The sequence below is a fragment of the Oryza brachyantha genome, chromosome 6 (genome assembly GCF_000231095.2).
Source record: "Oryza brachyantha chromosome 6, ObraRS2, whole genome shotgun sequence".
Classification (NCBI taxonomy): Eukaryota; Viridiplantae; Streptophyta; class Magnoliopsida; order Poales; family Poaceae; genus Oryza; species Oryza brachyantha.
The window spans coordinates 21,113,698-21,169,530 of NC_023168.2; the positions used below are offsets into that span (position 1 = coordinate 21,113,698).

Below are 55,833 nucleotides of genomic sequence, written 5' to 3' on the forward strand. Positions count from 1 at the left end.
TGCAGTGCAGCGTTGACCGCATGTTAATGAGCATGTTCGTGTGCCTGGTGCCAGAGAATTTCGTAGACAAATTCAATCCGCCACAATAACGGTTTGGACCAAATAGCCCGTCTCCCTCAATCAGCAAGTATAACAATACAGTTTTTTTTTCATTTTAGATTTTTTTCCCCATGTACTACAAGAAATTGTTCAGACTAAAATGTACATGCAGCTATAACTGGGCTGCTGAGAATTGTATACATGTTATTCTAATTCTCCAATTTTAATAGATAGCATTATTGATTATTATATATATATATATATAATAATTTAACTTATTAAAGACTCCCACAATTGTTATTGTGTTATAATTGAATTTATTATTAAATATGTCAATTATAATTTACATATTTCTATATTTAAATAATAAGAGAAATAGTTAAACGAGATTTAAACGGTACTGTATCATCTTAAAAAGAAAATCCGGATGAAGTACAACTATACAACCGCACATCGTACTAATACCAAAAATCTAGCTGTACTTGCACTGGTGGGATTTCCCTGCTGCTGCGTGCGACGGCGAAATGGAAACCGGCCGGTGCACCGTTTCACGTACCACTCGACTCAACTCGATCGTCTTCATCAACACGCACCGCGTGGTGTCATGGTGTGGCCACTCGTTGTCTACGCAGCAAGAGCACGAGAAAAGAAAAAAAAAAGCAAGAAAATCAGTCAGTATAAGAGGAGATCCTGCTACTTCTTCCCCATCACCAGCATCGCTTTCTTCTTCCTCCGGTCCTCCTCGCGTCCCTTCTGCATCCATCCATCCATCACTTGCCGACGACTTCTCTTCGCGCGGTGAGGGGAGGGGAGGGAGGAGACGAGACAAGCTCTCGTTGTTTTCGCGGGAAAGGTCCGAGCTTGAAGGCGAGTGAGAGAGGGAGGCGAGCTTGGAGTTTGGAGGGTAAGCTGGGCCGCCGGCCAATGCCGCGGGGGAGCTTGCGGGCGGAGAGGCGGTAGGGGGCGGGGATGGGGGGAGGGGGCACGCTCGTCGACGGATTCCGCCGCCTGTTCCACCGCCGCACGGCGTCCGGCTCCAACCAGTCGTCCAACGCCGGCGAGGAGGCGGCGTCCGACGTCGAGGTCGTCGAGGACCCGGATCTCGTCGGCCTCCGCGCCATCCGCGTGCCCAAGCGCAAGATGCCGCTCCCCGTCGAGAACCACAAGAAGGTGAGCTGCCTTGCGGCCTAGTCTGAAGTGTGCTTGCTTTGCTTCTTTTTTCTTTTCAGTTTAGGGGAGAAATCTTCAGGCTTTCTCGTGATGCTTGATTCGTGGTCACGAGGAGGTTTTTAGCACAATATCAGATCTTTGTGGCACCTGGATTACTTGGATACTGTGCAATATGTCAACATCATTAGTTCTCATTTTCTCTATCAGTGCAGTACAACTCAAGTGCAGGCAAAGCTTGCATCTTCCATCCAATCTTTCGTATTTCGATCGATAGAGCTTTTGGTGCTTGTGAGCTGCGATCCGATTTGTCATCTTGGCTGTTGACCTGTGTTCTTCCAGTGATCTATGAAATGATTTCGTAAAACTGAAGTTTCTTTCTCTCTCTCTCTTTTTTGGTTGCTTAGTTCTGATATATTATTTGCTCATTCATGCTCCATTTCTTAGAGAAGTGCAATCGAAACACTACCGCTGTCAAAGGGAAAAAGAATGTGCCCTCTTTTGGATTTCTCCCTGCACCTGCACCTAGTTATCAACAATTGGCCTTAGGAGCTCATATTCAAGTTGTCCACCTGTGGTTTTGGATAATCTTACTCAGCTACTAAATAGCACTCCTGGTTTGACCTGGTCTGGTCTATACATATCGGTGATACGGACTGTTTCTATTGGGAATAAGTCGGGCTCTTGCACATGTATGGAGCATGTGTTTCTTTCATCCGTGAGTAAGCCTACATGCCTGTACTGAAAATGTCAATTTTTGTTAGGTAGGTCATGATATTCCCTGGGGAAAAGATCTTTATAGATTCAGAAACATTAGGCCATTCCACTACTGAATGCTATGTTTTATAACCAGCCACTCTGTATTTTTGGTTACCTTAATATTTCCTTGCAAATTTGTGATTTGCAGAACTCAGTAGAAATGGAGTTCTTCACCGAGTATGGAGAGGCAAACCAGTACCAGATCCAAGAAGTCATTGGCAAAGGGAGTTATGGAGTAGTTGCTGCTGCGGTAGATACCCGCACTGGTGAGCGGGTTGCGATCAAGAAGATCAATGATGTGTTTGAGCATGTATCAGACGCTACCCGCATCCTGCGTGAGATCAAGCTCCTTCGTCTGCTGCGTCACCCAGACATAGTCGAGATCAAACACATTATGCTTCCCCCTTCTCGAAGGGAGTTTCAAGATATTTATGTTGTTTTTGAGCTCATGGAGTCAGATCTCCATCAAGTCATCAGAGCAAATGATGACCTCACCCCGGAGCACCACCAGTTTTTCCTGTACCAACTTCTCCGTGCTCTTAAGTACATCCATGCAGGTAAGCAAATCGGTGAACTACTACTAATTCACAATTTCCATGAACCTATTTGATGCCATTAAACACATACAAGTTTATCAAATTAGCATGGAATTCTGGTTTATTCTTCTGATAATGTAGTTCTTGATCATCTACATTGGCACAGCTAATGTGTTTCATCGTGACCTAAAGCCCAAAAACATACTGGCAAACTCGGACTGCAAATTGAAAATATGTGATTTTGGACTTGCCAGGGCATCATTTAATGATGCCCCTTCAGCAATATTTTGGACGGTAGGGTGCTTGTCAAGTTGTCATTGTATATGAGAATTCACAGTCCTCTTTATGTTATTAATTCTGTTCTACTCTGAAGGATTATGTTGCAACAAGGTGGTACCGAGCACCAGAATTATGTGGCTCTTTTTTCTCCAAAGTAAGGTCTTCAACTCTGGAGTTCATGGTCACAAAATCAAGATTAGTGCTTTTGTAGCAGCATACATGAAATTCTAGCTGTTTTTATCATGACATTTTTTTTTCGTGTGCTTAATGTATACAATTTACAGCTTGTGCTAAATGAAGTATACAAAACCAGGATTAACAGTAGAGGAATATTTTTTGATGATATCTCTAATTGTTTACTTACATTGTCTTTCTACCAAAAGCTGTGTTGCTTAAAACTGGATGAGCAACAGTCTTGTAGAAAAATAGTATACTGTGAACTCTTCTGTGCAATTCTAATGCTATAGATTTTCGTGCACTTTATGCTTTCTAATACGGTCAATTTATATACAGTACACTCCTGCAATTGATATTTGGAGTATTGGGTGCATATTTGCTGAACTGCTCACTGGGAGGCCATTGTTTCCTGGGAAGAATATTGTGCACCAATTAGATATTATAACAGATCTTCTTGGGACCCCATCATCAGAAACCTTATCCAGGGTATGTTGACTCCATACCAATTCACGTATACTTTATTTTTCCTTGAACCTCCTATCCAGTAAAATTCAAGGAGATCCAAATCTCTAACAAAAATTAAAAAAATGCAATTAGAAAGTTTATTATTGGTTCACCAATTGGGTTATAAAGTTATGTTGCAAGCCCATAAAGTATCTCCTCCAATATCCATTTAGTTATTCTGTTGGTTATATATTTCTACTGTGATTTCTCTCCTAGTGCAGCATTGGTACATTAGGGCCCCAGAAATAACACCTTACTGTTCTGCGTCCTCTGCAGATTCGAAATGAGAAGGCCAGGAGATACTTAAGCTGCATGCGGAAGAAACATCCTGTACCCTTTTCTCAGAAGTTCCGTAATGCCGATCCTTTGGCTCTTCGTCTGCTTGAGCGTTTACTTGCTTTTGATCCTAAAGATCGGCCTTCAGCTGAAGAAGTAAGCTCAAAAGATAGAATAACAACCTTTCCAAAACTCAAAAGTACTCCCATTATTTTTTGTTTGACGTTGGTTTTGAACTAACCAATGTCAAACATTTGCACGTGTAAGGGAGTAGTTTTTTTACTTTTCATTGAGCAACTTTTAAATATTTCAGAAAACACATAGAATTTTTATACTCTTCCAATCTTCAGGCTTTGGCTGATCCATACTTCGCAAGTCTTGCAAATGTGGAACGTGAGCCCTCGATGCATCCAATTTCAAAACTTGAGTTTGAATTCGAGAGGCGGAAGCTGATAAAAGATGATGTTAGAGAATTAATTTATCGAGAGGTACAGAGCAATAGCTCAAGTTTCCTGCATTCTGTTAATAATAATATATTTTCAGCTCTTGAAGACTGATAATTACGGGAAAAAACAGATTTTGGAGTATCATCCACAGATGCTTGAAGAATATATGAAAGGTGGAGAGCAGATTAGCTTCCTCTATCCAAGGTGCAGACTTGCATAAACTTTTTTTTCCTCCATTAACTTTTAAATTTGACATGAGAAAGATAAACTATCTGCCTTTGTTCATGCAAGTTAGCTGTATTGATACTTTTTTAAACCAACAAAACTGCATTTTTCCAAACAATTTGTCTTGCAGTTCTATCATCAGTTAATACCTTATCTTTTTTGCTCCTCATTTTGGTTTTTTTATTTGTTTCCAAGCCTTCTGTTATCCAAAAATTCGCATGGGCACTGGTGAAACATTAGTCATGTGTGTGTGTATAGTATTCATGCAAGGAACACTTGGATCTAATAGATATTTATCTTATCCATACATGGTTTTCTCTTTTTTCTATGAACATAGCTATTGTTAATATTGTTTTCTTAATGCAGTGGGGTTGATCGCTTCAAACGGCAGTTTGCACACCTTGAGGAGAACTACAGCAAAGGAGAAAGAGGTTCTCCACTGCAGAGAAAGCATGCTTCTTTACCAAGGTATATAATGTGCCAATCAAAAATCATAAGTGCAGACCTCCTTACTTTCATATCAATTACTGTGCTAACTTCTCCAATGATTTGGATGTAACAGGGAGAGAGTAGGTGCATCTAAGGATGGTCATAACCAACAAAACAATAATGGCCAAGAGAGGAGTACAGATTCTGTTGCCCGCTCTACAGTTAACCCTCCAATGTCACAAGACGGGCAGCAGCATCGATCTGCCGGCCAAAATGGTGTGACATCGACAGACTTAAGTTCGAGGAGCTACCTGAAGAGCGCAAGCATTAGTGCTTCCAAGTGTGTTGTTGTCAAGGATAATAAAGATCGAGAGGTACTGTTGACATGCTAACAAAAATTCTTCTACGATTGATTATTATAAGTAGGCAAAGTGGAATATCTGTGCACTCTCAAAAGTATAAGAAATGGTGTGTGAAATGTAAAGGATTTGACTCCCTTCTTTGTTTTGCTACAGGATGATGGCATCTCTGAAGAAATGGAAGGGACCGTCGATGGATTGTCTGAACAAGTCTCCAGGATGCACTCCTAGTGCAGCAATGGCAGACGATGATAGGTGCAAGATTTCTGTGAGGCACACCAGTTGCTGATAAATATAGAAGCAGAATACTGCACTGCAAATTTCGACCTGGGACGATGCAACAGCCAGCCCGAGATGATTTGGGTCCCTTCTTATTCCCACGCATGTTCACATATTCTTGTTGCCATCATGCTGTCTCTATAGAAGCCCTGCATGAATTGATGAATTATCATCACTCAGATGTTACACTAGATTAGTCCATGGAGTCATGGAGAAAAGAAGAGCAGCCAGCTTGTGCGCCATGTGAGCATGTTCATTTCCAGTGTGATCTACTCATATCCATGCTTTTTGTAATGGCATATGAAACAGTTGTCAGTGAGACGGGACAGTAATCTCTTTCTCTTTGAAGAATTTGTTCATTTTCAGTTTGCCTAGCGAATTTCAGAACCTAGCTGGGTGCTTAAACATCATGTCATACGAATTTTCCAACCAAGATGAATGTTACATTATATAATTACAATCAGAGATTTAGAATGACAATGAAATCGGGGAACATATACCAGAGTTAACGAAGGAGATTCATGCGGAGAGAGAGGTGTTTGGGCGGCTGGGCGACCGACGTCCCGGCGCCGGCGGAATCGCTCCCCACCCCCTCGCCGGCTCGCCCGCCGCCGCACGCATCCCTCCTGGCGTCTCCCCCTCTTCGTCGGCGGCGCGGTGCGTGATCACCACCTGCGTCGTGGCCAACCGTCCGGCGGCCGCCATGCGACAGTGCGAGGTTCCCGATGTCGTGGCGGCACAGCGGGTCCAGCCGCTTCGTCGCCGGCGTGCTGCGCGTCCACGACGGCGGTGGACGCGGCGACGGGATATGGATTTCGTGCGGCCCAATATACGGGTCCGGCCTGCGAAAGGGCCTGTAGCCCAGTGGTTACAAGGGTACCAGTAGCACCTAAGGTTCTGGGTTTGACTCCTGGTTGGAGCGAATATTCTAGGATTTTCTTCTGGTTAGAGCGAATATTCTAGGATTTTCTAACGGCTTTGTGCTTTCAGGGATAGGCGTTGTCCCCGCTGATCAGGCTTCGGAGATGCTCATATGAGTAGGGTTTACGTGCGTACGTTCTTAGGAGAGAGTGTGCATACGTTGTGAGCATATGCGTTGTGCTGTGTTCTCTCAAAAAAAATATACGGGTCCAGAGCTTCTTTGTGACACTGCAGCAGGCAGTCCAAAGATGATGAAATTTTTTTATTAATTTTATTACTAAACCATCGAGCAATTTTTTTAAAAAAAACTGAACCTTTTGGCCATGCCAGTGTTGATAGTGTGACAAAACAACGCTGCTCACCTGATCGGCATGGCATGACAATCTTGTCATGCCATTGTCGGTGGCCTGGTAAGCCGTTTTGCCACGTTTGCGTGGCCAAAAGGTTTATACGGTGAAAATATTTTTCTCGGAGTTTAGTAATAAAATTATTTATTAAAAATGTTTAAAAAATAAAAAAATTTCAAAGATGATCTAACAACTTCTTATGTCCATGCGCTATGCATGTTCTTGCCATCATGTTACTCCTGACTTTATCATTCAGATGCAAGTCATGCAAACATTAGATTAGATTTGGTCCGTGGAGGAATGAAGACTGGCCAGCTTTCCCACCATGTGAGGTTGTGCATTTTCCAATGGCATGAGAAGGTTTATCCTGTGCTATTTTCTCGGTAGAAGAAGAGCAATTTTACGATCTCTGAGAGGTATCAAAATTTCAGTGTAAAATTTTGGTAGGACTTTTTTATTTCCTTGAAAAATATCTCAAGGTACCAAGAATATTAGTACAAATTTTTGATACCTAAAGTTACTACACTTTTTACACTAAAAAGAACTGTACATTAAGATACTTTTTCAAATATGGTAAAAAAGATTATTTTGGTATCTACTCAAACATCGTAAAATTGCTCGCATAAGAATTGTGCAAATAGATCAAGAAGCATGACATACTTTCTTCATGGCTTTATGGGGGCAAAGTTTCTTGATTAATATACAACAATGAATTGTGCTAATATTGCTCGTATGAAGTTATCAATAAAGCATAATGAGCCACATCTGGATACAATACAGCAATGGCAGACGTCCCAGGCAGGACATGTACACTACTAATTAATACAGGAGAACAATATACGCATTGTGATCAGTACACTGATGCGGAGCTACTCAACGAAGGGTACATTTTGCGTCTTAGGTCAGTACACTAAGGTTGGCTAGCTGCTAACTAATTCGGGAGCAGCAGATTTCATTGACCTCCATAAATTTATGGGGGCTCCATCCTTGGATTGAATATACATAACTGCCGTCACTAATCGCCAACATCATCAGAAAGGACTAACTCTTCCAGCAAGCATAAGCATGAATTCAGGAACAAGTCGGCGTGCGACAGGTACAACAAGATGCTGATGCTGGGCGGATGTATCCGGATTGTCATTGTGTATAACAGTAACAATCTCTTCGAGCAGTTTATCCCTACCACCGCGGAGAGGATCCTGCAGCACAAATTAATCAGAGAAAAACGCATCAACTATAAGAACATTGTGCATTGAAATTACATGCTAGATAACCAAGGTACAATAACAAACTTCAACCAATGCTAAGCTAATTCTTCGGAAGGTTGAACCTGCAGTTCCTCTCTTATAAACAACAAAAATAGAGTCGTATTGTTGATTAGCTGAGAACGACTTTATATTTGGCTGAAGGTACTTAGTTATACTAACCAGCACAATAACTCTTATTTTTACTGGAATACTGTTAGTAACAAGCAGAACAAAGGACTAACATCAAAGGCTCTTTACCTTTTTATTTGTGGGGATCAAAAGCAAATTTCTGAACCTGATCCCCCATCCCCACAACAAAAAAGGAGGGAAAAAAAAATCAAAAGGCTATATAAACTTCTCTACATCATTGAAATGACAACGTAGAGAAGAACAACATTCTGGAAATTGAAGAACAAAACTTTATATACAGAAGAAGAAAGAGAAGTACCAGAAAAGCCAAAAAGAACAAAAAATGTCTAAACAAAGAAACCCATCCAATGACCACTGATAGCACAATGGATTACCTGAAGGAACAAGTCAGTATGGGTCTTTCCATCATACAAGAACAGATCTGCTTTAGCGCCATTCTGTTGTAAAGCATCAAACAAAGCTTCGCTGCATTTTTAGATCAATTCAATCAATACAAACAGTCCAATATGCAAATATCCATAATATAGGAAAAAGATAACACAGTTACAAAAGTTATTGGTAACAGTGCAAACAAACAAGAAGTGACTAAAACTGCTAAATGAAAGACCTAGATGGTAATTGATGCTACACAAGAAATCCCCTCGAAAAGGATAACTCTTGTTTCTTCTTAGCTAGTGTTAACTATATAGTACTCAACACCAATAGGAAATGGCACAACAACATGATGTTGCACTAGACTTGTCTCATCTTCTTAACTAGTGCAAAACTAGGATAAGATTCAAGAAGAAACAAGTTCTAACTAGTCAATTTCTTTCTTCAGCATGCCAAACAACATGGAAAATTCATTTGAAATGGATGCAGACAATATCAGGGCAGTGTAAAAAATCCAAAACTCCTCTAACACTCAAGGCCCTCAGTTTGGTTTGGCCATCTCATTTTGTTTGGCCAGTAACAGCATGTATAAACTTTATCACAAGGATTATATGAGTTTTACTTAGTTAATCTGAACATTTATCTCCCATAAGAGAAAACAACTGAATGAGCAAATATCAAAATAGTTGGTTCATCCAATATAATGATATTAAATAAATATGACAAGAAAACACTAGATTTGTCATGCACCATACGATCAATCATTCCAGTTGAACCCACCTCTCAGCCGATGGTATTGAATAGTCACTCGTTCCATGGAAAAGGAAGATGCGAGGCAATAGAGATACGGCAGACCTTGCAGTTGAGTCCTTGACCATCACCAGTGGAGAAAATTTCCTCAAAGACTCCTCACCTTCCATTATGCTGAAACATATTGTGGAAATGGTGCTTTAGTGTATTTAAAGATAATCAACATGATATGCTCACATAGTATAATAGTTATGGGGGAATCAGCATGGAAGACATGAATAAATACTATCCTACTAGCTATAAACAAAAATATACCTGAGAAAGATCGATCGGTATAGGCCACGTTTATGGAAATGATCTACCAAGTTAAGAAGATTATAGCTGTAGAAATCATAAATCAACTGTCAAGTCTGATACACCAGAATCCCTGTATGTATGAACCATTGATGACACTACTAAAAATCTAATTAATATCGCATATTAACTGTCTAACAAAGGTGCTAAAATGATCCATAAGTTATATTGGATGAACAGACATGAATCATCAATAGTATTATAAAGCAAGCCTAATTGCCATGTCAATTATGGCTAAAAGGGCAACTTCTCGTTTCTTAAATCTAGAGCAGCATATTACAGCTGTGCTTCACAAAGAAGCTCAGCAGACTACCTGATATATTCCACTGCACAACATTGCCAAAATTTGATGATACAAACAACTGAATACTGAAAGTAGTGTGCACATGCACATTTCCATACACATGGTTAAAAAATGTAGGTCTTGATACATGTCACCTATTGTAAAGAGAATAGGATATTACCCGCCAGAAATACCAAAGAAAGCTTTTAGCTGTGCAATGCTCCAAGTGGAAGCATCTCCTTCACCAGATTCTTTAATAGCTTGGTGCAACAGAGTACATGCAGCGATATGAGCACCGGCAGATTGTCCAACAAGATAAATCCTGTAAATATCATGTACATAGAGCAGATAAGGACAAGATGCCTCAATATATGCATACCAAAACCGGAATGCTGAATTGTTTCTTCAGCTGTAGTCAGAAGTTCCATATATGATCTTTATATCATGCGATGCTTACTCAGAACATATAAATAGCCAAAATATAATATGTCTCTGAAGTGATCTAACTCACTTTCCACTGATGGTATCTTAATGTTAGTGACAATTTGTGCACATCAGCGCACGAGTAGGGAATTCACTGGTAGGAACTATTTTGTGGTTGCAACAGTTAAGTTCGAAAGTTTGGTCATTGTAAGCTATGAACCTTTCAGGATCACCTCCATAACTAGCTATATTATTGCAGACAAAGGCGATCCCTTGAGATGCATCTTCTACCATGTCACCAATAGTCCCTTGAGGAAAGTTTCTGCAAACAAACAATTCATATGCTCCATGAAGATAATATGAAGTATCATTCTTCCGCGCATATTTGGAATTTATTTAGAGTACCTGTAATCAATGCATGCAACTAAGATGCCCCTCTCTGCCAAGCGCCTGCCTAAAAGGGCACCCCACCCTTTGTACCTGCGGATGCGATAAGTACAATTCGCCAGTATAGAGTCAACACATAATCTAAATCTTACTGGAACTTCATATAGTAAAAGGCATAAAGTTGGAGATCAGGATAGTACATACTTCTACAGTTTTACTCACCCTATGATCCATGCTCCACCAGTCACAAATGCTACAACTGGCTTCAACCCTGTTTTATCAGTAGGTATGTATAAATCTAGCCTGCAGAAACGAAATTCAGGGTTCAATATGTGAACAGCTAAACTAAATACCCCAAGTACACCAAGACAAATTACAAGACAAATATGAGCATAGCAAGGGATTGTGAAAAGGAGAGAAAGAAATACCTGTTTCTTGGTTGTTCTCCATATACAACACTTCTATAAACTTGGCTCGAGAAGAAATAATAATATACAACTGGATTAAAAGAATAGCAGTCAAAAGCCATCTCATATTATGTCAAACACTCTTTCGGTGGCAATGATATTTCGGTGGTAATGATGATCTCGTCTCAGCCTCTCAGGTATATCACCTAAAATCTTACTTATGGAGGCATGACAAATCAATCAACAAAGGGAAAAGGTGCCAAGCAAGGGCAAGGCTTTCTCCCTCAACAAAAGAGTAATGGCAAAGGCTCTAACCTTGAATAAAACCTGGCATGAGCAAGAAGGTGTAACAGCAGAGGGCTAGGAACTGCCTAATCCATCTGTAGCCTATCCTGCATAGATCATACAACTTATTGAAGGTCATACTCCCGTGCTCAATCACAGAAGCATCATTTGAAATATTTCTAAGCTTTAGCATCTGATCTTAGTAGCAAGCCTAGTAATGATCATTTAGCTATCGGTAAACATGCCATGATACAACTTCCCCAATTACAGCATTAGCACAAACAGATCGTAAGGTTGGAGTGATAGCAGGTTCGAAGTACTATCAGAAATGGAATTGGAGAGTACCCAAGGTATCGGAGGAGGATGAGCGTGAGCCGTGTGAGGAGAAAGGTCTCCTCGGCCGCGCGGCGAACCTCCCGCCGGAAGGATCCGCTGCGCTGCCGGAACCTCTCGCTCACGACCGCCCGACGCCGCACACCCCCGCCTGGCAAGAGCGGCGCGTCCTCCTCGGCTGATGCAGTGCCGGCTGGGGATGACGGCAGGGTCTCGTCCGCCTCGCTGGGCTGGGCTGCGGCGCGGTCAGCGAGCTCCACCTGCATCGTGAGTACAGCCGACGAACCAGCCGGCGACGTGCGATATTCCCTAGGTCGTGCGGGGGTAACCGCTCCGGCGCTCCCTTGCTCTGGGCAAGCCGCAGTGCGACCGCTGCACGCGAGACGCGACAGCGAGGTCGCCGGAGGCAGGAGAGGGATGCGAGGTGCGGCCGTACGGGTCGTTTGCGGCGGCGCTCCGGCGGACGACGGCAATGAAGAGAAGATCTTCTCACCAGGGAGGCTGGCATGTGGGGCACTATAACCTGGGCCCACATGGCAGCGAGGTGTATTTGTTGCGACTTGCGAAGAGAGGGTTTTTTTTTTCTTTCCCTTCCATTCAAGTCCATCCACCATCGATCAGTTCTAACCGTTGGATCTACTTGAGCGGCCTAGATCTACCTGGAGTATGACTTATGACTATTTTATAAAGGTCATTCAATAATCTAGGTTTCCCTTTACTCCCTGCAATGTCAACAGACTGGCCTACCGACTTGTGGGCCCAATAACCACGAGCCATGGATTGGGCTGTGTTAGTTCTGTCGTAAAGATGAAAAATAAAAAATTATATGATTTTTATAGGTATTTATGTTATAAACAATAACTAGTTACTATAAGTTTAAAAATTTACACTAAAATAATGAGATAATAAAAATTTATATAGAAATTTTTACAAAAGAAACACATTATTTAGTAAATTTGAAAAGCACGCATAAAAGCCAAAAATATAATCTCTATTGTAGCCGTGCAAACGAATACAGCTTGAGTATTTCTCACTCTATCATAGAATATTCATATCTCTGCTGCTCAAAAAAAGCCTTTATTCTCCGCTCCCGATGTTTGTACTCTCATCCTACAAAAATTAAAGAAAATAAAACAGTCGCTTCCTTAGCCAAAACAAACCGCTCTCCCATTCGCACTCGTAGCGCACTATCACCCTGAAAATTTTGATAAAAAACTATCACTTTTGTCATCTTATGAAAATGCAAAAATATCAATCACTCGCACACTCGCAATGCACCACATTCGTGAGAAAAATACATATAATTAAATAAACTTTTATTCTCTGTTAGACTTCTTCGGATCATATGAATTTTACATAAATTTTAAAGAAAACAGTTCAATTCATCCAAAATTACTGTAAAATTTCTCTAAACTGAAGAGAGCCTTGTTAGATCCATTTATTGGGTTGATTCCAATGGATCCATAAAATAATTATTTTTATATTAGAACTCAATGCTCCGTGAGCATTGTACAATAATCAATCCATAAGTATATTAGATTCATTTTTGCAATTTTTTGTGACTCTCGGTCAAAAACTCAAACTAGGATCGCTATCCACAAGTTTCAACCGTTCGATCCAGACTGTGGGGCCTAGATCGAGCAAAGAGAAGCATTTAAAGGAAAAAAAATTGGGTGCGCACCTCGCGCACGCGCCCGCCAGTGCACCCCTCCGCGGGATGCGCTCAATTTCGTATCGTACGGTGACGGCGGAACTCTCGCCTCGGCTCATTCTCGCGGCATGTGAGGCTCGGCGGCTCGTGGCTCGTAGCAGCCGCAAGGAGACTGAATGACCGTAGTGGCTTTAACCGTTGGGTTGGGTCTGTATGAATTAATTTTGTGTCTTTGGACATATTAAGAATAAATAAAAAAATGATATTCATTCATGACAAGTTCGTTGATTGAAAACCGATAAATTTTGTACTAATATTTATGGAGACAAAAGAATGTACTTCCTCCATTCATAAATATTTGACGTCGTTAATTTTTTATACACGTTTGATTATTAGTCTTAGTAAAAAAATTAAAATATACAAAGCTATATATATGCATAAAAATATATTTAACAATAAATAAAATGATATAAAAATAATTAATAATTATGTATGTTTTTGATAAAAGGAATGATCAAACGCGTCTAAAAAACAACGACATTAAATATTTAGGGAACGAGAGATTATTTCTTTTCGTAAGGTCCCTTAACACCTAAGAGCTAGGCGGTGTTTGGCTTGAAGAGGGTAAGTTACTTATCCCTGGCATGAAAAACGTAGTAATAGATTAGTACATAATTAATTAATTATTAATTATTAAAAAAGTATTAAATAGTTTAATATGATTTTTTAAAACAACTTTTCTAAAAAATTTTTTTAAAAAATATAAACAGTTTGGGAAGCGTTCGCGTGGAAAGGGGCAAACGAACGGGCCCTAATGATTCAATAGTCTCATTAAAATTAACTTAATAGTGGGTCCAATTTTTCCATTAACATATGCATGTGCAGCCGAGCCACCGAGCCTCGCATGTCGCGCGTGAATGATCCGAGCCAAGTAGCCACGCGCGGAAGTTTTACCGTGGCCGTACGATATGAAATCCAGTGCATCGCGCGGAGGGGCGCACTGGCGTGGCCGTGCCCGAGGGGCGCACCCAATTTTTTCCCCATAAACTCCTTCCTTGTATTCGTATTTGTGTTTCGCTGGCGGCGGAGACTGACGGTGGAAGGCCGGACGGCGGCGGAACTCCGGCGAGCGCGGCCGGGACCTCCAACCTCTCGTCAACTCCCCAAGCGACTCCTATTCCTCCGCTCCATCCATGGCGTCCCCCTCCCCTCCACCAACGGCGTCCTCCACCTCCTCCTCGCCACACCGGAAGCTCCTCCACTCGGTACGCCCCGGCGCCGCTCTTGCTCTGTCGTACGCTTCCCAGCCCTCTCCTGACGATGCAACTCTGCTTGGCTTGGGTGGTGTTCGATTTCAGTTGATTTACTGGGCCGTGCAGCGCTGCCGGGTGTCGGAGTCGCCGTGCCGGCTCACGGTCTCCGTCAAGCGCTCCCCGGAACCCGCTCGTTCCTCGCCCCTGCGTATAGCTGGTAGTGTAGTGTAGCTGCGAGAAGCCTGCGCCCGTCGTGACCTGTTGTCCCTTCCTTCCGCTTACATTTGTTTCAATTTCGTGAACTGCAGTTTCAGACACTGGAGTTGGGAGCAAGCTAGAGGAGTTCCTGGAGCTAGATGCCTTGGCGCGTGATACCCCCGTGGAGAAATGGGGTATGTGATCACCTTCTCTTGTTCAAATGCTTTGTCCTGTTCGTCAGTAGCATCCTTAAGCTCATGAGATGTACGATTCTGATGTTAGAAATTACCTTAATCAGAAACAACGCCGATGAGTTATCTTTGGAAGGTTGGCTTGCTAGTATAGCCTGTTATTAGGCTACGGAAGAGATATGGAGGTCACTGAGTCATCAGAAATTGCTTAACATATATGATCACTACATTTGATATGTTCATATGTAGATGATCTCGATGGGAAGATGGATATATGTTCCTTCAGCAATAAACGTATACCTGACATTGTGCCTTGTATCTTCATTTGGTTTAGAGTTTGCAATAGCCCTTCTTCTCAGGTTCACCATTCTTTGTCTCACACTGCTTCTCTCTATCTGCAGATGGTACCCTCTTAATCACAACTACCGGTATGCCTCGCACCTAATTGATGTTTTACATAGTTCTGCCACTCCATTTGTGCCATACTGTCATGCACCATTGCCTGCTGTCTAGTAAAACCTTAATAGTTTCACCTTATTCTAAATCATATGGTTAAGTTGTTATGTGCTCTCCATTATTGCATGGCTCCATGCTGATAGCACTCATTTTATTATCTTTCTTTTTTTATAGAAAACCACCAAGCTTGATAAATTTCCCATAAGAGCTACAAAAGTTGATAGCATTGTGTACATACTAAAATCAGTCAAACTAAACTAGTATGCTAGTATGCTGAAAATTTGCAGTTTTTATCTCTGTTCAAACTGAAATTTGAGATCTCTCTGTTTCCTTGGCTTCCTCTCCTTTGTGTTCCATTTTTTTTGTGTATAACATAGTTCTGATATTTCGTATAATTTATTAACTAAGACAAAGGCTTTATTGGATAAAAAGAAATTAAGTCGAAGGGAACACTAAATATTAATGTTACCTACTTATGTTGTTATGCTGCTTCAATGTATGTTTATTCTGTTTTGGTATTTCCACAAGTTTGCCTTGACATGCAAATACATAAATATATATGTTGGAAAGGATTGTTTTATTTTATCTTAATTCTAGGGATTTACACAAGGCTATTGATTTTTATTGCATATTTTCCGATCTGTAGGAATCAATGACAAAACTATTTATCATTACCAATTTAATCTTCAACAAGAAACATCTTCAAGTGCAAGATTTACCAAGCTATCAACCACATATAAAAGTCATGCTATATTCAGGCAGGTCCTCATATGTTACTTTGATGTGACCTATGGAAATCTGGGATTGGTTGAATCATTTGTTCCTTTTTCAACACAGTGGAACTGAAGTATCCCTTTGCCTGTCAAATGAAGCTGATGTTGATGACTTCATATTATGGTTGGTTGGCTTTGTCCACAAGGTCTGTATTGAGGAACATCCATGGTTTTATTTTATTTCACCATAATTTGACGTGCCCAACTTAGCCAACAGTAGCAATCATTGTGATTTGTTATCCTGTCCATAATATAGTCCTGATAAGTGTCCTATTACATACTTACTATAGTCATTTGTTTACAAATATGGTAGAATTGGTAACATTATGTGGCTAATCATTTCTTTTTATGTCATTGGCCAAAAATCTTTCTAAGTAGCACGTTTTTGTTGTTAACATTTGCAGATATTCGTGCTAAGACCAGCTGTAAGTATTTCTGAACATTTGTCTCAAGTTGAAACTTGTGTGTTCCTTACAATTTCCTGCTTTCTCGGTTTTCTATCTTTGTTCCCTTCATATTTCATAATGACCAATCATATTTATACTGACCATTAATCTCTTTAATCCTGGGTCCTTGATCCTCCACTCAAAATGAAAAGTGCTATTCGTCTATACAGACTATACACACTGGTGCAGCTGTGTGTCTATCTCTTACTAGTGGTGATTCTGTTCTCTGAGGATGTGTTTTTGTTTTTCTAGTAACTATGTCATTTACAAACTGTTCTAGTTTATGTATCATGTGTGGCCTATTGGTCTAACAATTGTCAATTTCATGCATATATACCATCTAAATCGAATATGTCGATTGCATTATGTGAATATCTTTGTACACAATGCAGGACAATGTTTGATGTACTTCTTTGTGCATTCCCATTTTATATGCAAACTCATACCCTTGTGCATAACGTGCAACATGAAAGAACAAGTTCGTATATTTATATTTTTTTTTTCTTAAAGAATTCTACAGATACATAACAGAACACAGTGTTCATTGGTCTATGCTACAGGAGCAAAACAACTGAAACCCCTATACTGGAGATTACTACAGATCCATTTGCTTGAGAAGTTCATAACAGCCATCTGATGGCACAAATTTGTCTGCCTGTATGAAAGATCAACAATATTGTATTATCTTGTGCCATAACTGGAAAGAAAGGCTATAAACTGATGATCAAACATGTATAATTTACTTGGCTGTGCCATACATTCATTTTTAGTTTTTACACAGTAAAAAGGCCTACAAGTAGAAGAATCTGTCTGTTTTTCTCTTAGTGTGATCTCTTAAACAGATATCTGGTTTTCTTTTGTAATACTCAGAATTTAGCATGTGAGCTCTTTATTGAGCAAACAGATAGTGCTGGATCAGGAAATGTTTGTATGTCGCAAGGTTCTGATGATGTCCATCTTCCCATTACCACATCAAGTATTGACCGTCTAGTTTCTGGCCTTAAAGATTATGCACTCTCCCATGGAAATGCTTCTGACAAGTGTGAAGCATGCTATATGAACAGGTATGCCATTGATTGCTCAATTTGACTCTAGACATTTTTCACATACAATGCTAAATTTGCTTATTTCTTTCCTTTGCGACAGAAATTAGATTTATAATGCATGTTATCATTTGGATTTTGACTTTCAGTGGTACTTTCTTATCATTAACATTCATATTTGATCTTTTTTCTTGAAGTTGCAGTTGAATGTCTAAACGATAGTCTGGACATTATAGTTTTTATCCTTTTATTTGGATTTTGTAGTCAAGAAGCCTTGTTAAGCAGATTTTTAATTATTCTTTTATTTTTGGCTTGAATCAACTCAGTTAATATGTTTTCTTCATTAATAAGATTGAAGTTAATTTATGGGTGTTTCAGTGTCACATAGGAAAAGCTACCACTAATGAAGCAATAAAAAGACAATCGCAGTCACTGATTCTAAATGTAGATGCGAAAACTCACTTCTGCACAAACTGAGTGTTATCCCATATCTAATAAAAATCTGAAATGTATACATAAAAAACTCAACATATGTACAATTGAATGTATCCATATTATTTAGTGTGAAGATATCAGAACTTCTGCATTTGAGCTCTATAGTTCTATATATCAAGATCTAATAGGTTTCTTTCGTACAAACTATTGAACTATCAAAGAAACTGCTTCTGGTCACCAACAGTATCTGTCTATCTGATGCAATTCAATAGATTTGACTAATTGACCCATTTTCCTCACCCAAACTCATTCAGCTCAACCTTTCAGGCAAGCTTGTCTTAAGTCCTACCTTTCTCTTGCCTAGTATGTAGTCATTGGATTCAGTCATGTGCATACTAATGAATACCACATGTGTATCATCTAGTTCTGCAATTGTACATTCCTCGAATAGATTTGCTGCCATATTTGATATGATTTGTATGTTTTGCTCGTCTGTTTTCTCACTTCAGGGATTGTCTGAAGATTGGAACTGGAGCAGTAAACAATGTAGACAGAAGAAAAGCTAAAGGGCAGTTTGTCGAAGTTGTGATAATGATTGCGCATACTTCATCTGATTTGAGCTGTTGGATCTCAAATTGTTCATCTACACAGGTTTGCAACACAGGCCTATAGTTCATAAACTGATTCTGCAATTATCATTACAATACTTGTTCTTGTGATGATGTCTAAATGGTTCTGGGTGTAGTATACAAGCAAGAGGACCTCTCGTGCTGTATATTCTCCTGTATTCAATGAGCTTATAAAAATCATAACATGGCATCCAAGGTTTATGCTGAAGGTCAGATTCAATTATACTCATTGTCTCTGTTCGATGGCTAATGACCTATTGTAGGTTTTGCATTTTGAAGACTTCATACCATGTCCCATCTCGCAATCCTCCTTCAATGTGCTGATGAGCATAGACTGGCAAAGCTATGGTTTCAAGTTAAAAGGAGGTTTCATGGATGACGATGGAAATGCTGTGCTTCAGTGGGATAACATAACATTTGCTCGTGTTGATATTGCTATTCACACTTACCACGGAGGATATCCAGTTTCTGTTTTGCGCATGCTTTCTTTTTCTAGTGATGGGTTGCCTGTCTGTTTGGATGTGGATATCTCTACTGGATTTTCCAGAATTGTATTTGGTTATCCTTGACATGCTGTAGCTACTGCAGTCAATGAATGGAAGATATCTCAACCTGAAAGGCATCTTGTAAGGAAGGCACTAAAGTCTGCATTGCTTGGACTGAAAGTAGATCATGCAGAAGACTTCCTTAGTTGCCATGGCCAGAAGGTTTGTGCTATTGTTATCTGGTTTATTTGTGAATGTCTCCATTCCTTATTATTTATTTTTTTCTGCCTGTTGTAATTTGTAACCCCAGAAAAATATTGTTAGTTTGATTTGACATAAGGTAGTACAGAACTTCCACCTCTTATATTCGGGTGCAACCTCTTGATCTATGCCAACCCCAATGCAAAGAGACCTCGTTTGTCTTTTGGTCAGACAAATTAGGTTGGTGTCGTAATACTTTGTACTAGCAGTTTGTTTTTACAGCCTATCGTCACATATCATCACTCTGTTGGTTCCTACCTCAATCTGTGTTGGCTTTCTTTGCTTTCGTTAATACTTCTTTCCCTTGAAATATACAGCTTGTGTTGGCTTTATGCTACGAGGGAAAAGGTGTATAGGAAAGACAAACGGGAGTGCCTAGCACACCTGGCAAAATAATTACTTCCTCCGTCCAAAAAACAGATGACTTTTCAACACGAATTTGGACACAATGTCTGTCTAGATTAGTATAAAAATGACTTCACTATCTGGATAGTTGCTTGTCCAGATTTATGTACATAAGTGAACTTATTTTGGAACGGGGTGAGTAGTTTTGTTTATTTCTGAATAAAGAGTAAATGACATCACTGTTCAGCTTGCGAACAGACTCTTCTCAACTAGTCTTGCTGGTACAGTGGTAGTTATCAGTTATTACCAGGACACACGTTGAATCTTAGGTTGGTGGCAAGTCAGAAATGACATGGCCTAACATTAGCATACTGTCAGATCATTTTTTTTTCTGGTGCTTGCCTACAATTGATCCAACTTGTTCTTTAACATCATTCAGGTCCGCGAATATGTCCCTGATCTTGCAGAATCAATTGCTGGCTTAATCTTATCATCCAGTGATCAAGAGTTCCAAGATGAATGCATTGCTCTTCTCGGACTAGGCTCAGATCAAGATCTCACAGAAGGCTCGGTTAGATCCTGCATCGGTGAGAAGATGAACCGTATCATTGAGATGAATGACACCAAGGATAACGTAGAGCACAACTCACCTTATCTGTTCGAGTGCGAGAAGATAGATGAAGATAGCCAACTGGACGAAGACGACGCAGATCAAGATATGATTCTTGATTTCTAGCATCGTTCTCTTTGCTAATCTTGTAGCGGTAGCATTGTTCTCTTTACCAATGTCGTCTCGGTGGCACAGTTTTACTCTGACCAAATAAATTTATATCAACTGTAACAACTGCTTTCTACTTTTTATTAGAAGAAACTGCTTTCTAACTCTTGTATGCAAAATTCAGAAAATGCAAAGTGATTGCCCATGCTGAGCATTTCTTTTCCTCCTTGTTCATGATGGTTTTTGCGGCTTTACCCATATATATATTGTTCTTTTTAAGTAAAATATAGGACTGATCCTTAAACTTGGGTGGACGGATGTGTGAACTTGTAAAATGTACATCTAGATCCTTAATATTGATTTAATGTATTACACGAGATCCAAGTATATAATATATTAATACAACTTCTGTACTAACATGGATGTCCAAGATGATCAAAGTTTTGCATTCAGTTCTCTCTGCTACGGTAGACCCTAAATTGACTTTCATTGTTTTCAAATTAGATTGGGCCAACGATGATTAGGGCTCTCCGCTATATTAGGCCTCTAAATTGACTTCCACAAACTTATAAATTAGATTGGGGAGAACAATGATGAGGGCTATCCGCAAATAGGAGGCCTCTAAGTTGACTTTCATCGCTTTTAAATTAGATAAAGGAAAACGATGATTAGCTTAGTGACGGAGTGTAATTTGGGAACGATAGGAGTTGATTCTGTGGCATATTGTAACAAGGTGGTATATAAATGCAAAATTATTGCCCATCGCGGACAGACACGTCAACGTTTGAGCTATATATATATACACATTTTTTTGAATCTTAGGTGATACATTAAAGCAAAGTTATGTAATAAAACAAGCATTAAAGTGACATCTCAGTCCAAGTTTAAGGACCACTTTATAGTTTACTTCTTTTACCTATAGAACACAACAAATTTATGGAGATTGCCCCTATAGGGCATACTGTTTTAATCTGGACGCTGAAAATTGCATGAATTTTGTAGAAAACATCCCACAGAATTTCTTTTTTTTTTTGGAAACCACAGAATTTGTGTTGAATTGTTGCTAATATGAATTGTTGCTAGAATTTCTTTAAACAGTTAGAAACAGAAATTAAAAAATAAAATTATTATAACACGAAGTATCAGAGGAAAGACGCGGATGCCCCGACGCAGGATGCGCGTGGGCGTGGCCTGCCTGACCTCGCGTCAGAGCCCCGTACGCGAAGGCGACTCGCTTTTGCTTTTTACAGCGCGTGAAAGCGTCCTCGTCTAGTCCCCTCCTCCTCCTCCTCCTCCTCCTGCGCTTTGACCAAACCCAACCCAACCGCCGCGCTCGCTCTCCTCTTCGCATCGCCACCCACGCACGAGACCTAGCCCACCGACCGACCGACTCGAACCCCCCTCCCTCCCCCCGGAATCCCCCAGCCAGCGGCGCGCCGGCGGACCCATGGAACCCTCCCCCATCGGCGCCGGCGGCGGCTCCTCCCCCTCCGGGTCGGTGGAGCGGTGGCGCGCGGACGCGTCGCGGGCGTTCCAGCACTACCTGGATCGGGCGGCGCCGCACACGGCGGGGCGGTGGGCGGGCACGCTCGTGGCCGCCGCGGTGTACGCGCTGCGGGTCTACTTCGTGCAGGGCTTCTACGTCGTCACCTACGGGCTCGGCATCTACCTGCTCAACCTCCTCATCGGGTTCCTCTCCCCCATGGTCGACCCGGAGCTCGAGGCGCTCGACGCTGGGCCGGCGCTCCCCACCCGCGGCTCCGACGAGTTCAAGCCCTTCATCCGCCGCCTCCCCGAGTTCAAGTTCTGGTATACGATTCCCTAATTCGCCTCCGCTCCTCGGCAGCTTAGTAGTATATAGCTGAGATACCATCTCGTTGGATCAACCGTAGAAATGTGATTGATTTGATAGTGTGGAACTTTGATCGAACCAGCTGAGTTGGATTGGATCGTCAGTTGAAATTCACCGACCAACATGTGTTCCACTGATTAAGTAGCTGACGAGGCAGTAAATGGACAGATTTCTCTAAAAAGGCGAGCTAAGGCTTACGCAAATTCCTTTGGGAGTTACTACTAAATATTGCTAGAAAAGTTTTAAAGGGCAATTGTTTCGGTTATCCATAGCTGAAAAGTCTACAGTGCATTTTATAGTGGAGCCGTTGCATTTTTTCTGCTATTATCCTGTTTAGTTGTTGGCCTGTGATGTACTAGCAAGGTACTAACTTTTTACCTGTCATTAAGTTCAGATAATTTATTATGATACATCTTCATCAAGCTTACAAATTTTATGGAACTTAGTTGAGGGGCTGCTTTTACATGTTGCTTTATTGACACTTGTTCGCAAAACAATAGACTCTTGGTGTTTTAGAGCATCAGTTTTCTTTCTTAAAAAACCATGAATAGTAATTGCAAAGTTTGTCATGGGCACATAATGCTATTGTAATTAAACACGAAAACCTATTCTGTGTTCCAGTGCCAATGTGTTTGTTTCTTTGTGTGCACGTGTTGACGTGTCTACCAAGATCTATTTGCGATAAGAGTGCACAATGGAAGCTATGTTAACTAATTGATTTTATTTCAGGTATGCTATCACGAAAGCCTTTTGTGTTGCTTTTGTGATGACATTCTTCTCTGTGTTTGATGTTCCTGTCTTCTGGCCAATACTTCTCTGCTATTGGGTTGTGCTTTTTGTCCTGACAATGAAGCGGCAAATTGTGCATATGATAAAGTACAAGTATGTCCCATTCAGCATAGGAAAGCAGGTGAGATCTTTGTGATATCTATGCATTTTCTCTTCTACCAGTTGAAAGTTTAGTAGTTCTTACTGCACCATATGTTTTCTTCCAAGTGGCCATTACTTCATGTATTAGTCCTATAGTCAGGATAGCTTGATGCCTTGGGAGCAGTAAAAATTAGAAGGGCCCTTTTTTGCATTAGGGGCTGTGAGATTTACATCCCAGTGCATTTATTTGGTCCATAGCAACGTTAAGTTTCTAGTTACTGTGACTAAGATTCAAGAGTAAATGTTTATGAGGTCTTCTTGGTATGTTGGCTCATCATCTGATAATATTTTTCTTCGTGAATTTGGCAAGCTTATGTGGCATGAGGGCAATATATATCATCATGAAAATACATTCCAAAACCAATTTGGATCATTGATCTGCACACAATTTTATAAATGTACAATACATTAGACTAAACTAAAGTAATTCTAATGCAGAAATATGGTGGGAAGAAAGGCCCAGGAGCCAGTGCGTCTAAAGACTGAGAGACCTTGGATTGCAGATCCCTGTGTTGCTGCTCCGTGAGGCAACATGCTGGCATGCTGGTTTTTTGGTACCAGCTACTGACAGTGGATGTACAACTCCATTCTCTAGTCAAAAGAAGCTTAAAGAGATTTTGCATCAGCTGATCGTCTTCTGTGCTGTATATCAGTTTCTTCTGTGCAATGACTCGCGAAACTGGCTCTACTACATCATTTACAGTTTTTGTGTTGGTGTTGCACTTGTATGGACGTGGTAATGAACCTAACGAGTCCGGTGCAATGCAAATCAAAACTATTGGGGCTTGATATGGATTTGTGCTGTTTATGATGCTGGAATTTAACATACTCAACACATTTATCATGGTTGTATTTATCCTAAACATTGTCTGCTTTTTGTGTGCATTAGCCATTCGGTAATTGTTATGTTGATTGCCCTAATAATTTGTGGCCAGTGATTTAGGGCCCATCGGTCAGCCAATTGCTCATAATACGCCGAACGGCCCAAACGGCATATTACCGATAGAATAATAATGTGGTCAAAATTTTATGTAATTATTTTTAGCAACTTAAACGCAGTGCTGGAAAAGTAACCAAGAACAAAGGGTGGCCAAACAAAGGAAAAGTTTCATGTACCCTATGCTTTAGCACGAAGAAAGGGGAATAAACATCGAGTAGAACCATGTCTTTTTGTTTGTTGGGTTGTGAGAATTCCTGCATTTCAAATATCCATATATCTATCATTTCTTTATTTTTTTTATTCCTATGTTTAACGCCTATGATCTTGTGTTTTCTTTCGTTGATTTTTTTCTTGTTGAAGACTCAGAATTACTGAGTGGAATCAACGTTTTTTTTCTTGTTGAAGATTGAGAATTCCTGCATTCCAAACATCCCTTATCTATTATTTCTTTAATTTTTTTTATTCCTATATGTTTTACACCTATGATCTTGTGTTTTATATTCCTGTGTGTTTCTTACTTTCCGGGGCTTTATCTATCTGTGTTCTAAATACATTTTTTTACAACAATATATGCGTTGTAGAGTAAATGATAGGGCAAACAACTTCCTATGCCCATCAAAAAAAGCTCCATCTGTGTTATCATGTGCTTGTAGTAAAAACTGCCGGTCAGTTTGTAACTAACTGCAAATATGGTAAGCAACCAGCTGTCCGACAGACCGGATCCACCGGGCGCTGCGGCCCCACCTGTCAGCCAGCGCATGCCCTCACATCTACTACTATTTCATTAGGATGTGCTGCGCTACGAGAGGAGAGGCTGCATGCAGCTCGGCGCAAAAATCCTCGAACTCACCGGCGACTAGTGATCGAGGAGGCAGGAAATCACCGGGGGGAGGAGATCATGGCGGCGAGCTGGTGGAGGATGAGCCCTGCGGCGAGGGAGACGTCGCGCCACGTGTCGCTCTGCCTGTGGCTCGCGCTCGTCGCCGCCACCCTCGCGCTCGCCCAGGTGCTCGATCGATCGATGCTATCCACAATTCCACATTCAATTCTTCACACTCTTCCTGATCTGATCTGATCACTCGTCCCTCTTCCCCAATGTTTTCGATTTCTTAACTTGTTTAGAACTTACTTTTCTTTTTTTTTACTTTTCAGGCGAATGAATCAGAGGCCGAATTGACCAAGGTCACCACCAAGGTCTATTTCGACATCACGATCGATGGCAAGCCGGCAGGTTCGTGCATGCGTCCTGGCGACCTGATTTCTTAAAAACCAAAATTTATTATTGCCTGCCTATCTGGTAGTGTCATTTAAACGTATTCATTATTGTTGATATGATTGTTTGGTCTTTAAATTGTCTCTTCTTGGTTGTTATAGGTCGGATTGTCATGGGGCTATTTGGAGACACTGTTCCTAAAACAGCAGGTATAGTGTAACATCAAATATTCAAATTCATTACTACTTAATTGTTTTGTATGAGACACGAAATGCTAATGGTCTCTGCACCTGCTTTGCAGAGAACTTCCGAGCAATTTGCACAGGTATTTCTTCCCAACCGTCATATTACTCACACCATTCCTATGTAAATATGTAATAGCTAAATACTAGTATTTGACATAGTTGGTATTGCGTAGGGGATGATTGCAAATAAAAAGCCAAACAATATATTTGTAAATAAAAAATAATTTATGAATAAAAATTTTTATATATATTTTTAGCGATATAAAAGGCATGGATGAAAAATAAACTAGATGAAAAAACCATCAAAAATCTACTTTAAATTTAATGATGAGAAAATTTTGACTTCTAGAAACAAAAGCGGAAAGATTGGATGGCAGTTATTGTCTTATTGACACTATCTCGCGTGCATACACTTATGTGTTATTGCACCTCGGTGTAAAAAAAGAAAACTTTATGGTTGGTTTGGCTATGGTTAAATATAGCAATCTTAACTTCACATTTATACAGGTGAGAAGGGAATTGGCAAGAGTGGCAAACCTCTCTACTACAAGGGAACAACATTCCACAGGATCATCCCAGGCTTCATGATTCAAGGGGGTGACACCGCAAACGGTAATGGAACAGGCAGCGATTCGATCTACGGCTCAATGTTCGCTGACGAAAACTTCAAGATCAGCCACTCTGCGCCAGGTGAAACCGTGTTTCCTTTCTTGGCATTCCAGATTCCCAGTCGTATACAGCTGCATAGAAATTTCATTCTTTTGAGCAGCAATTCCTCATGTTTGATTATCATTGTTGGTTCAGGATTTCTGTCCATGGCCAACGCTGGCAAAGATACAAACGGATCGCAGTTCTTCATCACCACCGTAAAGCTAACCCGGTAATTAGCCTTGGTACAATTTCTGTTTTGATTTCTATAACTAAACTGATCAAAAAAATGTGTTGTTGATCATGGCCTGTTGCTGCTGCAGGTTGGACGGGAAGCATGTTGTGTTTGGCAAGGTGCTTTCTGGGATGGACGTTGTCTACAAGATTGAAGCTGAAGGCAGTCAGTCTGGTACTCCAAAGTGCAGAGTCGTCATATCAGACAGCGGCGAACTGAAGTGATGTTCCATTAATTGAAGCTTAATAACGAGCTATTTATTCACTCTGAAGCTTAATAATGAGTAGTACGTATGGCACGTAATTAGTGCCTTGTTTGTTTTTTTTGTAAAGACTGCCTTGTTTGGTTTGGAGCCTGTTTCATGGGTGACCTGCTTGTGTAATTGTTGTACAATCCGAGGGTTGCACCTAACCAAATTGACAATTTGTTTGGTTCCTTGAATATTTTTTTTCTATGGCTAGTCAGACTGGATATGCAATTGAAGCTTATATATAACCCGAACACGACGTACTAGAATCTAATTTTCTTTATGCATTTCTTGATCGTTTGGTGCCTTGCAACGTCAATTTTTTTTCTTATGATTATGCATATAAACTAAATTTTAAAATTAAATTTAGATTTGACTTTGAGATTTTTTTCATCGCATTTTTTTGGTCTTTGCTTTTAAATTACCAAAAATATTTATATAAATTTGTTTGCACATAAATTATTTTTAATTATCAATAAGATATTTTACTTATGCTTAATATAAACCAAAGATAAGACAATTGGTCTACATCATCACCTCCCACGAGTACAATAAGATGGTGTTGATGGGCTATAAGGATTGTCGCGTTATGTCTGTGTTTAGGTAAATAAAAGAAAAGAGAACTGATGCGCTTAGGTGGATGAGATAGAAACAAATAGAGAAGAAAAACGAGTTATAATTCGTAGTCACCTACAAAACAAACTTTAACAAAATGTGAATATAGAGTTAACTACCATATGAGTTAACTATTACATTGTATATGTATGATGTGCCATTTTAGAACTCATAGATGACTCCTTAATATTAATCTACACTTAAAACTTACTCTATGCGTTCTAAAATAAGTTTATTTTTTAAATTTTGGATATAATGTTTAACTCTTCATCTTATTTAAAAATTATTTACGATTAATATTTTTATTGTTATTAGATGATGAAATATTAACGTGATTATTATTTTTAAATAAAACGAATGGTCGGACGTAACAAATTGAAGTCTTTTTGCGGAGGCAGTACAAAAAATCACATCAATTAGTGTGATTAACGTGGAGTCGAACGCAACAAGTAAGGGGGTGTTTGTTAGGAACTATTTTTAGTACTTAGTCACGTCGGATGTTTGACACTAATTTATAGTATTAAACATAGACTAATAAAAAATTAATTTCATAAATGAGAGCTAATCCGCGAGACGAATTTTTTAAGTCTAATTAATCCATAATTAGTAAATATTTACTGTAGTATCATATAGGCTAATCATAGATTAATTAGACTAATTAGATTTGTCTCGCAAATTAGTCCAAGGTTATGAATGAGTTTTATTAATAGTCTACGTTTAATACTTCAAATCATTCAAATTATTGTCAAACATCCGATGTGACATGGGGCTAAAAAGTTTAGCCCCATCTAAGGGGTTGTTTACATGGAGCTAAACTTTTTAGCACTATGTCACATGGGATGTTTGAACACTAATATGAAGTATTAAACATAGACTAATAAAAAAACTAATTTCATAAATGAGTGGTAATCCATTAGACGAATTTTTTAAGCCTAAGCAATCCATAATTAGAGCATGTTTACTATAGCATCACATAGGCTAATCATGAATTAATTAGGCTCAATAGATTCGTCTCACGAATTAGTCCAAAATTATGTATAAGTTTTATTCGTAGTATATATTTACTACTTATAATAAACATCATAACATTCCATAGGACATATGACAAAAGACTGCCCACGCACCGCCTAAACAACCTCTAATTTGCCACAAACCGTGACGCTGACAAATGGGCCCCGCCGTTCAGGCCCTTCCCCACCTGTCAGGCGTGTGTCTCCTCCTCGCTAGTCGCTACTGCTACTAATTTCTTCGTGGACTCAGCGGAGTGCGGAAGCAGCCCACGCAGATCTGTCCCATCCATCCTCCCGGCGGCGAGCGAGCTAGCGGGCGGGATCCGAGATGGCGGGGAGAGGGTGGAGGAGGAGCGCGGCGGCGTCGCGGCCCGCGTCCGTGTGCCTCTGGATCGTGCTCGTCGCCGCCACCCTGGCGCTCGCCCAGGTGCTCATCCACCTCGTCCGTCTCCTGCACACCCCCACCCCCGCCTCGCTGCTCCCCCCCCCCTCCCCTTCCCCGTATCTGCCCTGTGATGCGTGTCCGATCTGATTAGTTAACCCCTTGTGTTCTCTCGGGTTTGATTGTTTCTGCTTGTGCGAGTATCTGAATTTGTTTGATCTGGATCCAGTTGCCCCCAGATGTGATGATCCGTTAGAATTTTGAGTGGGATCTCGATATGCGTCTGTGCTTACAGTTTTTTCATTTGGCTCTTCAGGCGAAGAAATCAAAGGCGGATTTGACTGAGGTCACCCACAAGGTCTACTTCGACATCGAGATTGATGGCAAGCCCGCAGGTTTGTGTTGGCGTATATCTAAGCTCCACTACCAGATCAGCACGATATATGATCTTGTCTGGTTAGCAAGTAGTGCCATATTTATGTGCATTAGTTAACCATTTTTAAGTAACCTAGTGATGGGCTGATGTCATATACAATGATTATTACGGTTAGGGTTATCAGAATTTGAGATTGTCTCGATGTGCTATCTATTTGTGTATGTCCTTTTTATAATTCTTTGTCTGTTATCTGATTGCCTTACTAACATTTATTAATGTTCCCTGTATTGTCATAGGTCGGGTTGTCATGGGACTTTTTGGGAAAACTGTTCCAAAAACTGCAGGTACCATTGGCTTATCATTCCGTTTGTTAACAGCAAAATTATTGTGACATCACAAATACTTACGATTCTCTATATCCTTTTTTCCCTACAGAGAACTTCCGAGCCCTTTGCACAGGTATGCTTTTCAACAATATATACTTATCCTTTATATATTAAATGTGATGTATCTGTCTCCTGTTAGAATTTCCATATGGTTAAATCCCATGGCAAGCTTGGTAGTGGCAGTATATATAATTTCCACCGTTAAATACCATTTTTTTTGCCACTTTGACCTAAATTAATTCTTTGAATACACAGTTTTTCTGTGTGACTATTGGGTTTGGTCAATCAAATATAATGTTGCAGTTGACTAGTAAAAAATTGACGCACAATACAGCAAGTGTTTTAATATTATCCATACAAAGATAGAGAATATTATGAAAACTTGTAACCTTTTACTATAATGAGAAATCTTCCATTCTTGACAATGAATAGTACTAAATCTGTATATTAGCATTCTCTCTGATGCCTGCCTGTTGTTATTATACTTCCTATGTCATTTGGTTTGATGTAGCCCTTTTGACTTTATTGTTATACAGGAGAGAAAGGAACTGGAAAGAGTGGCAAACCACTCCACTTCAAGGGAAGCGCATTCCACAGAATTATCCCCAGCTTTATGATCCAAGGAGGTGACTTCACACTTGGTGATGGACGGGGCGGTGAATCTATCTATGGGACGAAGTTTGCCGATGAGAACTTCAAGATCAAGCACACTGGACCAGGTGATCAGCTTTGCTTTTTTTTTTTTTAACTATACTAGAGATGCTTTGTTTCAGTGTACCCTAACAAATCCTCTTTGTTTGATTTGACTGATTTTTTATGCAGGCCTTCTGTCCATGGCCAATGCCGGAAGAGATACAAATGGGTCCCAGTTTTTCATCACCACTGTAACTACCAGCTGGTAAGGACTTCATCGCTAGTCTTTGTAATTATGGCAGCACTATTTACTACTGAAGACGCTTTGATCTGTTAAAACTATTTCTTGATTATACTTACTGCATTTTGATGCTAGGTTGGACGGGAAGCACGTGGTGTTCGGCAAGGTGCTATCTGGAATGGATGTGGTTTACAAGATTGAAGCTGAGGGCCAGCAGACTGGATCACCAAAGAGCAAAGTTGTCATCGCAGACAGCGGCGAACTGCCTCTGTAATGAGCTGAAATGATATTTCACTGAAGCTGCTGTTACTGCTCCCGTTGTAGAACTGTTACTCGCTGGCGTGTTTTGCTTTGCTTCTACCCCGAATTTGGTTGGAGCAAGTTTCAGTTGACTGTAACGACTCGCATATATCGCCTCTTAGTTGGCAATTTGGAGTGAACTAGCATAAAATGGACTAATTACAATACTTTTCTCTATCGTCTTGTTCTAAGTCGATTTACTGTTGAGTGTGCTTGATGCTAGATTAGTAGATTCGTTAAGCTGCAACAGCAAAAAAAAAAAAAAATCCTGTCGCTCACATGCTTATCCTTCGGCTTAGGTTTATAAACTAAAATTTGAATTTTGATTAAGGTTTTCTTTGCTTATTTTTTATAAGCCAAAATTCGAAATTTTATTTTAAGGTTTTTTCAGTAAAGTTATTTTATAGTATTAACTTTTAGATTGGTAAAAAATACTTATATAAAAGTTTTACTTATAAATTATTTTTTGTTTATAAATATGTTATTTGCTTTTTCGTTGAAAAGGCCAAACAATCGTTCCTTGACTTTGCTGTGGTTTAATTGTAGAAGCACTACGAGTGAAGGATCGTCGGATCATGAACACAAACTACTTACCGCTATTTATTTATAAATATATCGTTTGTGGTTGTAAATATATCGTTTGTTTGTGTTTGTAAATATGTCGTTTGTTTTTTAAAAGGCCAAACAATCGCCCTTGACCTGCTAGATCACGACCGATTTAAATTTGCTGTGGATTAATTACAGAAACACTACACGTGAAGGATCGTCGGATCAAGAACACAAACTACCTACTGCCTCGAAAGAATAATTGAATAATCTGTGTCTTTCGTAGGTAGATGCTCAATGACACCATAAAAGCGAGGTAATTAGAGTGCGCATGAATGAAGGCAGATGCGAACTAATCCTCATCCTCAACCAGCGACGAGTCCATACACCAAAAGGAGAAACGAGAGAGTCCTTGAGCCCCACAGATCACATCTGAACCGCGAATCCTAGATCGGACGGTCGACAATAGCCGAGGAAAGCCGTGTGCGGAGAGAGTCCTCGTAGCCCCCACGGAGCGCATCTGGACCGTCCATATAAGATCGGACGGCAGATCGCGGCCTGGGGGGAAAGCCGTGTGCACCCGCCCGCAAAAGAGCCTAATAATTGGCGGCCGAGTCGGTCAGAGCTTCCGACCCATCAAAACGAAGGCGACGCGAACACAAATAGGGTTAGGGAGGCGGCGGCGGCGGAGGCGGAGGCGAGACCGCGAGAGCGGAGAGAGCGGAGGCGGAGGTCGGAGGCGGGGGAGATGACGGGGAAGGCGAAGCCGAAGAAGCACACGGCGAAGGAGATCGCGGCGAAGATCGACGCGGCGACGACGAACAGGGGCGGCGGGAAGGCCGGGCAGAAGGACCGGCTCGGGCAGGACAAGGGCGGCCACGCCAAGCTGGAGTGCCCGCTCTGCAAGACCACCGCCCCCGACATCAAGTCCATGCAGATCCACCACGAGGCGCGCCACCCCAAGCTCCCCTTCGAGCCGGAGAAGCTCAACAACCTCCACTCCACCGGCGGCGGCGGCGCCGCCGCCGCCGCCGGAGAGGCCACCACCTCCAAGCCCAAGCCCGGTGTCCGCGGCAGCCTCAAGAAGTAACCGTAATCGAATCCGCCCACCCAAATCTACTATTACCACCTGCCGCCGATTCCTGGCTTCCTGCCGCAACAGTGCGGGTGCTTGCTACTTCTGCTGCTACTGTTTTTGCATTTACTACTAGTTGTTGCTATGCCGTGTGATAATCTATACATCCCCTGTGTGACTGTGTTCCATCGCATCTTCATCGGCATGTTTAATCATGTGTCACAACTCTATGGTGCTGTCAATGGATGATAATGTTTTATGTCTATAGTTGCTCAAACCATTGCTAAATCCTAAACCAAGTAAGAAAAAATTGACGAATAAATCTGTTTGCTCACTCACTGACCTTCCTCAGCAAGGAGGCAAAAGGCATGAATTAGAAATTTGGAATCAAGGAAAGGGCATGGATTGGAAAATATTTTGTCGTGTACTCATGTGGCATCTGTTAACTTGTTGATAATCTAGGCTTCATGTGGATGGGTGTGTTAATCTGGCCTGAACCTTTGACTGGTTTTCTTTTACGTTGGAGGCATTCAGTAACTAGGAGTGCTGTACCTGTCTGGAGAAGTACAGATGTTGATTTCTTATATTTGCACCTGAAAACACTTGTCTCTAACACGTAGTGAGTTGCAACGTATAACTGATGAACAATGAGCCTGTTGAAGTTGTAGATTGAATCTAATTGCGGTCCAATTGTAAAAGGAAGAATACTTCAGTCAGCTGTGAATTTTATATGCACACCTGACATGGTTAGTTTCCTCTAATAAAATTCACAGTTTTCTTAAGGTTAGAATCACTGATCTCCTTAATCTCCATTATGATCCTTTTAGACCTACGGACGAATTTATGCCACAACCTTCTACGTGCTCTGAGACGTTGATTAGAGTTCGCTAGCATGACAGTTCCGTCATTTTCTTAATGTGATTCATTATGCTGTACTGATCTATTTGCAACACTATTGAGCAAGATTTTTACTATTCCTCAGAAAATTATTTCAATGAGTAATCAGCTCAGCTCCCTTGGTAGAGTTTAATCGTTAGGTTGTTGTTCCGTTGTTTCAGCATAGATTTACCATTTTAGCGGTCTGCAGAAACAAGGAATCCCAGGCTTTAGTTTGTCAAAGTAACCAAGTTTTTGTCCATTTGATTGGTACCCAGACTGCTGCCCTTACCACCTAGGCTTAACACCATAAACTGATGCTTTGCACTACTTTATAACAGTGAGATGCCTTTCTAAAGCTCATGAACTTTAGTTAGTGCACTGCCTACTAGGGAGGCATTGCAATGATGTGATATTATGGTGCTTGAAGCATGGGACGGGCAGCGCATATTATTGTGCTTGACGCCTGGGAGAGGCCTTTCACTTTTCTTTGTATGACATATGGAAGTGATGTCAAAATGTCGTTTGCTGCAAGGCGGGTTGATTGGATGGAAGTCATGAAGATATGGTGATGTTTTTAGCTGGAAAATTTGGACTAGAAACTTCTGCTCTGGCAATTTATCGTTAGATGAAGAGCATGAAATTCTGGTAAAAGGTGTCTGGGAAATTGACATAGTACTGCATCCCTTGAAGGTTTGAACAGTACAGTTTACTGAAATCAAGATGCCAGACTTTCATTGTGCAATCACAGTACTGCATATGTTACTATGCTATGACAACAGGTAACAGCATAAGCATAAAAAGAACATGCACTTAGACAGCAAGGGAGTTCCATTCGACTATAGTATGCATGTAATGTTTTTCCTTTATATATTTTACACTAAGGTAATATAAAACAAAGTAGCTCGTGACAATATTGACAATTTTCATCACAAGTACAGCAAACCATTACTAGACATGCACGATGAAAGTACAATACCGGAATTCTTCTACTCTTTTCCATAAATGTAATGAGCTGACAAGTCTCAAGACAGAAGCTTGAACAAAGGTAAAGAATACGTGGATCCCATCATCAGAAGAACTGTCCAGACGCAGGTATAGTAATCAGTAGCTCAACTTTGCTTCAAATTGAGGTCCCAGGCCTAGAGAACAGTCTGCTGAACAAACACACAAGTCCAAGCCTAGAGATCAGTTGTTCCGGTAAAGTCTCTGCACCAATATTTTCAGTTTTTAGTGTGGCTCTACAAGTACGAATTGAATCTTTGGGTAGCTTTAGGTGCATAACTATTCTCGGTATGACAAATGCTGCATCAGATGATACGAATAGGCATACGACCGATTATGCGATAAGTATAATCAATAAGTAACAAGCTGGTCAAGGGTAGAACCTTTAATCACTGAAGCTGTTCCTACTGCTGATCGCCTGTGAGCTGTAAAAACAACTGTAGAAGCTGGACGGTCACTGATCATTGTTAATCAATGGCATCTCCATTGCTGAAAAAATGGCTCCATTGATATGAGCTCAGAACAATGGCTACTATGAGCTCAGTATTCTGAACATCTCCCTGATGATGGAACATAAACAATTGCTACAAATGGTAATAGCATGCTTTCTAAAATTGATGGGAATCTTGACGTAGAAAAAGTATAGGTGAGAACTGTATTAATACATGAAGTAATTCTGCTGCTGCTGCTCAGGACAGCTCGTCTGCCCCCGTGAGATCTAAGGATCAATGGAGCCACTGAAAGAACTTCCCTGTGCCTTGGGGGTTGGTGGATCCTCTGCAAGAAGAGGGTCTAAATAGCCAATTGCCAGTACTCTTTGCGCCTCATTGTAGCGGGCCCAAGTAACAAGGTATAGACCAGCAATGATAAAGACTCCCCCAATAACGCTGAAAAGGAGTAGATTGGAAACATACAGGTGACTATTTATGCTTTGAAAAGTTTATTGAAATTTTGTAGTTTATAGGTTCAAAATGAACTTCTATAAATTGCATGAGAATGAACTGAAAAGGAGCAGTTTTGGTAATTTTATCTATAAAAAAATCACCAGTCTATCATGCTTTACCAGTAACAGCACTAGTAAGAAGATTATTTGTCTGAGGGAGTACTAAAACCAACAGATGAACACAATGCAGAGTGACTATAGCCCAACGAACCACAAATTTCTGAAACCATGAAATCACAATGTTCAAACAACACATTTTACATGAGTATATATGCTAGAGTTTCTGTCATACCTTCCAAGATATATTGGGGTACCAAGAAATATAGTTGATAGGATTGTAGAACATGCTGGTTGGAGTGGGTTGTAGAGGGCAACCAGAGAGGGGCCAAGAATTTTGTTTGACCAAGTCATGATTGCGTAGTTCAAGCAAGACGCAACGATTCCCTGTTGGCGCAAACCAACAAGTTGAGTTAGAACATGCTAGAGGAGCATCATAACTGGTCATGCATAAGTCTATGTAATATAAGCCTAAGGGAATATAAGCATGCTTACAGCATATAGAATAGCAATGATCTCGGTCGTTGTCAATGCCCATTCATGGAGCCCACTGGTCGAAACCACCCCAGTCAGCACCATGAAGAGAGTGGCAAATGAATACGAGTAAGCTGTTAAGGATAAGCTCGCAGGATATTTTATCAGCAACGGAGCCTGCACATAACCAGCAACATTGTTGTCACTGAACATTTCTTCTTGCCAAGAACAAAGACCTTTATGAACATATAGATATCAACCACACAAAGAACTTAGCAGCATAAAGTATATGCTCCAGAATTCGCATCACCTGTATGACAAGATAAGCACCCATCAGGAAGCAGTTCCCGAGCAGGCAGATCACACCAAGATGCCAGGATTCTACACCATATTGGAGCATAGCCGATGTCAACCACTGAGGGGTGGAAGAACTGCTGCTCCATGTGCTGGACAGAGCATTTCCACCCACATCATTGGAGCCCCCTCCCAATCCCATGCCGATCAAGGAGGGCCCTCTATAGAACACCATTAGAACAGCTCCAGAGACGCACACGGCTGTGCCAACCACCTTGATGACGCCGTCCTTGGTGAAGATATTGATCACCTCCACGCTACAGAATGCAGAATTTTGCTTTGATTTCGGTTGAGATTTCGAAGCCAAGACAACATTAGAAATCGAGGCGAAAAACTTCAGGAATAGTGACTTTTACCCGACGATTGCGGCTAAGAGGAACGTGAACACCGGTATGGCGGGCTGGAAAGCTGCGGCGTAGGAGGCATTGGTGAAGCTGAGGCCGAGCAAGAACAGGAGCTGGTTCCCGAAGATCCTGGAGAGAGAGAGAGGGAGAGGGAGAGGGAGAGAGAGAAAACCAATTCAAACACTTTGAAATCGAGGAGAAGAGGAAATGGAAGAGAGATTGAGATTTGGGCATCGAGGGGATGGTACCCGGTGAGGCCGAGGAGAGCGAAGGAGGCGAGGAGCTGAGGCGTGAGGGGGCGGCGGGTGCGGCGCTCGTGGAGGAAGGCGGCGGGGGCGAGGAGGGCGAGGGCGACGAGGTCGCGGTAGACGCAGAAGACGATCTGGTTCATGCCGACGTTGAGGACGGACTTGGTGAGGACGTGGTAGCCGCCGTAGGCGAGCTGCGTGAACGCCATCCCGGCGTGCGCCCTCCACGCCTTGTCCGCCCACAGTAGCCGCCCGCTGTCGCTGACGCTCCACACCGACGACGACCACCGCTGCAGCATCGTCATCCCTTCCCCCCTCCTCCGGCCGCTCCGCCGCCGCGGCGAGCGAGTCCTCGCGTTCGCGTCGCCCTCGCCGCCGGCCGGTTGGTGTATTGGAACGCGTCCACTGCTGGCTGCTGATGCTGCAGTGTTTCTCTGCCTTTTTAATTTTGTGGATGGATGCGTCTCTGTTTTCGCTTGCGTGGCAGATTTATTTTAGATTTTTTTATAATACTTAAAAACTGGATTAAGTGCCACGCACGCTAAAAGGGCGAGAAGAACTCACGCTTTTTTTCAATTAATGGAGCGTAGAGAAAAGTCGTCGGTGCTGCTGCTTGTAGCAATGTTGTGTACGCCTCGTGATCATTCGATTTGAAAGAATATTTATTTTCCTAATTACTATTTGAAATAATTTTTATTTAATATTTATAATATATGATTGAATTAATTATAAATCAGAAAGTTTACTTTAGTAGGTTAGATGACAAACTTTTTTATACAGAATGTTTTTACTGAATTGCATCGTTTAGGATTTTAGAAAACATTTTCACAAAAATCCAAAATATACAATTATAATAGAATTATTTTTAATATTTAAAATTTATTCATATATATATATATATATATATCTTTTCTATAGTATTTTGTTTTTTACCAACCACATCTCATTTCACTTTTACTCGACCTTCATGACACCATCACATTAATCATTTGAGATGCATTATAGTTTTTCTTTATATTTATTAGTTCTTCGCTCTTACAAATTATAGCATGCTCCTAAATTTCAGTTGTTGCCAAAAATTATATATTACTAGTTTTTAGCATATTGTTCTATAATTTTAACTTTACAATAGTTATTTTATTTGTTTACATGCTCTAAATATTTTTACAAAACCAGATAGTCTATCATCTACATATTTAGACATCAAAATTCTAGTCTTAGTTTATCTTTTCAAAAAACTTGTATTCATGGACAAAGAGATTGCATGAGGCCATCGGGTTGACCAGGGTCTATAAAACCTCTGGCTAAGATATGCTAACTCTAGCAGTTGGGCTCACCGTTGGGGTGTTTGAACTGTTAATGGACGATTTTTTTTAAATAAAATATGTTCAATTTAAAATGTTCGTGGTTCATCGAGCGATGATTTTTATTTTAATTTGTATAGTAACTGTGACAAAACCTCTCGAATTTTCAATCTTTTCATAGTTTAATCGGTGGTAGTTTTAGTAAACACAGTAAACCACGTGGTTATCCGCTAATTTTAAACTTAATAGTTTTAGAAGATAAATTTATAGTGGTTATCGCATGATAATCACGCTATAGCTAAAGAACCGTTTCGGCGAACCGGCCTTTTTCAATAGAAGAGAACTTATCCAGCGTAAAAAACAAAATAATAGACTAGCATATAATTAATAAATTATTAGTAAAAAATAAAAACAAATTAATATGTTTTTTAAATTATTTTTTTATAAAAATTATATTATTTAGCAGTTTAAAAAACGTGCGCCGATTATATGCCCGCGGCACATAGCACCCCCTTCTTCCCTGCTAGTACGTGGAGGTGACTGTGACTGTGAATAGTATTCCGACATATTTGAGCATGTTACTGTGGCCGCGTTCGGTTGACTGCGTTAGAGAGACAATGTTAAGTTCAACTTCCCCTTCTTTTTCGCGCGCACTAATTTCGAACTGCTAAATATGCTAAATGGTATATTTGTTTTAAAAATTTTATACGAAAGTTGTTGTAAAAAATCATATTAATCTATTTTTTAAGTTTTTAATAGCTAATACTTAATTAATCATATGCTAATAGACTTTCTTAGTTTGCGTGCATTGATTATACTCCTCCACTCCCCCTCCTTCGAACGAGCCCTTTTTCCACGTGCACGCTTCGCGAACTGTTAAACGGTGTATTTTTTAAAATTTTGTATAGGAAAGTTGTTTAAAAAAATCATATTAATCTATTTTATATTTTAATAATTAATTAATCATGTACTAATATATTATATTAGTATGTTTTTCGCGTCGGATAACTAAACCAACCCTCACTGTGAATAGTATTCCAAAATTCCGGATCCAGTCAGCGCGAGATGGCCGTAAAGTCGGTAACTGGGACCGACAAACATACAGCTACAATGACAGCTCCTCCGGTGGTACTGCAATATATTTTAAAAATAATAGGACTATATTGAAATTAGCCAGGTCAACAGAGAGTCTATTACGTATGTACTCCCTTCTTAAAAAAAACCAATTCTCCGATTTCCGTATTCACCATTTGTCTTATTTAAAAATTTTTTAGAAAATTAGAAAAAAATTAGTCACACGTAGGGTTACTATTCATAATTTATCATCTAATAAAAACAAAAATATCAATCGCAAAAAAGTTTTGGATAAGACGAAGAGTCAAAAATTGTAGGTAAAAAATGAAAAATTGGTCTATTTTGGGATGGAGGGAGTATGTTCGATATAGTGTCTGTTACATAGGGCCTTGTTTAGTTCCCAAATTTTTTCTAAAAACATTAAATCGAATTTTTGACACATAAATAAAATATTAAACATAGATAAACCAAAAAACTAATTGCACAGTTATGAAAGAAATCTTGAGACGAATCTTTTAAGCTTAATTAGCCCATGATTAGTCATAAGTGCTACAGTAACCAATATGTGTTAATGACGGATTAATTATGCTCAAAAGATTCGTCTCGCGGTTTGTAGGCTAGCCGTAAAATTCGTTTTTTCATTTGTGTCCGAAAACCATTTTCAACATCCGATCAAACATTTGATGTGACACTTCTTTTAAAAATTTTCTCAATCTAAACACCACCTTAGATACGAGCCACTCGAGTTGGAAATTTTTTTAAAATAAAACTGTCGAACTACCCGTATTCAATAGGGCTAGCGAGGAAACCTGATTGAACCAGGGGTTTAGTAAGGTCTAGACCTAGCATTGCATGACACACACAACCCAGCTTGATAGGGGCCTCTCGAGATGGGAGACATTACAATCATCGAACTACTAGTGTTCTATACGACTGGTAGAGGAAGCCTATCGGACTCCCTGAATTCAATTGAGCGTTGTCGTATGTTCGATAATAACCTTGTCAACCATGCAAGTTTTGACAATATCCTATTTTCATAATTATTCTCACTCGGCATATTTTTATAATTTTATTTAAATAATAATATTTTTTTTAAAAAAAGCATGCACCAGTGGTCCTTTTTCTTCCATTTTACGTAGAGAAAGAAACATCATTCATTTCATGAAACAAATCAATTACTAGTTATGAATATAAACATGTTATGTCTAAATTCATTATACACTTCATTTCATATTATAATACAAAATTAATGTGCAACACTAACTCTGTTCCAAAATATAATTATTTCTGACATTTAAAGTATGTACCAAGATATAATTATTTCTATCACTATTTCCACGATATCACTTATTTCATCAATCACTAAACATTCAATTTTTTTTATTTTATCCCAATGTACCCTCTCACCACTGTTCATTTTTATTTATTTAAAGACATGATATTCTAAAATAAAATGGATTAGCAGTTCCTATCAAAGTAGGATGAGAAGTGAGGGAGCGAGAATGCGAGATAGGTAGGGTAGGGCGTGGCTGGTTGCGCGGGGACGTACGATTCTCGGTGCTCATCTCCCTCGACAGAGAGCCGGCCTTTCGTTTTCTATCACTGCTACTCAGAGTAGGAGTGCTCACTGCTCAGCGAATCTTGAGCGGCGGCGACGACGACCGATGGAGGATTGCGAACAAAGATATTTATACGTGAAAATAATTTATAAATAAAACTTTGATATATTAGATTTATCTAAAAATAAATGTTAGAAAATAAATTACGATTAAAAAATTTTATTTACAAATATAAATATAAGTAGAAGTGAAAAGTAAGACCCAGCTACCTGAGTAACGGTGAATGACCACGCTGAAAATCAATCAGATCATCGCATTACGCCCTGTTTTGTTGTTCATCGATCCCCCGGCTAACTGTTCAAGGCATATACATATTCTTTTGAAATTTGAATGATGTACCGTGATCAGATCCTCATGCCATGATCTGGAGCGATTGCGATGGGCACCGACGACAGAGACACGCCCCAGGAATTCGGTGTGTTATTGAGAATACAGTACAGCTGTGGATCCAACGTTTGGTGTCCCGCGTGTTTGTAGTACGCGTAACGTGAGAGCGACCTTTTCTACTATCTTTGTTGGAAAATAAGATTTTTTTTATTTTTTTAGTCTCAAATAAATTTGTCATTTAGTAATAATCTCGGAGGGCGGAGCTAGGAATTTTCAAAACCCTCAGCTTGATGATAGAGTATAAATTGTTTGGATAAATTTTAACTAAAAACTTAATACATTCCTGATGCATTTTTTTAGTTAGGCGTGGTGCTTAAGTTCAAGCCGCCTCACGTTTGGTTCCGTCCTTGAATTTATATTTGAGTTTATCCAAAAACGTTACAAATGTGTTAGAGCATCCCTAACCGCTCATCTAAATTTGGTCATTCATATCTTTAGTTGAATCATCATCTAAAACAGTTTTATTCTTCATATCTCTCTGTACTCCAGTAGATCATCCATAAATGACATCCTCCATATCTCTTTGAAGGATGGGAGAGAACATCTAAATGTAGAGTTTCTCTCTCTTAATATAGATGATATCTAAAAATAAAGGATGTGATAAATGTTCTGTTGGAGCTATATTTTTATTCCTTCTCTATTTTTAGGATAAATGATGGATAGAAAAGTTGTTGGGATGCTCTTAGAACTAGATAAAGTGATGGATAATTATATCAATTTGATAAAGTAAAGAATATTTTAATCTTTTTAATGGGATATATGAGATGAGTGAAAAATGATTCTATTTTTTGGATGGAGGGAGCAGGAGTATTCTAATGCGTCCATTGTCTTTCAAAATGTACCTCAGTACATTTCTGGGATGAACAACAAAAGCCCACAAGCCGTAGTTCTAAAAAAAAGAAGACAGAAAGAAAAAAAAAACGAGCCGTACAGTCACATTTCTGGATTTATGCAATGTAGTAGTATTTTCCATGTAATACTTGGGGGGGGGGTAGGTTTATTTGACATGCCTCTTTCTTTATATTGGAAACTCATCAGAAAAATATGCCGGACTATCTTTTAACATGTCGAAATAAGAAATATACATCAGAAAAGGTAGAGTAATTGATTGGATGGACGTGGGTTGGCCCAATATTGATATCCATCCATCTCACGGCCGGAAAGTACACTGGGCTCGTCTGCAGGGTGGAGCACCGTGTTGGGCCTTATGGATTCTCGGCCCAACTCGACGTACTAGCACCCACGACTTCCATGATCCATCGTGATTCGTCACTAGGAAAAAGTTCATCAAAGATCCCTGAACTTAGATGGGAGTCTGTTTTCCGTCCCTTAACCAGAATACCAGAAATATCTACCCTAAACATGTATAATCCGTACAAAAATGGTCCTTTAGCAGTATTCACTTATTTTTTTTGACTGGTTTGCTGACTCGATGTATAGTGGGTCTCACATGTCTTTTTTTTAATTTTTTTCTCCTTCCTTCTTTTCTTCCTTTCTCTTCCTTCCTCTCATCTCTCTTCCTTCTCTCCCGTCCTTCTAGCGGGCGCCCAAGATGGGGCAGACTGCGGTGGGCGGGCGGCGGCTGGGGCTGGTTGCGGACGACGGCCTCGGTGGTGAAGGAGATCAACGATGGAGCTGAGCGGCACATCGACGTTGTGGGACTTCCTTCGGTGGCTGTTCGTTGGCAGGCTGACACAGGATGCGAGAGCAGACGACGTTCTTTCAAAGACTGATCAGCGACCATAGGAGGAAGGAGATGGATAACCAGGCTAGCGAAGCAACGGACCATGATCGGTGTGCTCCTCTCCATACAGAGCAAGGACCCCCACGCATGCCCCAGCCAACTCATCCGCGCCCTCTGCATCGTGAGCACGATCCGTCAAACATAATAGCTCCAAATAAGCCGCCTTCCTCCTCTGACGAACACCGTTGCATTTTTCTTCTTCCCCGTCCAGGGCTCCCTGCAAGACGGAAACGGACACCTCAGCGGCAGCGGTGGAATGGGCGTTGTCCTTGCTGCTGAACAACCCGGGCGTGATGACGAGAGCTCGTGGCGAGATCGACACGTGTCGTGTGTGAGCAGCCTCTCCTCGTGCACGAGTCGGGCGCCGACTGCAACGTCGCCGAGTTTCACGTCCCCCGAGTTGAGGCGGCCTCCAGATCTGACGTGTACCGGTGGCAGTGGCATGCCCAACTGAGGTAGAGGCAGAGCCGCAGAGGGCGACGAACACCACGACAGTGAAGAGCAGCCCGACCAGTAGGTACACGGTGGCCGTGCACCGCGAATTGCTATTGTCGACGTCCCTGTACCGCGACCGCATCACCTGGTTCGTCCCTGCGGCCCCCTCCTGTGCGGCCATTGCTTCCTTCCACAGCCAGTAGATCAGAGCGAGCCAGCTAGCTATATGCACATCAGCACATGCAGCCATGCAGACCAGTAGAGAGCGAGCTAGGTAGCTAGCTATAAACGCGCGCAATGGGGACGAAGAAGCTTCGGTGCGGGCGCGTGCCCGGGCACGGTGGTGGCGTGTGGTTTGGCGAGCCGCCGTGTCGTGAGGAAGAAGAGAGATAGAGAGGAAGAGAGAGAAAAGAAGAAAAGAGGAAAAAAAATAAAAACCCAACATGTGGGACCCACTAGACGCCACATGTGTAAAACCAGTCAAAAAAAAGTTAGTCAATACTGCCAATGGACCTTTTTAAACGGAGTAAATAAGTTTAGGGGTACACATTTATGATATTCCAGTTAAGGGACGAAAAACTGACTCGCGTTTTTAAGTTTAGGGACCTTTGGTAGACTTTTTCCTTCGTCACTACGAGCAGCATTATTCAATATCTCAAGGCCCAACACCCTAAAAAGCAAAGAAATTTAACTTTTTGTGACTCATGAGTGGTAATAGATTTATCACTCTTCTCTCACGTATCTTTAATTTTATAAAATTATAATGGCAGGGTTACAAATTTTCCTAAATCTTTTGGGTAACAAAGGGTAAAAAGTTCCGTAGGTCCTATTTCCATAGTTTCGGACAGCTGCATCTTCTCTCACAATCTCCGCACCGAAACAGTCCACAATTACATCTAGATTGTAGGAATGAGTGCTGTACGATTTGGAAAATAAACTAAAAACTAGGAGTTAAAACCTACCTTATCCAGATTCACACCAACGAGCTATACTTGTTGCTTGATCGGAAGCTGTGGATGAACCAACATGATTCCAGTGAAATCCGCTGCCTTCAAACAAGGTCTAAACTGTAAGAAGCAGCTGCCCATAAATATGACATTTCTGAATGACTCTCAATAGCAGCAAACATATTGGTGACTCTGAACTTGGTAAATCTCTGACCATCAGGGCTCCAAATCCAATCATCCAACGAGTATTTGCAATTCCCTAGTCCTTACCTACTAGGATCAAACGGTCACTGACATAGGAGCCTAGAAACTGACATATGAGCCTAGAAGACGCGTCATGGGTGAGAAGTACGTAAGAAGAACCACGTCTAGTACCACTCTGCAGGTACGTGTGTCTTTGTTGTGATTGTCAATGTATAGGAGTCTCAGTTCAGTCGATGTCAATTGGTTGATCCGGACCCAAGATAGAAAATGAGCAATAAGCAAGGCAACGGCCGTTCAGTGACGTGCCACAATACACCATGAACATATGCCATAGTGGAGTATATAATAAAACCTGGGCCTGATGCAGAGCTGTCACCACCACCACAAAGGAGAAAAAATTTGGGACGGAAGAAAACGACCCATGATCTGAATAATGGTTGGTGGTCAGTTTTGGTGTGTTTACCTGACCTCTTCCCCATATCACATGTTCACAGGTCAATTAAAGATTAACTGTTTCTTGTAAGCAATTGTATATACTTGAACCTTCTGTCCCTTTGAACTGTAAAACATAAGAGTTGAACAAATTCTGATAGCTTCGCTAATCAGGCGATTTCGTCAGAAAGAAGACTAAAGACATGTTTGAATTTGGGGGTTTCGAATGAGATTATTCTGCGCTGTTCTTGTGCTCTCTTCACAATGAGAAGCACAAATGTTTTGTTAAGAAACAATTGCAACTAGGAGTTCGTCTTCATAGGAGGTCTGAATCAGTGCAGCACCCCCAGTAGAAGAGCAACCCCTCAAGTGCTCACCAACTTAGATCCACTGCTTGATCTGGAAAATCTAGATGTGAATTACAGATGGGGTCATGCAGGGCTCAAGGTATACCAATACGAAATAGGTGGTTTACCGGTTTCCATGACACACAATCAGAGCACACAGATTTCAAATACCCTTGCTAAGTGTCTCTAATAATGCTTACCAACCAGATGAACAGCACAGTTGATTAGGAGATGGCTACCTAACCTCACGCATAGAAACAAGGTCACTCTCACAACAAACACTCTCTGCCGTATTTTGGAGAAAAAGACTCCCAAAGTCCAAAAGCCAAAGTGATTTCGGACTAACACTTTTACAGATCCTGAGTAACACACATGCCAAGTTAATTTGTTCCTGAATAACTTTCTTCACACTTGTATCACAATCACAGTGCCAAGTTTGTTCCTAAATTTTCAAGTTAGATAATGACTCCTCAATTTTCAATGCCAAATTTATTTCTTCATCCTCATATACATAGTCATAATTCCAATATAGCCTTTTTTTTTCCAAGAGGAAATTACTTGGAATGAAGCACAGCTGAACAAGGCAAGGAACAAAGGGTTCAAAGAACCATGTAAAGAATAATACAGGAGCAGATTTGCACATTGCAATGCAGTTGAGCACCAAGAACTTAGCTTTAGTAACAGAGCATTTCATGATGATACAGTACCATGTAGCCATTGAGGCATGGAGCGCGGCGGCTACTTCCGGACGGAGGCGTTGTTGGGGGCATGCGGCGAGCCCTCGAAGAGCTGCTTCCGGAGCACGTCGTGGAGGCCGTCGAAGAGCTTCTTCTTGACGGAATCCATGGCCCATTCGAGGCGGTTGAGCAGCTCAGTGGAGTTCTTGTTGTACATGAAGAGGCCATTGTAGAGGTCGAAGCTGTCGCTACAGGTGTTGTCGACGAGCCGGAGGAGGGTCTCGTAACCCTTGGTGTTGATGGGCGTCGACCGGAGCTCCAGCATGGCGAGCATCCGGCCGACGGTGTGGGTGAGGAACTGCGTCTCGGCGGCGTGCGCGTCGTGCTCGGCGCAGGTCATCTCCACCATGCGGCACCCCTCGCGCTCGAAGATGTTGAGGAAGGCCTCGGCACGGGCGCGGCGGGCGGGGCAGTCGCCGACGCGGACCTTGTCGAACACGAAGGGGAGGCCGTCCCAGCCGTCGCGCGCGGACTCCGGCCCGAACATGGGGTGGGTGCAGATGACATCGAAGTCCGGCGGGAGCGAGCTGAGGAGGAGGTTCTTGGGGAACTCCTTGACGGAGAGGACGTCGACGAAGAGGGTGTTGCGGCGGAGGCGGTGGACGGGGAGCGAGCGGAGGACGGCCTCCGCAGAGAGGATGGAGGTGGCGAGGAGCACCACATCCGGGTGGCACTCGCAGAGGTCGTGCGGGTCCTGGAAGTAGGAGGCGCCGACGGAGGCGGCGAGCGAGGAGTAGTCGGAGCGGGAGTGAGCGAGCAGCGTGTGCCCCTGCCGCGCGAAGGTGCGAGCAAGGAACTGCCCGAAGTTACCGAACCCGACGATGGCGATCTTGAGCCGCTGCCGCTCCTCCAGGAGCCCCGCCGCGCGGGACTCGTAGTCGAACGGCTGGGCGGCGTCCAGCGCGCGGATGGTCCCCCCTCGCTGGGGCCGCGCGCGGAGGCGCCCAGCCACCGCCGCCGCCGCAGACGAAGGGCGGCGGGGCGCGGCTGCCGCCGACCGGAACTGGTGGCTCGCCGCCGCCGCCGGCGGTTGGTGGCGGCGGCGCGCGGCGGTTGGGTGGGGGAGGCGGAGGGTGGAGGTGGAAGACGACAGCATCTCGCCTCTCTCGCGTCGATTCCCTTGGCTTCGGGGGTTTGGGCTGCGCGCCCAGCTCGACACACTGCCTGCTCTGCTTGGGCTGGGGACCTGGGGTTTGGGGGAAATTTCCCAATTAATTAGGGAAGGTGTGCTAACTGATGGTCATTAGTCAATTTAATTAACTTGTGTGCCGCCACCTAGTGGTGATTAGTAAAGCAATTAGTTTGATGAGACAGCAGTGTTATTCGTTAGGATGGATCATGGCGGCTACTACAGGCTACAACTAGTAGATGGCTGCTACTATCCAACTAAAATTAGTGATAGCTGGTCCGTGCTCTAAGAGCAAGTACAACAGTGTGATGTAAATATACTGCGTATCATATTTATATTTAGATGAAAAGAGAAGAGCTGAGAGAATAAAAATAAACTACATAAATATATAATTGTAGCCAATTAAAACACAAACTCCAACAAGTAAGTAAGGAGCTGTAGAATAAGAATTATTGTCTCCGAACTATTAGTTTGTTTATAAATAATGTGTTAATTTTTAGAGTGGGCCGCTAGATCGGGCTATAATGTTGATTAACCGACACTAATATACAAACTAGTCGGTACTCTTAATGGTGATTGCCAGGTTAACAGACACTAATCTACAAACTAGTCAGTACTTTTAATGGTGATAAACAGATTAACAGACACTAGACTACAAGAGAGCAACAGGTCAGCGGCTGGAGAAATATTCGATTGCTCATTTTAAATACTGTTGATCGGGAAAGCAAGATGATTTGAGCAAGTTGAGAGCTTTTCAATGGACATTAGTGAGTGAATAAGTTCTTTTTTTTATCTGTCTGGAATAAATTTGTTGAACACTTTGCAGATTCGTAGTGGCGTGACTGGCGTCCATGTTCGCTTAACGTTTCATTGACAGTTGACAGATTTTAAGATTATCAGCATCTCTCTTTGCAGCTGACTGCAATTTTGAAAATGCAACAGAGAATTGAAGTTATCTTCCGGAAAGGCTCAACCAGCTCTTGGGAAAAAAAAACACCCCCAATGTTGGTAAAAATATATCAAAACCCGAAATTGCACATCTTTGCGTATGTTCATTTGGTGCTGAACTTTGTAGTTCAGTGGAGCACTACATTGCATTGGAATCTCGTTTACAAATCAGGGCCTTTATTCAGTGCATGAATTCAAAAGACACCATGAGGCCACCAGATATTTTCTAATGAATGGAAGTCCCTCGAATACAAGCCTACAACTGAAGGAACAACAATTCTTCCACAGCCGACAAAATTCAGTCACACAATGTACATCACTGTCGCATTCACAAGTCGAGTAGCAGACTAGCAGATGCACCCACCAAACCCCCAGTAACCCGTGGACCAAACATATGTAGCTAATGACATCACAAACAGCACGAGCGATCTTCTGTGGAGACATCATGGAGATTATACACCAGTACACTACTCATTTTCTTCTACGATGGATGACGGTGACTGTAGTGTTGTTCGGAGCCTGAATAATCAGAAGCACTTGAACCAGAGAAGTGTCGGCTCACCTTCGATGTCCTTGAGTGCTTATGGCTCTCATAAGGCCTTGATTCAGTGTAGTCCCGTTTATCCCTTGATCTCTTTGAATGCCTTTCCCTGTCATGTGTGCTCATGTCAGTAAAGGTCCTCTTCTCCTTTGATCTCCTTGAACGCCTACTGCGCTCAGGATGACTTGAGTCGCTGTCCTTGGATCTCCTTGAATGCCTTCCTGAATGCTGATTACTCCTAGAAGAACTTGAATCGCTGTAGTATTGCTCGTCCTTATGTCTCACTGAATGCTTCTCACTCCCAGTCCCAGAACAACTTGTGTCACTGTAGCGATGCTTCTCCCTTGATCTGCTTGAGTGCCCCTTACGAGCCATGTCTCCTTTATCTTTAGAGAAAGAAGATGGTGCACTTTCAGTCTCGTATCTTTTCTTCTTCCTATGCTCTCTCTTAGGACGTCTCCTTGTATCTCTATCAACTTCAACTTCTGAATCAGACGAAGACTCTGACAGGTGTTTCTTCTTGTGCTTTATTTTTTGCTTGCCTTTTCTAGCTTCTATCTCAGCACCAGAAAATGACGAATCAGAATTATATTCTTTCTTTCTCTTGCTCCTTGATGCCCTGTTGCTCTTCTCAGCTTCAGAATCTGACTCCTCATGAGCAGAAGGCTCAGCCTGCCTGTGCTTGCTTTTACTCTTGGAGCGTTTCTTTGATTTGCTAGCAGAGAAGTTGGAAATAAGAGCTGGAATATCACAACCACCGAGAAATCCTGAAATATAAGAAGCCAGGATAATCAGCCAAAGTACTAGTCACAAATTCAATTCAGATATCTTCTGATGATAAAAGTCTGTCAATGCACATTATCCGCCTTCTGCATGATATACCTCCATATTCATCAAAGATATCTTCTGCTACAATCTGCTGATTAGGATCATCTGGGTTGTATCCACCACGCGGAGGGCTCATGCCTGGCTTTTGCCTAAGTTCCCACTTCAAAGGCTGGCAAAGAATTCCATGTGTTAAAAACATTTTGAAGTTTAAATGAATTATAGTAAGAAAATAAGGTAAGGGCATAAATGTGCATCTTAATTGTCGAAACACTCAAAATGCATTTCTTTAAAATTGTTAATAAATATTCAGCAATCTGTCCACAGTATTCCAATTGATGACAATTTTGAGAGCATTAATCTTCAGATATCAACTACCCAAGCTTCGGGGCAAAGGCATGCAACTTTAGATAAATTGCTATCATCAATGAAATAATATGCAGTTATTAAAAGGGAAAGGTAAGACTAACAATATGAATGGATGCCATAGATCTACTAGTTCATGTTCTTGTTACAGGAAGCTTATTTGGACGTAATTGCAACAGGGAAAATTTTGACAAAAGACAAATCCAACCTCACTCGAATCAGTCTGTGCCATTATAGCTGTAAGAGGATCATCCCTTTTCAAACGGCTCTCCTCATTAGGCATGATCGCATCCTTCAATGGGCATTCTCGGTCACCACTCTGATGACCGTAGTTTCCACACCTTAAACATCTAACATTACGAACTTCAACTCCAAATGGTTTAATCCTCGCAGGAGCACCTGTCTCCAACCTGAGAGTAAGACAAACACATACTAAATCATAAGAAGATACTTAAGAGTTATATCAGGGCAGAGCACAATATTAGCTTTAAGCCTTTACTCCTTTAAGATATGAAGGCACCCTATAATGCATGCAGTCAAACCATCCTTTGCTCGAATATATTAAGTGTCAAAGTGGCATTTTCATGGCTTTGAAAAATACTCCCTCTGTCCCAAAAAAAAGCTATTACCCCCATCCCAAAATAAGTTCATTTTTGAGCAATCATTATATTGGAGTTTGTGAAAGCATGGAACAGATGAACTGGGACTAGATAAAGTAGGGGACACTTGTGTTGAGATTTGATAAAGTGGACGGAGTTCTATTCTTTTTGTTTCTGTATTGGTATGTACGGGATGAGTGGAAAATGAAGTTATTTTGAGACGGATGTAGTTCCTTTGTAGTTCAAATTTAGGGTGGAATCTACTCATCTAGATCAGGGAGACAGAAGTTAAAGTGAAAATGAGTGTCTTGCTTGATTATTTGAGATGGGAGAAAAAAGGGTGTGTCATATTGTCATGTAATGGCTGTTCAAAATTTTATCACAGAACAAGGTGAAGGAACCAAAGTACCTTGGAGCATTTTTCAGTACTTCAAATTCTTGTTCTGTTGGCAATGCCCGGCCAAAAACATCTTTTGGCCTGTTTTTCTTATCTGGACCTGCATGGGTCTTGTCAAGTTCCTTATCTGGCCTGTAATTAAAAAAAAGTCAAAGACCATAGAGAAGTGATCGGAGAAAAACAAGTTGGATGGTTGGTACAAGCTTCAAGTAAAATGTGAAATAATTCATGAGTCGCGAAAGGGGAAAATGACATATTACATTGAAGAGGTGCTTGCAGCTGCAGCACCCTGAGTTGCATCATCTTGACCAGACCTCCTCTTCTCATCTTCAATTTCAGCTGCTTTTGCACTCTCTGCGTTGTAGCCAGGTGGGCGCACATACATGAAACTCACTGCTTTCATTATCTCCATCTGAACTTGAGAAACAGATTGGATATTAACAACATGAATTATTCAAGGTTGATAAAAGAAGCAATAAAACTGAGACATATGAGCACTTGTTCATCACAGGTTAACATAAAAGCTCCTAAAAGAGATACTTCATATTACTAGCATATTGCCGTTGCAGAGTTTAATTAAAAAATATTATTAACCTGTTACTAACACCATTTTCTGCATATATCATCTCTCAATTGCTGCATATATTGTTACTAGTATATGGACCCTTTGGCCCCAAACTATCCTTATTTCCTTATGACAATATAGATAGTTGTTGGTGGTGATTGAGATGTGGGCCACACTATTCTTTTAACTTTCCAAAAAAAAATAGTGTGTTGGTGATGGGGTAGTGGCAGATTCACCAGCCACAAGAACTACATTTTAGAGTATAGATGACTCATTTTGGGTTTGTTCTAATTCAAACATCTTAAGGTTTCACTAAGTTTATATAAAAATATACTAACATCAACAACACCAAATTAGTTTCATTATATACACAATTGAATACTCCCTCCAGTCAAAAATGTTTGTCGTTTAGGACAAGATTTGGTCAAACTTCTAAAATTATGACCATTGATAATTTCTTAAATGCTTAGTTTAAATACAAAACAAATGATACACATATATTCTCGTTGAAAAGTACTATCATAATACCATAAACTTATTAGATTTTATAAATTTATTTTAACATAAAATTACTCATCAGAATTTTAGAAGTTTGACCAAATGTTGTCCTAAAAAACAAATATTTTTGACTGGAAGAATTATGTTTTTATAGTATATTTATCTTGTGTTGAAAATGTTGTTATCTTTTATATAAACCAGGTCAAACTTGAAGAGGAACAAACCCAAAGTGACTTATAATATAAAACACAAGGAGTATATGCATACATAAACTTCTTGGATGTAACTAGCAGTCATAGTAACTATATTTTTCTTTTTAAAATAGGTTTGTAGTCTAGTTCAAGAGCAGATAAACCATTCATCATTTCCACTGTAACACATTGATTTTTGTCCCATGCCGATACATGTAAGAGACATATATTTGGCATCGAGAAAATAAAAGGTGGGGGCTGCACAGACACTGACTTGTATTGTCATCCATGTCAAAGATGACAATGAACAGGAAGAAATACTACAATCAAACCCATTACTCATGGCATGCACTAGGTAATGTCTATAAGCAAATGTAGCACTACTTGTCAATGGAAGTATAGAATCAAAATTCAAAACTCAAAAGCATAATCTGTTTAAGCTAACGCTGAAAAATAGATGATCCAGGACACATATAGTGATAACTCCAGCTAGCTAAGAGAGGCATGCGTAGTCAAAGTGCACATAAATCTTTCCTCATTTATAGTGTAACTTGTGATTTATATGTCTATGTCCCATGCCGATACATGGAATAAACATAGATTTGCACTGGGTAATGCCTATAAGCAATGCTAACACTACTTATTAATGCCTCAATGGCAGTATCGGATCAAAAGCATAAGCTGTTTAAGCTAATGGTGATAAATAGATGATTCAGGAGACACGTATCAATATAGCAGTTAGCTATGAGAGGGATGGGTATACGTAGGGTTCCGGTATACCTTCTCCTTGTCCTTCTTGGAGAAGAGGGCGGTCTGGCGGAAGAACTCCTGCTCCTGCGCGAACTCCCGCTGCACCTCCTCCTGGCGGCGCGCGCGGTTGGCGTGGATCTGCTCGGCGATCCACTTCCGGCGCTGGTTCGGGTAGGAGAGCGGGTGCCACGGCTTCTGGTTCAAATACGAGTGGCTCCACGCCGTCCCCGCCTTCTCCTTCAGCTCCACCTCCCCCGCCGCCATCTTCCGCCCGCCCCCCGCCCCCCCGCGGCTCCCGGTCACCTCCTCCTCCATCTACCCCCCTTCCCCTCCGGCTCCTGCCGCCGCCTCCCCCAATCGCCGGCGCCGATTCGCCGCCGCTCGATTCCACCCTCCCCCCTCTTCCCCTCGCGGCTCGCAAAGCGGATTCTGATTCTCCCTTGTTCCGAGGAGATGGGTTTCATGGGCTTCAGTAAATGGGCCGGCCCATTTTTCAACTGGTTGGCCCGGCCCACTGAAGAGTTCTCTTCCTTGTGGCTTTGCGAGACCTAAATCAGCACTAGCCATTTTGTCTCCCGCCGCCATCGCCGCGCCGCTCACCTTGACGCGAGATGGCGATGTCGTGCTCTTCCTCCATGCGCCTCCGATTGAATCTAGTGCCCTCCGGCCGCCGACGGGAGGATCCCGGTAACGTCCACTTTGTCCGGCGGGCTGGAGTGGTTGCTTCTCCTCTCCGGCTCCGTGCCGCCCGTGCCATGGAGGATGATGCACGGCACCCGTTCGACCACGTGCCGCGCGGCGTTGAGGAGGTGGTTGGTGACCAGGAGGAAGACGAGGAGAAGCGGCGGCGGCGACTCACGATCGCCGTCGTGGGGTTTGGGAACTACGGGCAGTTCCTGACAAGGACGCTGGTGCGGCAGGGGCACACCGTCCTGGCGCACTCGCGCTCCGACTACTCCGCCGTCGCGGCCGAGTTCGGCGCGTCGTTCTTCGCCGACCCGCACGACCTCTGCGAGTGCCACCCGGATGTCGTGCTCCTCGTCACCTCCATCCTCTCCGCGGAGGCCGTCCTCCTCTCGCTCCCCGTCCACCGCCTCCGCCGCGACACACTCTTCGCCGACGTGCTCTCCGTCAAGGAGTTCCCGAGGAACCTCCTCCTCGGCACGCTCCCGGAGGAGTTCGACATCATCTGCACCCACCCCATGTTCGGGCCGGAGTCCGCGCGGGACGGATGGGGCGGCCTCCCCTTCGTGTTCGACAAGGTCCGCGTCGGCGACTGCCCCGCCCGCCGCGCCCGCGCCGAGGCCTTCCTCGACATCTTCGCGCGCGAGGGGTGCCGCATGGTGGAGATGAGCTGCGCCGAGCACGACGCGCACGCCGCCGAGACGCAGTTCCTCACCCACACCGTCGGCCGGACACTCGCCATGCTGGAGCTCCAGCCAACCCCGATCAACACCAAGGGCTACGAGACCCTCCTCCGGCTCATCGACAACACCTGCAGCGACAGCTTCGACCTCTACAATGGCCTCTTCATGTACAACAACAACTCGACGGAGCTGCTCAACCGCCTCGAATGGGCCATGGATTCCGTCAAGAAGAAGCTCTTCGACGGCCTCCACGACGTGCTCCGGAGGCAGCTCTTCGAGGCCCCGTTGGACTCCGCCACCGCCGCGGCCGCGCCGCCGATCGATGACGCACCGATCGATGGCGATCTAGACGGTGACAACGACAAGGAATCGGAATAAATTTGCTGATCGTGGCGTTGCGCTAACTCTGACGTCGATCTCTCGTGCAAATTGCTGCGGTCCCTCTTCGCGTTATTTGCACGACTCAAAAGTTGCTCCACTGAACAGCAAAAAATCGCAAATTTGACTTGTTTTTATCTCTTCTCTCTTCAATTTACCCTCTCCCATCCTAAACCCATACTAAATATTTTGTAAATACCAGTATTACATCAGGGTTAAATTCGTTATTTTTTATTTAAATCTACGAAATTTATCGAGGGTGTTTGAATATGAATTTGTTTGCTTCTGACTTGGAGTAAAGGGTAGTGGATTTGCTTAGGCGACTAATCGCGTTGGGCCTAATTAATCTAAAGTAGTTGGGCCCGACAGGATGAGGTAGTTGGGCCGTCGGTGAGATTCGGCCCAACACGGCGTGTTCGGGAGCGACACGTATCCTCCAACCACGCCAATATCTCTCTCGTTAGGGTAAGGGAGGAGCGGCGATTCCGTCGGCGACGACGTCGAGGTGGTGGCGGAGGAGCATGGCCGACGGCGAGGTTGACGCCGCGGGTCTGGAGGACGACCTCGTTCTCGGGGAAGGGCTGCGAGATCGAGAGGAAGGTGAGCCGGAAGCCCTTGGCGGCGGCGGCGGCGGCGAGGAAGAGGAGGACGACGACGTCGACGGCCTCGCTAGCTTCCTCGAGTCCGAGATCCTCTCCGGATCTAGCGGCGACGACCCTATCGGTGTAAGTTGTTCTCGATCGATCGATTGCGTGATTTGCTTGTGCGAATCTGGTCGTAATTTTGGGGTAATCGTTTGCAGCGGGAGGAAGGAGGGGAAAAAGGGAAGCAGGCAGAAGATGACGTCGGGAAGAATAAGAGGAAGCAAGAGTCGGAATCTGACGGAGATGGCAGCGACGGCAGCAGGGAGGAGCAGAAGAAGAGGGTGAAGAGAGCGAAGGGGAAAGAGAAAGACGTGGCGTCGGTGGCGGCTCAGATTGATTCCGGCGTGTTGAGCAATATCCCGCCGGAGCTGTTCCTGCAGATATTCAAGTTCCTCTCATCGGAGGACCTCATCTCCTGCGCCCTCGTCTGCCGCTTCATGAACGTGGTTGCATCCGACGAGACCCTCTGGCGCCGCCTGTAAGCTATCTGAAACTTCATGTGCTCCAATTTTGCATTCATTGTAATGAAAATTCCACTCACATGTTTGATCCATGTCCAATATTTCAAGGTATTGTATGCGGTGGGGCTTGTCATGCAATAGCAAACTCAGG

At 42.0% G+C, this 55,833-nt stretch overlaps 12 protein-coding genes across 18 annotated transcripts in view; 8 read left to right on the forward strand and 4 right to left on the reverse strand.

Annotated features, from left to right (window-relative positions):
- Positions 1-658: 658 nt before the first annotated feature.
- On the forward strand, positions 659-5,799 carry LOC102715120 (mitogen-activated protein kinase 12). Of its 3 annotated transcripts, none has more exons than XM_006656408.3 (11): positions 659-1,209; positions 2,114-2,522; positions 2,668-2,795; positions 2,875-2,934; positions 3,294-3,443; positions 3,738-3,893; positions 4,088-4,225; positions 4,314-4,387; positions 4,775-4,876; positions 4,971-5,211; positions 5,353-5,794. In XM_006656408.3, the coding sequence occupies exons 1-11, from the start codon at positions 1,009-1,011 to the stop codon at positions 5,425-5,427; spliced, it is 1,734 nt and encodes a 577-aa protein (XP_006656471.2). In that variant the 5' UTR covers positions 659-1,008; the 3' UTR covers positions 5,428-5,794. The 3 variants fall into 3 exon arrangements, with proteins under 3 accessions (XP_006656471.2, XP_006656472.1, XP_006656473.1); XM_006656409.3 differs by lacking the exon at positions 659-1,209 and adding an exon at positions 1,771-1,924 and having other exon boundaries at positions 5,353-5,799; XM_006656410.3 differs by lacking the exon at positions 659-1,209 and adding an exon at positions 1,953-1,970 and having other exon boundaries at positions 5,353-5,799.
- A 1,612-nt stretch (positions 5,800-7,411) lies between these two features.
- Positions 7,412-12,240, reverse strand: LOC102715767 (probable isoprenylcysteine alpha-carbonyl methylesterase ICMEL1). Of its 2 annotated transcripts, XM_006656411.3 has the most exons (11): positions 11,747-12,240; positions 11,432-11,508; positions 11,138-11,207; positions 10,932-11,012; positions 10,728-10,802; positions 10,543-10,644; positions 10,081-10,221; positions 9,578-9,643; positions 9,293-9,436; positions 8,515-8,605; positions 7,412-7,942 (listed from the first exon to the last, which is right to left on the reverse strand). In XM_006656411.3, the coding sequence occupies exons 1-11, from the start codon at positions 11,998-12,000 to the stop codon at positions 7,775-7,777; spliced, it is 1,269 nt and encodes a 422-aa protein (XP_006656474.1). In that variant the 5' UTR covers positions 12,001-12,240; the 3' UTR covers positions 7,412-7,774. The 2 variants fall into 2 exon arrangements, with proteins under 2 accessions (XP_006656474.1, XP_015693744.1); XM_015838258.2 differs by lacking the exon at positions 9,578-9,643.
- A 2,198-nt stretch (positions 12,241-14,438) lies between these two features.
- On the forward strand, positions 14,439-20,825 carry LOC102711360 (type 2 DNA topoisomerase 6 subunit B-like). 3 transcript variants are annotated; one of them, XM_040525461.1, is made up of 12 exons: positions 14,439-14,650; positions 14,744-14,855; positions 14,947-15,030; positions 15,429-15,455; positions 16,130-16,241; positions 16,321-16,402; positions 16,661-16,681; positions 17,573-17,766; positions 18,690-18,831; positions 19,073-19,266; positions 19,393-19,516; positions 20,368-20,481. In XM_040525461.1, exons 1-12 carry the CDS (start codon positions 14,579-14,581, stop codon positions 20,383-20,385), a joined length of 1,182 nt encoding a protein of 393 aa, XP_040381395.1. In that variant the 5' UTR covers positions 14,439-14,578; the 3' UTR covers positions 20,386-20,481. The 3 variants fall into 3 exon arrangements, with proteins under 3 accessions (XP_040381395.1, XP_015694443.1, XP_015694442.1); XM_015838957.2 differs by having other exon boundaries at positions 14,448-14,650; positions 20,340-20,825; XM_015838956.2 differs by lacking the exon at positions 14,744-14,855 and adding an exon at positions 15,135-15,321 and having other exon boundaries at positions 14,581-14,650; positions 20,340-20,825.
- A 1,072-nt stretch (positions 20,826-21,897) lies between these two features.
- Positions 21,898-24,319, forward strand: LOC102711632 (protein RER1A-like). The gene is made up of 3 exons (XM_006657262.3): positions 21,898-22,427; positions 23,200-23,380; positions 23,839-24,319. The coding sequence occupies exons 1-3, from the start codon at positions 22,066-22,068 to the stop codon at positions 23,884-23,886; spliced, it is 591 nt and encodes a 196-aa protein (XP_006657325.2). The 5' UTR covers positions 21,898-22,065; the 3' UTR covers positions 23,887-24,319.
- An 813-nt stretch (positions 24,320-25,132) lies between these two features.
- Positions 25,133-27,124, forward strand: LOC102711900 (peptidyl-prolyl cis-trans isomerase CYP20-1-like). Its single transcript, XM_006657263.2, has 7 exons — positions 25,133-25,346; positions 25,493-25,571; positions 25,715-25,762; positions 25,855-25,878; positions 26,306-26,488; positions 26,603-26,678; positions 26,770-27,124. The coding sequence occupies exons 1-7, from the start codon at positions 25,239-25,241 to the stop codon at positions 26,903-26,905; spliced, it is 654 nt and encodes a 217-aa protein (XP_006657326.1). The 5' UTR covers positions 25,133-25,238; the 3' UTR covers positions 26,906-27,124.
- Positions 27,125-28,799: 1,675 nt separating this feature from the next.
- LOC102716046 (peptidyl-prolyl cis-trans isomerase CYP20-1-like) lies at positions 28,800-31,062 on the forward strand. Its single transcript, XM_006656412.2, has 7 exons — positions 28,800-28,980; positions 29,252-29,330; positions 29,608-29,655; positions 29,747-29,770; positions 30,234-30,416; positions 30,520-30,595; positions 30,707-31,062. The coding sequence occupies exons 1-7, from the start codon at positions 28,882-28,884 to the stop codon at positions 30,843-30,845; spliced, it is 648 nt and encodes a 215-aa protein (XP_006656475.1). The 5' UTR covers positions 28,800-28,881; the 3' UTR covers positions 30,846-31,062.
- Positions 31,063-32,035: 973 nt separating this feature from the next.
- On the forward strand, positions 32,036-32,757 carry LOC102716326 (protein METHYLENE BLUE SENSITIVITY 1-like). The gene has a single exon (XM_040525152.1). The coding sequence runs from the start codon at positions 32,166-32,168 to the stop codon at positions 32,505-32,507; it is 342 nt and encodes a 113-aa protein (XP_040381086.1). The 5' UTR covers positions 32,036-32,165; the 3' UTR covers positions 32,508-32,757.
- A 1,355-nt stretch (positions 32,758-34,112) lies between these two features.
- Positions 34,113-37,254, reverse strand: LOC102712183 (WAT1-related protein At3g45870-like). Of its 2 annotated transcripts, none has more exons than XM_015837919.2 (7): positions 36,794-37,254; positions 36,558-36,674; positions 36,158-36,458; positions 35,869-36,024; positions 35,609-35,760; positions 34,757-35,260; positions 34,113-34,525 (listed from the first exon to the last, which is right to left on the reverse strand). In XM_015837919.2, exons 1-6 carry the CDS (start codon positions 37,096-37,098, stop codon positions 35,092-35,094), a joined length of 1,200 nt encoding a protein of 399 aa, XP_015693405.2. In that variant the 5' UTR covers positions 37,099-37,254; the 3' UTR covers positions 34,113-34,525; positions 34,757-35,091. The 2 variants fall into 2 exon arrangements, with proteins under 2 accessions (XP_015693405.2, XP_015693403.2); XM_015837917.2 differs by having other exon boundaries at positions 34,114-34,522.
- Positions 37,255-45,760: 8,506 nt separating this feature from the next.
- Positions 45,761-47,225, reverse strand: LOC107304376 (arogenate dehydrogenase 2, chloroplastic-like). Its single transcript, XM_015838220.2, has one exon. It carries the CDS (start codon positions 47,117-47,119, stop codon positions 46,025-46,027), a length of 1,095 nt encoding a protein of 364 aa, XP_015693706.2. The 5' UTR covers positions 47,120-47,225; the 3' UTR covers positions 45,761-46,024.
- A 976-nt stretch (positions 47,226-48,201) lies between these two features.
- LOC102712458 (uncharacterized zinc finger CCHC domain-containing protein At4g19190) lies at positions 48,202-53,234 on the reverse strand. Its single transcript, XM_015837936.2, has 6 exons — positions 52,863-53,234; positions 51,089-51,240; positions 50,841-50,960; positions 50,041-50,242; positions 49,524-49,638; positions 48,202-49,408 (listed from the first exon to the last, which is right to left on the reverse strand). The coding sequence occupies exons 1-6, from the start codon at positions 53,145-53,147 to the stop codon at positions 48,582-48,584; spliced, it is 1,701 nt and encodes a 566-aa protein (XP_015693422.2). The 5' UTR covers positions 53,148-53,234; the 3' UTR covers positions 48,202-48,581.
- A 137-nt stretch (positions 53,235-53,371) lies between these two features.
- On the forward strand, positions 53,372-54,603 carry LOC102716604 (arogenate dehydrogenase 2, chloroplastic-like). The gene has a single exon (XM_006656413.3). It carries the CDS (start codon positions 53,444-53,446, stop codon positions 54,575-54,577), a length of 1,134 nt encoding a protein of 377 aa, XP_006656476.1. The 5' UTR covers positions 53,372-53,443; the 3' UTR covers positions 54,578-54,603.
- Positions 54,604-55,011: 408 nt separating this feature from the next.
- The window catches only part of LOC102716881 (F-box protein SKIP31), a 2,857-nt gene continuing 2,035 nt past the window's right edge, over positions 55,012-55,833 (forward strand). Inside the window, exons 1-3 of the mRNA XM_006656414.3 lie at positions 55,012-55,302; positions 55,380-55,699; positions 55,791-55,833. The exon at positions 55,791-55,833 is cut by the window's right edge and continues 30 nt beyond it. Coding sequence (XP_006656477.1) covers positions 55,099-55,302; positions 55,380-55,699; positions 55,791-55,833 — 567 coding nt within the window. The 5' untranslated portion in view covers positions 55,012-55,098. The remainder of the gene's footprint in view (positions 55,303-55,379; positions 55,700-55,790) is intronic.

Excerpts from the sequence above, each read along its gene's own strand:
- LOC102712458 (XM_015837936.2), bottom strand. The coding sequence starts at position 53,147 with ATGGAGGAGGAGGTGACCGGGAGCCGCGGGGGGGCGGGGGGCGGGCGG. Across the intron at positions 51,241-52,862 it reads CCAAGAAGGACAAGGAGAAG|ATGGAGATAATGAAAGCAGT; the intron begins GTATACCGGAAC and ends TCTCAAGTTCAG. Across the intron at positions 49,409-49,523 it reads TATCTTTGATGAATATGGAG|GATTTCTCGGTGGTTGTGAT; the intron begins GTATATCATGCA and ends CTTATATTTCAG.
- LOC102711360 (XM_015838957.2), top strand. The coding sequence starts at position 14,579 with ATGGCGTCCCCCTCCCCTCCACCAACGGCGTCCTCCACCTCCTCCTCG. Across the intron at positions 14,651-14,743 it reads ACCGGAAGCTCCTCCACTCG|TTGATTTACTGGGCCGTGCA; the intron begins GTACGCCCCGGC and ends GTTCGATTTCAG. Across the intron at positions 14,856-14,946 it reads CTCGCCCCTGCGTATAGCTG|TTTCAGACACTGGAGTTGGG; the intron begins GTAGTGTAGTGT and ends CGTGAACTGCAG.
- LOC102711900 (XM_006657263.2), top strand. The coding sequence starts at position 25,239 with ATGGCGGCGAGCTGGTGGAGGATGAGCCCTGCGGCGAGGGAGACGTCG. Across the intron at positions 25,879-26,305 it reads CTTCCGAGCAATTTGCACAG|GTGAGAAGGGAATTGGCAAG; the intron begins GTATTTCTTCCC and ends ACATTTATACAG. Across the intron at positions 26,489-26,602 it reads GATCAGCCACTCTGCGCCAG|GATTTCTGTCCATGGCCAAC; the intron begins GTGAAACCGTGT and ends TTGTTGGTTCAG.
- LOC102716326 (XM_040525152.1), top strand. The coding sequence starts at position 32,166 with ATGACGGGGAAGGCGAAGCCGAAGAAGCACACGGCGAAGGAGATCGCG.
- LOC102715120 (XM_006656408.3), top strand. The coding sequence starts at position 1,009 with ATGGGGGGAGGGGGCACGCTCGTCGACGGATTCCGCCGCCTGTTCCAC. Across the intron at positions 2,935-3,293 it reads GTGGCTCTTTTTTCTCCAAA|TACACTCCTGCAATTGATAT; the intron begins GTAAGGTCTTCA and ends ATTTATATACAG. Across the intron at positions 3,444-3,737 it reads CATCAGAAACCTTATCCAGG|ATTCGAAATGAGAAGGCCAG; the intron begins GTATGTTGACTC and ends CGTCCTCTGCAG.
- LOC102712183 (XM_015837919.2), bottom strand. The coding sequence starts at position 37,098 with ATGACGATGCTGCAGCGGTGGTCGTCGTCGGTGTGGAGCGTCAGCGAC. Across the intron at positions 36,675-36,793 it reads GCTCTCCTCGGCCTCACCGG|GATCTTCGGGAACCAGCTCC; the intron begins GTACCATCCCCT and ends CTCTCTCTCCAG. Across the intron at positions 36,025-36,157 it reads GTGCTTATCTTGTCATACAG|GCTCCGTTGCTGATAAAATA; the intron begins GTGATGCGAATT and ends GGTTATGTGCAG.
- LOC107304376 (XM_015838220.2), bottom strand. The coding sequence starts at position 47,119 with ATGCTGTCGTCTTCCACCTCCACCCTCCGCCTCCCCCACCCAACCGCC.
- LOC102715767 (XM_006656411.3), bottom strand. The coding sequence starts at position 12,000 with ATGCAGGTGGAGCTCGCTGACCGCGCCGCAGCCCAGCCCAGCGAGGCG. Across the intron at positions 10,645-10,727 it reads GTTGCATGCATTGATTACAG|AAACTTTCCTCAAGGGACTA; the intron begins GTACTCTAAATA and ends GTTTGTTTGCAG. Across the intron at positions 9,644-10,080 it reads TTCTTTGGTATTTCTGGCGG|CTATAATCTTCTTAACTTGG; the intron begins GTAATATCCTAT and ends TGATTTCTACAG.
- LOC102716604 (XM_006656413.3), top strand. The coding sequence starts at position 53,444 with ATGGCGATGTCGTGCTCTTCCTCCATGCGCCTCCGATTGAATCTAGTG.
- LOC102711632 (XM_006657262.3), top strand. The coding sequence starts at position 22,066 with ATGGAACCCTCCCCCATCGGCGCCGGCGGCGGCTCCTCCCCCTCCGGG. Across the intron at positions 22,428-23,199 it reads CTCCCCGAGTTCAAGTTCTG|GTATGCTATCACGAAAGCCT; the intron begins GTATACGATTCC and ends ATTTTATTTCAG. Across the intron at positions 23,381-23,838 it reads CATTCAGCATAGGAAAGCAG|AAATATGGTGGGAAGAAAGG; the intron begins GTGAGATCTTTG and ends ATTCTAATGCAG.
- LOC102716046 (XM_006656412.2), top strand. The coding sequence starts at position 28,882 with ATGGCGGGGAGAGGGTGGAGGAGGAGCGCGGCGGCGTCGCGGCCCGCG. Across the intron at positions 29,331-29,607 it reads GATTGATGGCAAGCCCGCAG|GTCGGGTTGTCATGGGACTT; the intron begins GTTTGTGTTGGC and ends GTATTGTCATAG. Across the intron at positions 29,771-30,233 it reads CTTCCGAGCCCTTTGCACAG|GAGAGAAAGGAACTGGAAAG; the intron begins GTATGCTTTTCA and ends ATTGTTATACAG.